General features: G+C 33.1%; 2 protein-coding genes across 3 annotated transcripts; one reads left to right on the forward strand and one right to left on the reverse strand.

The window, feature by feature from the left end:
* The first annotated feature begins 349 nt into the window (after positions 1 to 349).
* On the forward strand, positions 350 to 12,538 carry LOC140058109 (cytosolic Fe-S cluster assembly factor nubp1-A-like). Its single transcript, XM_072103663.1, has 8 exons — positions 350 to 435; positions 8,364 to 8,427; positions 8,633 to 8,716; positions 9,100 to 9,265; positions 9,389 to 9,540; positions 9,730 to 9,935; positions 10,642 to 10,731; positions 11,644 to 12,538. The coding sequence occupies exons 1-8, from the start codon at positions 391 to 393 to the stop codon at positions 11,758 to 11,760; spliced, it is 924 nt and encodes a 307-aa protein (XP_071959764.1). The 5' UTR covers positions 350 to 390; the 3' UTR covers positions 11,761 to 12,538.
* A 4,621-nt stretch (positions 12,539 to 17,159) lies between these two features.
* LOC140058541 (DCC-interacting protein 13-alpha-like) lies at positions 17,160 to 32,688 on the reverse strand. Of its 2 annotated transcripts, XM_072104202.1 has the most exons (18): positions 32,595 to 32,688; positions 31,794 to 31,892; positions 30,056 to 30,115; positions 29,668 to 29,739; positions 28,965 to 29,094; positions 28,717 to 28,832; positions 25,997 to 26,169; positions 25,105 to 25,275; positions 24,934 to 25,015; positions 24,211 to 24,317; positions 23,964 to 24,060; positions 23,527 to 23,612; positions 22,863 to 23,095; positions 22,368 to 22,551; positions 22,029 to 22,115; positions 21,576 to 21,750; positions 20,134 to 20,172; positions 19,796 to 19,922 (listed from the first exon to the last, which is right to left on the reverse strand). In XM_072104202.1, the coding sequence occupies exons 1-17, from the start codon at positions 32,637 to 32,639 to the stop codon at positions 20,158 to 20,160; spliced, it is 1,932 nt and encodes a 643-aa protein (XP_071960303.1). In that variant the 5' UTR covers positions 32,640 to 32,688; the 3' UTR covers positions 19,796 to 19,922; positions 20,134 to 20,157. The 2 variants fall into 2 exon arrangements, with proteins under 2 accessions (XP_071960302.1, XP_071960303.1); XM_072104201.1 differs by lacking the exon at positions 20,134 to 20,172 and having other exon boundaries at positions 17,160 to 19,922.
* Between the last annotated feature and the right edge of the window lie 37,258 nt (positions 32,689 to 69,946).

The following is a 69,946-nucleotide window of genomic DNA, read 5'->3' on the forward strand; positions in this document are numbered from 1 at the left end:
GAAAAGACCGAAGAGTAAAAGCGCCGAACGTAATGGTAAAAAGGCCAAATAGAAAAGCACCGAACGATGAAAGAGCCGTATGAAATGATGAAAGAGCCACATGAAATGGTAAAAGAGCCATGTGAAATAGTAAAAGTGCCAAAAGTAATGGTAAAAGGTAATGGTAAAAGAACCGTATAAATTGGTGAAAGAGCCAAATGGTAAAGCTAGGTCCGAATGGTAAAAGAGCAGAAGAAGGCAGTAACGGCGTTCCATAGTTCGCTACTTGTTTTTAGACGCGTCGTCGTTCGTCGCGTCGTGCGTACTACGTGTCGTCCGTTTTTTCTTTTTCGTACGGCGGCGGCACAATTTAAAATAATTTGAAAGAAGATTGCGTAGGCAAAGTCAACAATGTTGGCTGATAATCAAAACAATATTGGTTGTCCATCTGAATCTGTACGTACATTTATGTTGTCTAGGCCTAGGCTAGCCGCCGGCTAGCCTAGGCCTACTTATAGACTAGGATCGAAAGCCTACTAGGCCTAGTAGCCTAGCTAGGCTAGGCTAGGCCTACTAGGGCTAGGGAGGCCTAGGCTAGTAGGCTACCTAGTCTAGGCCTAGGGCCTAGCCCATTCTTTACTCCATGCCTAGGCTTAGTTAGGCCTAGCCTATCCATCATCAGATAGCCTACTAGAGAGGGATGATTCGGCCCAGCCAGGTCGGTACGTACCACTTCGCCCATCCAGGGCGGGATGATTCGACCCAGGCCAGGTCATTTCGGTGGATCCAAACTGTGGATCAACCAGAGTTTTCGACATGTATTGAATATAGGCCTAGGACTATTCCATTATTTTTTATAGGGTTGTTAGTCAATGGGTTGGGTGTGCTAGGCTTGTTGAGCTTTCTATAGACTATTGTAACAATAGAAACCTCAACAAGCCAATAATAAGGTTTATCGCAAATAGCTTCTACAATGCATGATGGGAAGGGTTTGGGAGCAAACGTCACAACGCGTACGTACGTGATTTGTTGTTTGTATGTACGCGTCGTGACGTTTGCTCCCAAACCCTTCCCATCATGCATTGTAGAAGCTATTTGCGATAAACCTTATTGTTTGCGCCTTTGTGCCAATAAGGTTTATCGCAAATATCGTGCGCGATGCATGATGGGAAGGGTTTGGGAGCAAACGTCACGACGCGTACATACGTGATTTGTTGTTTTATGATTGTTCCCATCATGCATTGTTACTGTAAAATGACATTCCTTGCGAATTCAAGCTATTTGCGATAAACCTTATTGTTTTGTATTTCACTGTGTTTGAGAAACCAACAACTGCTGCTGTAGTTTTATTATGTGTCTGTAATTTATATCGTGTTTATATTATTATATTATTTTACATCATGTTTTATTTTACATCTCATGTAATATTGTTACATGTTTGTTTTTTGTCTCAACAGCTGAATCAAGTTATATATAGCCGAGCTACAAATAACAAAAAAAAAATACATTGGCTGACTGTAGTTTTATTATGTGTGTAAATTATAATTATCGCGTTTATATTATTATATTATTTTACATATCATGTTTTATTTTACATATCATGTAATATTATTACATGTTTGTTCTTTTTCTCAACAGCTGAATCAAGTTATATATAGCTTCTACAAATAACAAGAAAAAAAATACATTCAAACTTTATTCAGAATAAGGAGAAAACATATACAACTTATTTAATTTATGTTTTAATTTAGGCCTAGATATAAATACATCCATGTTAGTTCATCAACAGTTGATGTTGTACACTTAAAGACATAAGAAAAACATGCATTGTGTAAGTTAATGTAGGCCTATAGGTTTTACTTCATCGACCCAGTTTTAAGTGTTATTTAGTAGTGTCAACTGTCATGTTTGGTTCAACTTATTTTAATGAGTTAGCAATATGTTTGTGAGGTTTAAAACTTTGAGGTTCAAATTTAGAGCCATGTCAGAAATAATGAAAAATCTCCACAACAGAATTTTGTCCAGAGGTACACCAGATATGTGTTAAAGTGGTAATAATTTCATATGGATGAATATATGTTTCCTATGTTAAAGCGCAGGTACAGGCATGAATTTTAAATATAATATGTGGTCAATTGTACATAAATCAAATATTTGTAACAGAAATCGAGACAAAAAAACATGAATTTCCCTTAATATGATCAAATACAAAATTTGGCAAAATTCTTCCATAAAAACCAGGAAGACTTTTTTTCAGTAGTTAGGTAGTTAACCTAATGTAATAACATGTCTGATGACTCCCTAGACGGTGAAAAAAAATGGTGGATATACAGTGGATAATTTTTGCTATAGCATGAAAATAAAAACCTGAAATTGAATAAAAATATCAGAAATGTAATATTCAAGTTATATTACCTATATTTAGTCATCTGATAACATTTTTTACCACGCCGTTTATTTTTCATAGCTTTTTAAAATGCCTCTCTATTTACAAAATTTGTGTACAAAAGAATAGAGATTTTACTGTGTAATTTGAACTATCCCCCCACTGATAAGAAAGTGCTTATTTTCAACAAGCTCGTGTAACACAAATAAAATCCAAAAAATTATGAAACATAGGGGAAACTAAAGATCGATAATTATTGGAATGTATGATCAATAGAATTTTTTTGCCCGTACCTGGCCTTTAAGTTCGCTGTGTAAATATCAACGTTTTTTTGCCCATTTTCAGTTTGTAACCAACTTTAACGCCATGCCAGACACAGTTGAAAAGAGTAAATAGTCTAACATTTCATTGAGGCAATCACAAGTGCCTCGGCATACATGTGTACAATATAAAGCTTTTGTGATTGTTCTTACTTACCATTAAGGTGGTCTAAAAATAAAAATTGATTCGACCGGTAAAATAAATTGGGGTTTTCAGTAATAATTAAATAGAGAAGTATATGAGACACACTTATTTTGAGGCCAGATATGCATTAAATGGATACCAATTTACAGCTTTGTATCTTAATTAATACATCAAATTACAAAACGCAAACTATTTATTTATTTATTTATTTGTTCTTTCTTTAAACTGAAATACACTTTCAATACAAATGTACTGATTTCCAAAGTGATTCAGTAAACATATTTACAACAAAAATAAAATATAAAAGAAAAACAAAAAGAAAGAAAACAGATATAAAACTATTTACAATTGTGAAGGCAAAAAGGTTAATACATATATGATTTCTATAGTGAAGATTTAAAAGTTGCCAAAGACATATTATGGAGTTCTGATTTTATGTTATTTGGTAGAGAATTCCATAATTTAGTTGATCTATAAACAAAAGTTCTTTTACCCTGAGAGTTATTCCATAACGGAATAGATAAATCATTATTACTTTGGGAGCGAGTGCATTTATTATGGTTATCTACAGTAAATTGAAATAATATTGTTAAGTATCTTGGAGCTATTTCTTTTAAACATTTAAATAGCATTATAAGAATATTTTCATTCTATTTTTCTGTAAGTAAAATAGAGTACTATTCAATTAAAGTACTCAAATTATGTGAATTCAATAGGCCAAATTTTCAAAACGACTTGGAGTTAAGCGCTACAACTTTGCATCATATATTATACTAGCAATTATACCCGCCCCAGGGCGGGTTTCAAAATTAGTTTACAGCCTTCTCAGTACATAACACCCGACGCCAGTATCTGTCTATACTCACCAACATCGACCCCTCAACAACACCCCATACTCTTTCTTAAAAACAAAATCTTCCCAGTGATGGTCAAATTCAATTCAACCTAAGCTTCGAATTGAGAGGAGTATTCATAACTACGATGGGTCTAATAATGGTTGTAGTACGTTGTAAATTGTGTAAATGAATAGGTGTCATATTGGCTGATAATTAAAATTTGTAATTTAGATACTGCGGGCACCCAGCCTTCTTTCTCCTTTCACCACCCCAGCCACCATCAACAAACCTTAACTCCTCCCCTGGACAGTTCAAATTTAGTAACTTTTCCTAGTACAATCCAATCATATAGGCTACTTCATTACGATAGTATTTTCGCTCCTCCTCCCTCTACAAAAAACACACGCCAGATACACTGGGTGATCTCTTGAAGCCGGTTCCAGTACAATTTATATTATTATCACTCCCAACCCATAATCCCTCAGTGGCAGTTTTCAAATGTAGTTTAAAACATTCCAAATACAGTTTCGGTCATGGTGATAGGCCTAGATGTACATCCCCACCCCAAACTCCCATCCGCTTCCCAGGGATGATTAAATATATATGTATGTAATATGTATAGCTATATCTATATTTCCCCAAACGCCTTGCTGAGGATAATTCAAATACTGTAAAACTTTTGTAGTATAATTTTACAATTCGATAGCCTACAACCCCGAGCCCTAGCAAAAATGACATCACAAACCACCACACAACCACTCCCCCCCCCCACCCATTCCACAAAAACCCCAGGAGTCGGGGGAATTTTTTTAAATGTAGTTTAAAACCTTCCGGGTACAATTGCCATCATTTTGATACCCCATACGTATGGTTACGTGCAGACACAGACATTTTTATAACGAACAAACATCGAAAGTGGGGGTTTTGACCACATTTTGGTCCCTAACTTGGATCCTAGGTGGCGGATGATGTTGAAATATAGCTTAGAACATTCCCGGTACAATTGCGGTCATTTTGATACCACATATGTAAGATTATGTGCAGTAACAAAATTTTGTATAACGAACAAACAGACAAACAGACAAACTCTCTCACTTATAATATAGATATCCGTGACGTTACCCGTACCAATTTTCAGAATATTGGTTGATTTGACACAGAATGGCCCATAGATTTTAAGCCTTATTTTAATAGTTCTTGTGCTGTATATTTGAATAAAGTTTGAAGAATGTGTCTTTTTCTCTATCTTTTCTTGTTATTTGTAGAGGCTATTTGAGAAAACAAACATGGATGTATTTATATAAGTTAAAACATAAATTAAGTAAGATGAAAATGTGTATATGAATCTTTTTCTCGATCTTTTCTTGTTATTTGTAGAGGCTACTTGATTCAAACAACATGTTAAATAATTTAAAAAACGATATAATTTACAGACACATAATAAAAGCTATAGGCTAACTACAGCAGAATTTTGTTGTTGTTTCTCAACAAACACAGTGAAATACAGAACAATAGAAGCCTCAGCAAGCCTGGTACACCCAACACAATTACAAACACCCCTATAAAAAATAATGGAATGGTCCTATATTCAATACATGCCGAAAACTTGGGTTGATGTATTTTTTATTAAATTTATACACAAAAACCATCATATTTTACTTAGTAATTACTTCATAATAATATTAACCGTAAAGAAAGCAAATCAACGCTTGTAATTCTTAAGGAAACGTAAAACGTTGCGCGTAAATAGTTTTATAAAGCTAGGGGGCTGTTGCAGGAGCATGTTAACTTTAATGGACGACCTAAACATTCTACTAATTTGCATAACAGTGTAGCCAACGTACTTGTTCTTTCTTATTTTGCTTCGACAGAAAGTGTAGAACGCAACGCATGTGTCGCGCATGCAACATACACCACTCCTAATAAAACAATTAATTAAAAACATAACTTTAAATTTACCATTTGTTTTTGTTTTTTACTCATTTTACAGAAATTTAATGATTCTTCCATGTTTTGATACCGTTTGATTAAAATTTTTCAGTGAAAGAGTCATTTGAATATACTGTACATTATATGGAATTTTTGCATACAAATTATACAGTATGTACAATGCTTTTTCGAGTACAATGATACAATCAATAATAATCTTTTATTTCAGCATAACACCATAGAAAATATATACAAAAGAAAACAAAAGCATCAGCAAAATTCAAAAACTTAAAACACAATGCTCTCAGTACCATCATCTGTGTAGAATAAAATATAAAAATCTTTTATAGCATAAAAAAACCATAGAAAGATACCTGAAATTTAATCTTGAATAACAATGCTTGGCACTAGACATAATCAATACCAATAATTTCTCAAAAGCACACTTCGCTATAAATTAATATTTTTACAAATGACCCTACCCAATGAATGTTGAGATACAGTAATTTTTATAATGATAAGAGGTGTCTAACAAAAATGTTATTTTAGGTCTACAGTACATGGCTGTTTTTAATTGCATAAATATAATACATAACCTTAAAAACTGAATCACTACAAATTGTCTAAGATTAATAAAGTTTGATTGATTAAAATCATTATTGGAAAGATTATAAACTCAAAAAATTATTTTAAATAATGGAAAATCATAAAGAATGAAACAGCAACTAGTGTGCAGTCAGCAGCTAGGCATGGTCATAGGCTGTGTTTATATATATATTTTCACCAGTATCGCATTGCCAATGGCTGCACAATAAACAGAAGTTGCGATGCAAATGCAGAACCATATTGCAAAATTGGGCGATTCAATTTGAATGTTAAAAAGCGTCAAAGCGATTTAAAAGTGTCAAATCTGTTAAAATGTATCAAAATCGTTAACATAAAAATGTTCATGAAAAATTACTAATCAAAATGTTGACTTGGCTACACAATTTATATTTTGATTAGCCATAATATTAATAGCTATGAAAACATTTTTGATGAAAATATTCCTTGCAGCACCCTACGAAAGTTGAACTCGTCTTTAATTGTTTTTTCTATCGATTAAGTTTTAAAACACAAAGTACGTTTGCATTTGTGTGTACTGTTCATTGATTTTTATATAATAATAATAATAATAATATAATAATATGGATTTAAAATCACGATTGTAAGGCATTTGATAAACAGGCAAACTGCCTTAAAGTGTATTGACATGTTTTGAGAAACTATTCTCATCAGAACAGAAAATAACGCCTAGAGTACTTATATACCAATAGAACAGGTTGTATGTAAATGAGGAAGTAATTAGCATGATAAAGAAATTTTCATATTTAACAAATGCCTCACAATCGTGATTTTAACTCTAACGTTTGGTGGAATGATACATGATTTATCTAATATTGATTTATATAGCACATATACAAGCGTGCTCAAGGCACGTTTAAAAAAAAATGAAATTCAATATACAATACAATTGATTTATGATGAATTAAAAGTATTCATGGTTTGCCCCATAATCCAGTTCTTAATTAATGAAAAAGATAACACAACTATTCAGAAAAAGCAATCCATTATTTCGTATCACCAGAGGACATATTCACCATTGTAGCATAGCCAAATGTTGTGCATTTATCAGCGGTGAAGCAAAAATGCATACAAAGCTGTCTTCTACTCCGATTGATTAGCAGTTAGTTAGTGTTAATCAAAATTTATTAATGAAATGCCTCTGTGTATTGTATTTAGAAGAAATGCAATTTACATGAAACCAGCTCAGTTAATTTGGATATTTTTTTTCATAATTGGTGTAGTGAAAAGCCACTCGTAGTAAGTGCCATTCCAATAAAGTATGTTTTTTTAGCAAATTCAACATGTTAATTTCGTTTTAAATCTGTGTTGCTCAACTTTAAATTACGTCAATGAAAACAAATTGCCTGTATAGCAAATTTTTATAAATGAATCTAGTCTTTAAAATTAGTGTTAAGTAAGCCAAAAATTTGCTGTTATTGTCATAAATTTCTAATAATTGTATCGAATAATAGTTACAAATGAATATACATAACACATAGCCACAGACCATGAAACAAATTATATAAAATTCTTATTCTTTCATTGATATGTTGATACAAGTTGATGAAAGTAATGCCAGGTTGAACGGTTTTCACAACCTAAATATTTCTGTATTCAACTGACACGCTTCAAAATAACTTATTCTTTGTGTTTTATTATCAATATATTTTCATTATGAAATCCACTTTTTACAACAATAGTTGAATTTTAGATGGTTATCTGTATTATCATTTTATTTGGCTTCACCAAAACCATTTTTGACTGTCACATAATCATCTTGAGATACAAACAAAACATGAATTTACAACGTCTCACTAATAGTACAACTGTACTGTATGCCCTAGATAGAGATAGGCCTTAATATTACAGTATTATATAAAAAGGATTAAGCATAACATCGGCAAGGGTTCAAAGCTCACTCGCTCCATGGTTCTGGTGGTAGAACGATTCTTCTCGGATAAGGACTATGTTCAAACTGTAGGTCCAGTGTAGTACACAGTAGCTCATGTGCACTTTAAAGAACCTACAGTATTACCTTTCGAGTAGGGGGTTACCCCAGTGTACTAGTACACACACAACCACTGTCACACACAGTCATTGATCATAACTAAATGTATAACTATATTACAAAATAACTAGGCTTTGTGTTTTTAATTTGATAGAGCCTGGCAGGCAGAGCAAAGGTGTGTGAAGGATGCCCCGGGAAAGAACTGTGTCAGAAACAAGGTATGAGCTCCAAGTCCAGTAGAATTAGGTTTATAAAGTTTGAAGAGACCAGATCTATTCTTCGGGAACCTCCCACCCACTTTCCCATTAATTGATTAGGACAAATTCTATACAAAAATTCTTTCAGCTTCTTAAAAACAATCTATTTATTGTATTATTATTATGCATGCAAATAAATATTATTAACCATATTTGTAAATTTTAGCTGGTGGTGACCCTGATCAAGAGATGATAAATCTACGAATGAATGCAATCCAACACAAGATTTTAATTCTATCTGGAAAAGGAGGTTTGCTATACCTACATTATCAGTAGCAAGGCGGGCTTCAGGGGTGACTCGCACTAGAGCGACGTTCCGCAAACTGTGGGTCGCAGCCCAAATTTTTGAAGGTCCGTGGGGTGGCTTGAGAAATTACGATAATGTCAGTAATTTCCTCATAAACTCCTGCATTGAAACAGATGTTATTATATATTATCACAGTTAAAAAATGTTGTAGTGACTGCAGTAGAATGATTTTGAAATGATTTCTGATGATCTGTGATTGAAATTATGTTTTTATATACTGACAGAGCTATGAATGCAATGGTCTTTATCTATGAAAGGTAAAAGAAATATACTCAAATAAGCCTCAGTTCAGACATGAATTGACAGTCTGTCACTGTTATTTTTAGGTGTTGGAAAATCAAGCATTGCTGCTAGTTTATCTATTGCATTAGCTCAAAATTCCAAGAAGGTAGGCCTTGTTGATCTGGATATCTGTGGTCCAAGTATTTCTAAACTGATGGCTGTGGATGGAGAGAAAGTGATGAACACACAATATGGTTGGACACCATTAAAGTGAGTATCAGTATTGGCTAAAATGTGTACGGATGTCCTCTGAAAGGGCTGGGACTAAATTTTAGCTTTACATCATAAATAATTGATTGTTTTGGAAATGTCAATTTTTTTTTTTCAATTCAGGTCACCTCATGAAAACGTGAAGGTCATGACAGTTGCCAATATTTTGGAACAATCTGATAACGCTGTCATCTGGAGAGGACCAAGAAAGACTCACCTCATCAAAAAGTTTATAAAAGATACATTCTGGGGACGTTTGGACTACATTTTGTTTGGTAATGAGCTATCATTATTATTAGCCAATTAATTGATTATTTTTACCACTGTACAACTCCTCATTTGGGACACCCTATCAAGGCTATACACTTTCCTGTGGTAGGAATAATGAACAAAATATGTTTTAATTCTATGACCAACCTCTTCAATGTACTCTACTGCATTAATTTCATTTTTTAAACTTTCAGATACTCCACCCGGTACCAGTGATGAACACCTGACAGTTGTGAGCGCTTTGAAAAATGCTAAACCGGATGGTGCTGTCATAGTAACCACACCGCAAGAAGTTGCCTTGACAACTATTAGAAAGGAAGTCAATTTCTGTCGTAAGATGGGTATCAAGATTATTGGCATTATTGAGAATATGAGCGGTTATGTTTGTCCGTGTTGCCAGGTAATGATGTGCCCATATATGGACATGATATCACTATCACATCATATCACTACCATATTTAAGCATATGACTACTAGATAGATTGTTTGATAGTGTAGACAGAGAATTAGAGTATTTCTATATAGTTATAGAGCTGATTATACAACTAGAGACTTACCTAGGCAATAGCAAATTTATGTAAAAGACTTCAGAGACACTTCAAAATGCACCGTATCGTATCTACCTTTATGCGCTGTCATTACGATTGTAATTGTTGAATTGTTTTTACAATTTTATCATTGACTGGGAAACAGGCTTTAGGGGTCTTTCTCAATCAAATCGAACATGAATGTTTAGTTTTCATGATGCTCCATGCGAAACATTGATTTGATTTCCTGTTAAGACCCTTTAGAGCGCTTTCAATTTGCGATGCGATTTGCAATTCATTGTGCACATGTGGGGAAGTTGTGATGTGCTTCCTCGCTCTCCACCTCAAACACATTTTGGATGGTTTCTAGGTCCAAAAGACAACCGACAACGCATCGATAACATGGCTTAGCTTGTTCCTAGTTCATTCAAATTTGGATAGATCATACTACAGATTTTTAATTTCTTCAAGGCCACTTGAGTGGTATTAGTAGAACTACTCTCCCAATAAAAATCTCAGAAAACCAGGAACCAGACTTTTCAAAAGTTGCAAACCAAATACTGTTTCTTAAATTGACAGGAGGTGTCTAATTTATTCCAATACGGAGGCGCTGAAAAATTAGCTGACGAGTTAAGTTTGAAGTTTCTTGGCAGAATTCCAGTTGATTCGGTAAGTATGATTAAATATGTTAATTGCATGATTTATATACATGGTAATTAATTTTGTGAATTTATGTGGCACACAAAAATATACAAAAACTATATTTTGTTAACGGCATTGTAAAAAAAAAAAAAAATTCCCAATTCGTTTTTTCACGCTGCTGCTCTAGCCCGCTACGTTACACGAGATGACTCATTCATTAGATGAAATCAAGCAGCTTTATAGTACTACACTTTGACATTTTTGTTAAAACGCCACTATAATTTATTGGTACCACCTGTTGAATCCAAAAATGGCTGAGAAAAGAGTCTAACGACAAATCCCAAAGCATTCTGGTATTTATGAGTCCCATGATATAATTCGCTGTCAGATAATCATTGAATTATTATCAAAACAGTCAATTGAAGTTTTTGTTTGTAATAGGATACTTGAAGTATCTAGGCGTGATGAAGTGACCCCCAGACTTGACCTTAGCAATAACAATAAGCGAGCAGCGTTTTTTGTAAGAAATATTCTTGTTTAATGAGATTTAAATAGATTCCTTATCACCATTGTTTATTGACACACCAAAACTTATAATGCTTATCTAAAATTAAGCAACTTGGAAAAGTGATACTGGGAGAATTTATGAAAACATAGCCAAACAAAAGGTGTACCAAACAATAAATGGAGAGTGTCTTTGACATCTGCATGTATAGTAATCAAAGGATACAGTTTTTTCCAGACATGCCAAATGATAAATTTATACATATTATATCGAGATGTTTTTTTTCCTTATCAAAAACAATTGGGAGGAATTTTTTTTTCCATGAAGATGACACAAAATATCTGGAATTTTTCTTGAAATAATGGGAGACTTCCAGTAAATACACAGAATGTCATCTTTTTAACCTTGCTAATATTTTCAAATTAATTTTATAGAATTTAACATTGTGTGCAGAAAAAGGAAGTAACATTTTCACAGAGCACCCAGAATCCCCTGCTTCAGTCGCCTTATGTAAAATAGCCACAGAAATTCAAAGTACAGCAGTCAGGTAACATCATCTACATCCACTACTCTATCTATCCAGTGTGCTCAAACTTGGTGCCTAACGCAGATATGGTGATAACATGAAGGAGCTGAATGTGCAGCATATTTTAATCTGTATTATTCAAAATTGCAATACATTATCAATGGGAAAAAATGGTATGGCAAAGCACAGCCATAAAAGACTCCCCATTTCTATTTTGTTGGCCTAAAGCACAGTCTACATTATCAAAATGTGATGTGCCCATATATGGACGTGATGGTGTTATATCACTATCATATTTGGGCATATCACTACCGTATTTGGACACATCACACTTTTTTTTATTAATCTAGTTTTATCAGTCTAGACAGAGCTTAACTGCTATGAACAGTGGATTTAAACAATTGGATCTGTTCCTTTACAACTGTAACTTTCTTATCTTCCAACATTAGCAAATGTTTCCTCTTTTGTCTTGCTATCTTCCTTGGGAACATCAAGCCTTGTGCATTCCTCTCCGAGTTGTCTTGTGTGCATCAGATGCTGATAATATCACCCTTAAAAGGTCATAAGCATGCAAGAATTTGTTCTGATCTCTTTATTCTCAGGAAATTCTTGATTTTTATAACATGTTTGGTTTATTCATTACTTTTCTGCGATGTTATTCAGTATACTTTATGTAGTCTAATTTCCCCCAAGTCTGATTTATACATTCACATTCTTTTCTGAATCTTTAGCACCATGCAAGTGTGTCCTTTGATCCTCTCTTCTTAATCCTCAAGTGTGTCCTTTGATCCTCTCTTCTTAATCCTCAAATCAATCAAGTTCTGGTATTTGCATTTGATACAAACTCCCAATAGTCTGATGACAAATATATATTGATAACCGAAAGGTTGTTGCATAATTTGTGCAAGCATTGATGATAATTGTATTTGGCTTTCTTGAAACATTACACATCATAATTTGCATTGCTTTCATTGTGTTGTTTCATTATCTCAGCATTTACACTTTCCTGTTTTGTTGCACTTTTTCTTGCCGAACTCTTTCTTTTTTCACCTTTTTTTGCTGAACTTATTCTTGTTGCACTTTTTCTTGCTGAACTCTTTCTTGCTGCATTGATTCCCTTTCTACAAACTGCTGATTCGACCAATCCATTGCTTCCGAGATAGAGTAATATTTGTATTAGTATTTACCTTAAACTGGTTTTGAACAGAATCGGTGGATGTCCATTGAGACCATTCCTGGTTGCAATGTCATTGTGAACAGTACCTTGGTTTTGCATCTCATTCAGTGCTGTTATAATTTCCACTTTCCTGTCTTACTGCACTCTTTCTTGCTCTTTATTGCCACATTGTTTCCCTTCCCCATCAAACTGCTGATTCGGCCAATCCATTGCTTCTGAGATAGAGTTGGTAATATTAGTAATAGCTGTTTATTTAATTTTAATATATACTGTAGTTGTACCACTCTTCCGTTCTTTCTTGTATTCTTTCTAAAGCAAGTTCAGCCTGCCATACAAACTGTTGATCTAAACGGTATTAGTTCTTCATGTAAAGTAAATAGCAGCTTCTGATCATAATGTTTTTTTTGTCCGGTTAGATCACCTGTTAAATTAGCTTTGACGTTGAGTACTAGTAACACATTTACATTCCTGGTTGCAATGTCATTGTAAACTAGAGCTGGTTTGTGCATTTCTGGGACCATGTTTTGACATTCAAAATTTCTACAATATCTTTATATGAAAGAAAAAATTAATTTAGTATTTACCTTAAACTGGTTTTGAACAGAATCGGTGGATGTCCATTGAGACCATTCCTGGTTGCAATGTCATTGTGAACTAAAGCTGGTTTGTGCATTTCTGGGACCACGTTTTGACATTTAAAATTTCCACAATATCTTTTTATGAAAGAAAAAATAAATTTAGTATTTACCTTAAACTGGTTTTGAACAGAATCGGTGGATGTCCATTGAGACCATTCCTGGTTGCAATGTCATTGTAAACTAGAGCTGGTTTGTGCTTTTCTGGGACCACTTTTTGACATTCAAAATTTCTACAATATCTTTATATGAAAGAAAAAATAAATTTAGTATTTACCTTAAACTGGTTTTGAACAGAATCGGTGGATGTCCATTGAGACCATTCCTGGTTGCAATGTCATTGTGAACTAAAGCTGGTTTGTGCATTTCTGGGACCACGTTTTGACATTTAAAATTTCTACAATATCTTTATATGAAAGAAAAAATATATTTAGTATTTACCTTAAACTGGTTTTGAACAGAATCGGTGGATGTCCATTGAGACCATTCCTGGTTGCAATGTCATTGTGAACGATACCTTGTTTTTTCATCTCATTCAGTGCTGTTATAATTTCTGGTGTCGTTGGGACCATGTTTTGACATTCAATATTAAACTTCACTTGACGTGGTTCCACAATATCTATATATGAAAAAGAAAAAAAATTTAAGGTTTACCTAATTTATCTTAAACTGGTTTTGAACAGAATCGGTGGATGTCCATTAGAACGTTTCACGTTTTGACATTCAATATTAAACTTCACTTTACGTGGTTCCACAATATCTTTGTATGAAAAAGAAAATGAATTTAATATCTACCTTAAACTGGTTTTGAACAGAATCGGTGGATGTGCGTTTTCGACATTTCTGTTTACAATGTCATTGAGAACTTGACGTTGCTTTTGCATCTCATTCAGTGCTGTTACAATCTCTGGTATCATTGCCACCATGTTGTGACATTTGATATTGAACATGAATTGATGTGGTTCCACAATATCTTTATATGAAAGAGAAAATGAATTTAATATTTATCTTAAACTGGTTTTGAACAGAATCGGTGGATGTCCATTAGAACGTTTCACGTTTTGACATTCAACATTAAACCTCACTTTACGTGGTTCCACAATATCTTTATATGAAAAAGAAAGTATATTTAATGTTTACCTTACTTATCTTAAACTGGTGGTATACTATATTTTCTTCCTCCAATATTTTGGTGCACTATTTCTTCATTAGTAATATATACTATATTTTCTTCCTCCAATATTTTGGTGCACTATTTCTTCATTAGTAATATATACTATATTTTCTTCGTTCAATATTTTGGTGCACTATTTCTTCATTAGTAATATATACTATATTTTCTTCCTTCAATATTTTGGTGCACTATTTCTTCATTAGTAATGTATACTATATTTTCTTCCTCCAATATTTCGGTGCACTATTTCTTCATTAGTAATATATACTATATTTTCTTCCTTCAATATTTTGGTGCACTATTTCTTCATTAGTAATGTATACTATATTTTCTTCCTCCAATATTTTGGTGCACTATTTCTTCATTAGTAATGTATACTATATTTTCTTCCTTCAATATTTTGGTGCACTATTTCTTCATTAGTAATATATACTATATTTTCTTCCTTCAATATTTTGGTGCACTATTTCTTCATTAGTAATATATACTATATTTTCTTCCTTCAATATTTTGGTGCACTATTTCTTCATTAGTAATGTATACTATATTTTCTTCCTCCAATATTTTGGTGTACTATTTCTTCATTAGTAATATATACTATATTTTATTCCTCCAATATTTTGATTCACTATTTCCTCATAGTAATGTATACTATATTTTCTTCCTCCAATATTTTGATTCACTATTTCTTCATTAGTAATATATACTATATTTTCTTCCTCCAATATTTTGGAGCACTATTTCTTCATTAGTAATGTATACTATATTTTCTTCCTCCAATATTTTGGAGCACTATTTCTTCATTAGTAATATATACTATATTTTCTTCCTTCAATATTTTGGTGCACTATTTCTTCATTAGTAATATATACTATATTTTCTTCCTCCAATATTTTGGTGCACTATTTCTTCATTAGTAATATATACTATATTTTCTTCCTTCAATATTTTGGTGCACTATTTCTTCATTAGTAATATATACTATATTTTCTTCCTCCAATATTTTGGTGCACTATTTCTTCATTAGTAATATATACTATATTTTCTTCCTTCAATATTTTGGTGCACTATTTCTTCATTAGTAATATATACTATATTTTCTTCCTCCAATATTTTGGAGCACTATTTCTTCATTAGTAATGTATACTATATTTTCTTCCTCCAATATTTTGGAGCACTATTTCTTCATTAGTAATATATACTATATTTTCTTCCTTCAATATTTTGGTGCACTATTTCTTCATTAGTAATATATACTATATTTTCTTCCTCCAATATTTTGGTGCACTATTTCTTCATTAGTAATATATACAATATTTTCTTCCTTCAATATTTTGGTGCACTATTTCTTCATTAGTAATATATACTATATTTTCTTCCTCCAATATTTTGGTGCACTATTTCTTCATTAGTAATATATACTATATTTTCTTCCTTCAATATTTTGGTGCACTATTTCTTCATTAGTAATATATACTATATTTTCTTCCTCCAATATTTTGGAGCACTATTTCTTCATTAGTAATGTATACTATATTTTCTTCCTCCAATATTTTGGTTCACTATTTCTTCATTAGTAATATATACTATATTTTCTTCCTCCAATATTTTGGTGCACTATTTCTTCTTCAAAATGTGTGTGCACTATTTCTTCTTTATAGTGTACTATATTTTCTTCCTGCAGCATTTTGATACACTATTTCTTCTTTGGTGTACTATATTTTTCATATGTGTACACCGTGCTCTTTCGAGAGAATGCACAAGCCATTGTTGTTATGCTGTTAAGGGTGTTAAGGGGTCACACCATCTTGTCTTCCACCCAAAATAGAAATACACCGTATTGATGTACTATATTTTCTACTTCCCAACATTTTTCAGTGCAGTGCTATATTTTTATTTTTTCCATTTTGGTTCTTTATTCCTTCATTAGTTGACTATAATTTCTTTCTCCAACAAAGGAGAACATGCGTATAAGAGGTAAACGTTTTGGTTCTTAAACAAGACCAAAAATGTCAACCCCAAAATATCAAAATAATGTTGCATTGACAGAACATAAAAAAAGTGGAAAAAGAAATAACTTCTATTTTAGTTTTTATTATTACAACCAGCAAAAGTATAAAGCTCCCCTCTGCCAAATACACCATAGATTAAAATGGAAGAACACATTATATAATACACATTAAAACTGTAGCCTGTCTTCTCACATTTGTTCAGATTACACGTACAATAAAAGAAGTTTTATTAACAAATAAAAATGTTAGTAGGCACATTAACAATTGAAAGACTTGGTCCCATAAAGTTTTCTACTGTTTTGGTGAATTTTAAATATTTAATTTATTTTCCATTCACGAATTTGTGGCACTTTTAATATATTATATTATAAAGTTTGTATAGAGACCTCTAGTCAATATAAGTGTCCTTTAATAATGAAAAGTTTCATAAATATCTGGGTGTCATATCTATATTATATTTAACAAAATATTTCTATATAACATAATTTCTTTTGTTCATGATGGCCAATGTTATTGGTAGCAGAAGCTGAATCAATTTGGTTATACTGTAATTGTAATAGGGAGGTTTCGCAACCTTACGAATACAATAACGGATACGTCACACATTTGTGAAACTTTTGAGCTGATCCCCATTTCATATTCGTTAAGCGTTTTCGTGTTAACGAATATCTCCAGCCATATTCGTAACTACAAAACGAGTATAGTTTTTGATCCATTTTGCACATTTTGCATTTGAATCAGGAATGATTCATGATTATAATATAATTATACTTTTATTGAAAGTAATTTACTAAAGTAATTTACTAAAATTCCAGGTCAATTTTGATAAATAGCAGTTTTTAAAGTCCTCACTCGCTTTGATGTTTCGCTAGGCCTAGGCAGCCAAGCAACACGTACCTGCGCTTCGCTCAAATTTACCGCAGTCATATTTTGGACGGTTCCCTCAATATTTTGTTACCATGCTTTTACTGGCTTACGAAAAACGAATACGTGTGCGTGACGTATCCGTTTTCGTTATCATATTTGTAAGATTGCGAAAACTCCCTAATATCATGAAGAAATAGGAATTGTACTATATTTAATATACAACATGTTGATGAATGTACAAGTAGAATATTTAAAAGAGTAAAATCATGGGAACATATTAATATTAATCTACTGGAGTGGAGCTGTGGCTTGGTGGTTATGATGCTTGGCTACCAATCTAAGGGTCCTGGGTTCAAGTCCTGTCATATGTCAGGGTTTTTTTCTCATGACAATTTACAACTCCACTCCCAAAGACTTAATAATAAGTCTTTGTCTATGTAGAGCATCTTGTGTATATGTTTGTCTTATATGTTCTAGTGCAGTATATGGAGAGCCATCTCGATAGTGCTTTGCACTCATGGCAATCCTCAGGGTGCTGCACCGCTGTGTTGTCATGTATGTTTGCCTGAAAATTAAATAAAATAAAAAAATAAAAAATAAAGCCTGGTTTCCATAAAATCGCTACACGCGCAGATGTCACCGACGCAATTGGGAAGGCTCCCCGATTCATCGCAGTCAAATCGGCAAAGTTCAACCATGTTAAACTTTGTCGGTGATGAATCGTATACGTGTACCAAAGAATATTTAGCGCTCGCGTACTAGATCCCCGATAAATTATAGCGTTTCCATAGAATCGCTACACTCTTTCGTGTAGCAATTTTATGGAAACCAGGCTTAACTGCATTTTGTTGCTCTTGATCCAATCTGTTATGCATGGTAATTGATAATTGTCTAGCTTTATATGCTTATATATTGCAATGACTGCTTTATAAACTTCTACATTATTGCAGTAAAAGATGTAGTTACTGCAGTAACTGCAATAAAATAAATTTGATATGATCCTACTTTGCACATTTCTAACATTTTGGATTTGTTCCAATAAACTTTTGATTTTGAAATTGTTTTGTTGTTATTGTTTATTGTTAAACTTTCACAAACTTTCTTCAATCACAGACAGAATTTCTTAATTTACCTTCTATCCACATGGATACGCACAGTTTTAGAATTTTTACACATTTTTATGCTTTATATTTTAATACAATAAACACTCATCTAAATACGTTATTTGAAATATATGTTATCACCTTTTTGTTAAATTATGTTTGATATCACTTGCACAACTATTTCTTGGACCTACAATGCACTTATTCCCATACAGTAGATTATTAATATTATTATTTTTATAGTTATATTCACCTACTGTATGGAACACAATGCGACAATTTTTACATTTTCCCTGTAAAATCCAATATAAGAATTAATCCATAATATTTAGTTACAAAACCTTAAGTTGGCTAAAAAGCAGCAACAATTAAATACAAGACGCTATACTGTTTACCATGCTTAAAACAAGGGCTAATGTCTTGAGTTAATACAAATGTATTGGCAGTTATAAAAGTTAAAATTTGAATACCTTTATTTGCATAGGTTGCATAATATAATATGCAACAGTGTCTAAATAATAGTACAATAATAAATATAATATCTACATGCAGAATCTCTCCTTTGGAAAACCCCTCTCCTTTGGTCCCGAAGGTTTCCATTTAATAGTGGCTATTTTTGTAATCTGAAAGAGGCAACGTATAGTTATCAAAGTCGCAATATTGCGACATGACTGATTTGCATGTTTTCAAATGCAATATACCACTCAATTTTCCAGAACTTAAAAAAGAAATTGGAATTGTTCCTATGTAAAAGGTCACTATTTCTATACTTCCTACCCTTTGCCATAACTTGTGTCGTGGCTACTACTACTACAACCCCTATCGTCTAGCACGAATAATGCTTTGCTCATCAGACAATTAACATGCAAGTGATATAAGTACCTGATGTTTAAAGAAAAAATTAACATGATTCTTCAATACGAACAAACTCCTATTCACACACAATGGCTTGCATCATGCACTCTGCACACAAGTATAATCAAGTTGAAGAATCTCCACGCGATTCCATCTGATCATTAGATTTTACACTAGTGATACCATGACTTGCTTGTGGGAAGCTGATAGGGTTACTTGGCGACAGGTTACTCTCTGGTGATTGGCTAGAACTGAGGGAAAGTCCGGACATGCCAAGGTGATCAGAGAACTGGTCTGAATAAGGTGAGAGACTGCTACTAGCTGATGACTGAACACTGCCATTTGGATCTTCACTTCTACTATGCTGAAATGCAAAACAATTCAGTGTAAATTAATACGAGTCATTCTTTACACGTTACAATCATTAACACGAAAAAATGATATTAACATAATTGCACCCAAATTCCTTTTTTTCCCTTGATTTTATTCTGCTTTTGAAACTGTAGGTTTGACTGAAATTTTGCATTTAAAAGGCACCTATGATACCCTGAAAGAAAGCTGTGCTTTAAACTGACCTCAAACTATGACCTCAATGACCTTTATAGTTTTAAAATCTGTAAAAGTAATATTTGTAGATGTATCATTTATTTTAAGTGTGTTAGTGTCCAATAATATAATATACTGTAGATAAATATTTAATGTTAGATGTGTTTTTATATGCTATTAATACAGATAGTGGTAGTAGTCTAGTAGATGTGCATTTTGAATATCATGAAACACAGCCAGATAAGATATTGTATTAAGGAAGTGCTAGCGTATAGATATGTGTTTTATATGCTACTGATAGAGAAACAACTGCTTTTTGTAGTGTAGTGTTTGTAGTGTTAGTGCATTTTAAATATAGAAACTGCAAACAACCCAATAATATAATTATAAATACTAGTGCTAATAATAGAGAAGTAAATTGTGGATACTAGATAGACCCTTCTATAAGTGTCAACTACGTAACTCTCACTACTGTATATAAGGGCCTACATGTATGTATAAAATATTGATATCAAATTTCATATGAGAAGCAACAATGGCACCTTTTGGATAAAGCTGTTTGTGAAACAAGACACAGTATGGATGCCCTATACAGGTAAGTCTTTATTAAATCTCTCCTTCTATTTCACATAAGCTGTCAGAAAGTATCTTGTGGGTAGATATACAGTCAACCAGACATTTATTGAGGTACAAAAAGTTCCAAATTTATTTTTACCATTAAAAACACATTCTGAATATACCGGACTTTCAGAAAACCTGTGCAGTGACGCGCTAAACTTTCAAATCGGCACGTATGAGGATAACTTTTATTAACGTAGATCAATTGAAACATGATTGATCATTGGTAAATGGCATTACACAGGTTGTTGACCTCGTATATCCTGTTTACTAATCTTTCTAATGTCCCAGATTAATTATTCTAATTATCAACATTTCTGTGATTACCAGCACAGATTTATAAATAAATATGTTTACTAGAAAAGCTATTGGTTCCATTCTATACCACTGTATGTTAGTCAACCAATATTGATGATTCAATAAACACTATACTATAATTAAATATGTATATAACTGTACATTATAACAGGCACATAATAAATTCTAAAACGCCTGGGGATATACTGACAATTGATTTAAAAATGATATATACAATTTTGTTTACTATTATGGTAATGAGAGCCAACCAGTACTTTTTTTCACTTCATTTTTATTTTATTTCAACAGAGTAACTCCAACAGCAAGTCTTAATTTACCATGTGATACATTTTGTCCAATGAGAGCTGGAGTTAAATCCAAAACAGGGATTGGCCAATATAGTAAGAAACTTTTTTTTTTCTAAACTAAAACTGAATTAATATCAAACTTGCTTAGAAAGAAAATAAAATGTCAAACTTGTTTGTGAGAAGGTAAAGGCACAATACTGATTTCTTTGTGCATGTCTCATCGCCCTCTATGGTCGTCCCATACTTACATCATGTGATTCGCTTGTTTTTCTTTCCAGCATTAGATTGAATGCTACACCAGTGGCATCACTCAATGACTTGCAAATATTTTCAGATGATATATCGCTCTCAAAGACATAACATGTGTACTTGTGATGACCTCTGACCTTGGAAAACTTTGCTCGAGTGATGAATGCAAATAACCTGGAATTTGAAAGAAAAGTTATGAGTTTACTTTATTTTATACTTGCCTATAAACCCCTCAAAATACACAACAATTATGAGACTCTGGATTAAGCTGTGACAAACGGGTGTAAGTGTAAAGAGTATAACCAAACTCATTTCTATTTGTATTTGTGTGAACCCGAGTTCCCGGAAAATATAATGTAGGCCAGTGTATTCTCTGGCCACTGGAGTGTATCCAGGCTCAGTTTGAAAAATTTGTTTTACCTAAAATGTGATCTGTAGTACATGCTAGTTACCTTTTGTTCTCTTGATGAGATGCCCAGAAAGAAATATCTCTGAGATCGAAGTCTGCTTTGATGGCGTGACTAGTCATATCCAGTAGTCTATAAAGAAAAACAATGTGCCATCAATCATACTCTTCTATAATCAGATGAGATTTTGAACTGCTCATTGAGACACTAGGGAGCTTTCGTTTCGTTTCCATGTTATGCCATTTGACTACGTAGCTTTCGAGTAAAAGAAATCTCCATTTTAAAGTGGACCAATACAATTTCTTGAATCTTGAGTAAAAAGATAATTCTACGAACGTTTGAAAAACATATGAACCTGTGCAAAATGAAATAATATTGACTTACCTTACTCTTTCAGAAGTTATTATCATATGCGACTCACTCATGCGGAACACATTATGAATAGCTCGTGCTGCCATGATCTGCCTAATTGTTTCATTGATCAGTTCGACTCCTCGGTCACCTTTGACTTCTACTGAGCCGAGGAATCGTATTGTGTACATCTGACTAAATGCACTGCTGTAAGGAACTGTGTAAATACGAAATCATTTTTATATCTTGTGATCGTCTTCATGAGAATTGACATGGATAGTTCTGACATTGCAAAGCAGATAAATCTATGTACATATTCTCTTGATTGTGTCGCAGCCACAGATAAACCCTTTGATCTTCAAGGATCAGCATCCTCTTGTTAGATTGCCTTGGCTTGATAATGATAAATTATATATTTTTCGATATTTCACTAATCATTCAATTTTAACCCTAATTTCTTTGATAAATTCACAATGTAGATGTTTGATGACATAAAAAATTGAATATGTTATATTTATTTAAACTCACCACTGTTTCCTTCTTTCCCATCAGGTAAAGCTTCACAGAATGGGTTCACCCTCCTCGGAGGGCCATCCTTCGGTTGTGACCTGGTGCTGGGAGTTGCATGTCGCTCGACTGGAGAAATCATATCAAACTGAATTGGTGTGGTCGGCAGGACAACGTCCAATGGGGATGGAGGAGGCGTTGATGGCGTCTCTTTGTAAGAGTTTGTGCTTCCCTGGTGGGCATCCTGTCTGGAACTTTACAACGGAGAACAATTTGACAGTTATTACCGATTAATGGTGAGTCTAAAATATGTACCTGCCAATTGGAACTCTAGTCTATCGACAGCACACACGGTACCCATTTATTATCTTGGGTGAATATAACTTGTGTAACCCAGGATTTTAAATTAGGTGCCTATGCATTGAAATATTCCAAATTTAGGAGTAGCGAGGGGAGGGGGGCTGACTGGCCTCTGTGGATTTGTCTGTGGTATTAGGTGAGCAACATCCAGAAGCAGAAATTAAGTTACAATTGAATTAATTAAATTAACACAACAAACATTTACATTGCATAATTTTTATAATATTACTATATCATTATAATATACATAATGTATATTTTTATACTTCCTCAGTTTATCAAATTATAATTTATAGTATAAGTTGTGCTTCATATAAAAAAATACCTATATGGGTTTTGATCATGCAGTACTGTTGGAATTCTTTGTGGTCTTGTTGGTGCTTGCTGGATGGAAGATGCCTCAGGAGCAATCTAAAACAATTTGATAATAATCATCATTAGACGTAATAGAACAGGGTGAAGGTCTGTCTACACTATCAAACTAGTTTGACAAAAAGTGTGATTTGCTCAAATATGGTAGTGATATTTCTAAATGTGGTAGTAATATGATATCATCAAATTCATAAATGGGCACATCACATTTTTTTGTCACATACAGTTTGATAGTCTTGACAGAGCTTTATAATACCTGTAGACCAAAAATTATGCAAACTCAAAATGATTAGTGCCTAGTGAGCTCTCTAATAAACTTCAATTTATATAGCACAGTTAAACATTAACATCACAGTGTGATTAGAACAACAATTGAAATGAAATTCTCACTCTTGGAGTGTGTGGGTGAAATCCGCTGGACAGATTCCTTATTGTTGATATCCATTCTTCCCTATCAGATCCACTGAATGCCTGTAGTGTTATACTCCTGTAACAAATTCACATTTTTTTTTTAAAGTTTACATAATTCTAACGATGTAAAAACAACATAACATAATACATGACCAACACAATGGACATGCCAAATAAGCACAAGTATATCGAAAAAACCTTTTCTTTTGGTTGACAGAATTCTTACTTTTTACTATCTGTAGGAGGAGTTATTTGAAAGACATATCGGCGGTCATCCACATCGGCACAATTTACAGTGCTGTTTTCCAGGTCCACCACAAGACTTCCTGCAATCTGGAAAAACAGGTACCATCATAAACTACCAAATATGGTTTGGCATTTATCAATCTTTTTGCTTAAGTAAAAATAGCTATAAGTAGTGCTTAAGTGAAAACTGAGGCTATTATTTATCAAACCAGTTCTTTTTATCTTTACTGACTTAAGCAAAAACATTTAATTAAAACAAAAGTTTTTTTGCTTAGCACATTTGATAAATCTGACATCTGCACTTGAACTTAGTGGGCCTTCCTGATACTCAATTCTTTGTCATGTAAGGTATTGTAACTGATGAAACTATGGTTAGCCTTATAATGTTCTTCAGACTGGGTAATCATCAGGAATAGTCCTGAACAGGGAGATGAGCGCCCCTGCCCACCGATGAGTTTCGGGATCCCTTTGACCCGGAGGGAGAGTACCCGTCAGGGTCCCTACCAAGGGTTACAGGTCCCAGGTTTTTAGTTGTTTTTAAAATTAATTAGTGTTCCATGACCTTCTCATCAAAATTAACGTCTCTCATTGTTGTGCTATGTCAACATAATGTCAATGACGGCGAAATGTCCCCAATAATGGTGATAGCTATGCAAACAAGTAACAAGACTGGTCTAATTAAAAAATATATAACATTATGTACCTCTCCTTTGGCTTGACTCATGAGGTTTGTTCCCTGCGTGAAGAAGTATTCTTTTTCCCAACGATGTGACAGACCATGTTTACTGTTGAGGAAAAAACAACTTGAATAATAATTAACATTGTTTCTCTTTTATAACAGAGGTTTATTAAATAAAAAGTTTTGACAACTCACTGCCTGATGAGGAGGTAGCTGGATGTCTGTGTTAGATTTGTGTTGATCTTCCTAGCTGGGATCTGCATGTCTGGTGTTGGGTCTGGTGTGAAAAAGTAAGTACTATTGGCTTGTATTGAGTCCACCGATTCCTGACATGTTGTTGCTGTTTTTGCCATTGCGTTGTGAACTCTGTTTAAAATGATTAATTTTCGATGAATATTGGTAAATAACAACAGCGCACTCTCTTTTATGATATATGGAATAATGGTAAAGGATATTGACTAGCATATGAAAGGCATGGGTTTTAGATTTGTCTGTGCCATGGTAGTTGTATCCTTAAGAAAGTTACTTCACTGTCAATGAGTCTCATTGTCTTATCCTTTGGGTGGGATGTACTTTAAGGTCTTGTGTAATAAAGAACTTATTGTACATTATTGAAAAGAGTAGGAGATCTTATCCCAGTGAGCTGATCATTGTAGGCACAGCACAGCACTGTGACTGCTGTGAGTCCGTAGATAACATAATCTGAATTTCCTCAGATTAATATTCTTGAGGCGCTCAATTTAGGATCAGATCTTTGTGTGAGTAAAGCCAGAAAATTATTTTATTTTAAATGAGACAGTGAATGCCTGTGGAGTTGTGACTTGGTGGTTATGATGCTTGGCTATCAATGCAAGGGTCTCGTATTCAAGTCCTGCCAGTGTCAGGATTTTTCTATTGAAAATTTATAAATCCACTCCCAAAGACTTATAATAGACTGTAATATGTAGAGCACCTTGTGTATATGTTTTTCTTGTGAACAGGATTGCCACCTTTAAGGAGGGTAGTGAATGAATTCGCTTATGGTTATCCTTGGGAATTACCCTAAATATATAAAAACAAAAAAACAATAACCTCACGAAAAACTTACTCATGTGTGCTTGCGACGCTGTTACTCAGGAACTCTGTCTGGCATGACAGCGTCTCTTGCCCGAGCTTAAAGAACGATATTTGGCTTTGTAGGTACACAACTAATGCCTCAATCACTGTCGTCTTTCTTTTATGTTGTAACAGATTTAATCCTGTATACAAATTTAATCCACTCTGCACAAAAAAATCAGACAAAACGTCATATACCTGATAGGTAAAGACATTAGGGAGGTTTCGCAACCTTACGAATACGATAACGAAAACGGATACGTCATACATTTGTGAAACTTTTGAGCGGATCCCCATTTCATATTCGTGTTGACGAATATCACCAGTCATATTCGTAACTACAAAACGAGTATAGTTTTTGATCTATTTTGCACATTTTGCATTTGAATCAGGAATGATTCCTGATTATAATATAACTAGCAATTATACCCGCCCCAGGGCGGGTTTCAGGGGCGGGTTTCAAAATTAGTTTACAGCCTTCTCAGTATATAACAACCGACGCCAGTATCTGTCTATACTCACCAACCTCCACCCCTCTTCAATAACACCCCATACTCTTTCTTAAAAACAAATTCTTCCCAGTGATGGACAAATTCAATTCAACCTAAGCTTCGAATTGAGAGGAGTATAGCTACGATGGGTCTAATAATGGTTGAAGTACGTTGTAAATTGTGTAAATAAATAGGTGTCATATTGGCTGATAATTAAAATATGTAATTTAGATACTGCGGTCCCCCAGCCTTCTTTCTCCTTTCACCACCCCAGCCACCAACAACAAACCTTAACTCCTCCCCTGGACAGTTCAAATTTAGTAACTTTTCCTAGTACAATCCAATCGGGCTACTTCATTACGCTAGTATTTTCGCTCCTCCTCCCCCTACAAACCGGTTGAAGCCGGTTCCAGTACAAATTATGTTATTATCACTCCCAACCCATAATCCCTCAGTGGCAGTTTTCAAATGTAGTTTAAAACATTCCAAATACAGTTTCGGTCATTGTGATAGGCCTACATCCCCACCCCAAATTCCCATCCGCTTCCCAGGGATGATTAAATACTTTAACATTTTCCAACCACAATTCTGGTGTAAGCAAAATCCCCACTATCCCCTGAACCCAAACTCCCAAACCCTATCTCCCAACCCCACTGGGTCTGTAATGAGACAATCCAAGAGACCGATACATAGCTGGATAATGGTTAAAGTACTTTGCTAAATGTGTAATTGAATAGGTGTCATATTGGTTAATGAATAAAATATGTATATCTATATCTATATTTCCCCAAACGCCTTGCTGAGGATAATTAAAATACTGTCAAACTTTAGTAGTATAATTTTACAATTCGATAGCGTATGGTTACGTGCAGAAACGGAAATTTGTATAACGAACAAACATCGAAAGTGGGGGTTTTGACCACATTTTGGTCCCTAACATGGATCCTAGGTGGCGGATGATGTTGAAATATAGCTTAGAACATTCCCGGTACAATTGCGGTCATTTTGATACCCCATATGTAAGATTATGTGCAGTAACAAAATTTTGTATAACGAACAAACAGACAAACTCTCTCACTTATAATATAGATTACCGTACTGACGCGGGTATAAGCCCACCCCCCTCGAACATGAAATCACGTCAAGTTTGGGGGGTGGGCTTATACCCGAGGATCTAAAAATGCAGATCGTCAAAAACAGCACATGTACACTGTGTATTCCACCATGCGAGCGAGCGCCCTCACGTGTACGACGTTGCCTCTAATTAATACACAAGGTAGTTCGTGTAATTTATCGTAGAATATCTTATTTTAAACATCAATTTAACAAGAATTTATCAAGCAGAAAAGCAAGTATACAATGTTCGTTAAATAGAAATGTACCAAAGAAATTTAATAAGCTTGTTTATGGCAGCCGATCCCAAATAGTGGTTTTCCGTTTTGGCGACTTGTAGCGTCGTGTGTGAAGCGATCTTCGACCGCGATGGAGTGTAAACATAACAGGACCGCTAGGCCTCATATGGCCTAGCGTATATTAGCCTAGCTTGGTTATGATCAAAGGTAGGTGTATTCGGTGTATGGACGTCGCCAAATACAAAATAATGTATTACGACATACACTGTAGATCTTCGAATTAATGGGTGGGCTTATACCCGAGTTCCTCATTTTTCATGAAAATTAGTCAAAAGTCGGGGGTGGGCTTATACCCGAGTATGGGCTTATACCCGCGTCAGTACGGTATAGATTTATTGAAAGTAATTTACTAAAGTAATTTACTAAAATGCCAAGTCAATTTTGATAAATAGCAGTTTTTAAAGTCCTCACTCGCTTTGATGTTACGCTAGGCCTAGGCAACCAAGCAACACGTACCTGCGCTCAAATTTACCGCAGTCATATTTTGGACGCGCCTCAATATTTCGTTGCCATGTGAAACAGATTTTTTTATGGCTTATGAAAACGAATACGTGTGCTCCGTTTTCGTTATCGTATTCGTAAGATTGCAAAACCTCCCTATCTTCTCATATTTGAGACACCATGCCATATTGAATCAAATTGTGAACTCTAAAAAGCAGGCTCTCGGATTTTGTCCACAGATTAGAGCAGTTATAGACCATGTACACTTTAAACGAATTCACAGCCATCCCAGTAGTACACCTATTTGATAAAATAATGTATTGACACATGACATAAAATCAACCAATCGAATGGCAAGGATACTATACCTGCATTAACTTCTTTCTGACACTGCTTAGTTCATCAGTACAATCAATTCTAGCTTTGGTTTCGTTTTCTTTTTTCTTACTAATTTTACAGTATTTGCCGAGAACTTGTTCGTGCTCTAAAAAACGATGAATACAATATTTTCTCCACATATTACTCAATTCGCACATACAATAAACATTTAGTTAAAGTAATTACATCTATAATAACCTTACCATGTTACAATGCTTTTAAAAAAAATTATTATTACCTTGATCTAAATGATGATACACTTCGCGCATACTTGTAATATCCGCAATGTCGCCGTTTAAAAACGATGACAGTCTCTGCAATACGCCTTCACTAACCTGCGATGATAACACTGTGTACACAGAGCTTATCTGAAATTAAAATTAACTTTATTACAAAGAAATGTCTTTAAAAATATTTTTTTTAATTGATTGAAATTGTCAAGCATGTTAAAACGTGCAAATCCTTGTACAATATACAAGCTTAAATCTATAGAAAACGAAATTTATAAAAGAATACTTCTAGGCCCAGAAAAGTAATCTTGAATTGGGAAGAATAATTAAATTGCAGGGATGCGTGTATGATTTGAGTTGGGGGGGCGGGGGGGGGGGGAAGTGAGTGGCCGAGGTTAAGACAGTGGAACCGATATCAATAGCATTGTGGCTCACTCGCTTCATGGTTCTGGTGGTAGATTGAGTCTTCTCGGATAAAGACTATAAACCGTAGGTCCAGTGTACACAAAATGCTCATGTGCACTTTAAAGAATCTAGTACATCTTTCGATACAAGTTGGGGGTTACCCCGGTGTACTAACCCACACAGCCACTGTTGTGGACAGACGAAATAGTAGTTGGCAGTACCGACATGACATAACATCTAAGTCCACAGTGCATTGAGACAACATTGTTTGTTGAATGCGCTATAAATAATTATAACATAACTTACGTCGTTGATCGTCATGGCTAATTGCTTCAGAGTTGAACACAGTACACTGTCATCCCGTTCAATCGGGAATTTCTGTCGACAGAGATTGTTATGGATATAATCAATAACAATAACAAATTTTCATTTATCACTTTGATATTTGTTCAGCATATCCAATTCATTAACTAATCACCTTTGGGGCAATTATATGAAAATTTGTATTTTACATTAGTAGATTTGAATGAAAAATATAGTTAGGTAGCAAACGCCATAATAAAAAATATAGCATGTAGTTTGATAAATCAAAAGAAGCATTAATTAAAAAAACGTGTCAAAAACCTTTGTGAAATATACACATATGGATGTATCACAATGAATTAAAGAATGTTCATGTAAATTTTAAACTCACCCATCGTTCAAACTCCAGCGCTTTGCTTGCTAGTTCTTGCATGGCAACACAGAGTGAATTCTATTGGAAGAATGCAATGTAATTATTAATTTATGAACCATATATGGATACATTTAGAATCACATGTCATTTATTCCATCTTATTATTCTTAAACAAAATATGTATTTAACTCTGATTTACTGGTTACACACAAATTGAAAGTGAAACTGAATTACATCGGGTTAAAAATTGTATACCGTAATACTGCATTTTGTTGTACTGTATATAGTAGTAGAAACCCCTTATTCAAGGGACACTGACATTATGTGTGTTTGTTTTTATTTAAAATCTATATTTATATACAAATTCAAAATAGGTATAAGACAACTCAATTAAACCCCAAACGTGTCACCTTAAGGCGTTCTACTATATTTTATTTCACTTTCAAACAAAGTGTAATTTCATGGGTGTATTGTTTTTTAAAGTTTTATTTATTGCACATGTAAGCGCTGCTCTAATCGATGATAAAAATTGGCTACAAAACATTATTGTAACATCCTGTTTGCATATAGTATCAAGTATGTATAATTCATATTAGCATGTACACTTCAAGTAGATAAGAAGTAGACCTAGTGTTTAACCACTTATGTTCTACTGTAATGGTGCGACAATTGAGTGTTGAGAAAAACAATTGTTAAGCTATGTATACACTATCGAAGTTTATTTGACAAACAAAATGTGATGTGCCCATATATGGACATGATGATGTCATATCACTACCATATTCGGGCATATCACCACCATATTTGAGTACATCACACTTTTTTTGTCAAACTAGTTTGATAGTGTAGATATAGCTTTATGTCTTTTGTGGTAGACTCCTATTCTGGGGACACTTCTATTCAGGGCACACCTCTATTAAGGGGACACATTCCTCTGAACAAACTGGGTAAATATGTTTAACACTACTCAACCTTTATTAGGTCCGCAAAACCGTTTCAATGTTTTTATTTACAGAGAATCCATTAAAAAAGCAATATTGCGATAATATTTATTTTGGATAAATGTTTTACAATTTTTCAGAAAATTTGAGTCTAGTTATAGAGGCTTCTACATTAAAACAAACTAATTAAACTCAATGTTATATTATTGTAAATAGTAAACAAATGTAGTTACACTACAGTAACTACAGTAAAATAATTTTGACATAATCCCTTTAATCTGAAAGAAAGAGTTAAACAGAAGGATTTGATTATGAATTTATTGAAATAGCAACTTTAATTTCTTTGAGAAACATTATAAATGCATGACTTGTGGTTATTATTTTCATAATCCACAGTTAAATGCAACAATTTTGCATAAAGAATTTCAGCTCATAATTTAAATGTATTGTTACTTAACAGACCATGTCAGTACAACAATATTGTAACAATGTGTATTTTTTTTTACTAGCCCACACTGGGCAATTAGTTGTAGTTTTAACTTGCCCGATTGTCCTTCTATTGCCCGACTTTAAAACAATAATTGTTTTGTTACTTTTATAGATGTTTGGCATTTTTATTTCAAGTTTTGGCAACCTGATATATTACTTACAGGGAAAGTGACAATAAACGACCTACGTGCAAAATTGTAAAAGGCCTATATATTCGTTTTTTAATATATTCTCTGTTTAATGAATATAACGGCTTTGGTCCCAACAAGGTGTAGACTGTTTTAGTGTTAAAACAAATTATATTCATTGTTCCCATATTTACTTACCTGGTAGTCCAATATTCGTTGACACGATTCTTGAAGACTCTTCACATATTTTGCTAGCATTGCAGAATCTTGTTCAAACAATCCAAGTAAATATTGGGACTATAAATTAAAAGATGAATTTCACACAAATAAAAGGCAAAATACCATGTCAATATATATATAATACATTTAGCATTATAAAAAAACCACACTATTTATCACACCCATAGTAGTAGACCTACGTTGACATAACAGTATGCATATTAATACATTTTTGTTCAATATACAAAAAATTGGCACAAAGTTCTGGACTGACAGACTTAAACAGGATATCGAAAAGAGGTCAATAATTTCCTGATGCAATATTCATTGTATTTTAATATGTTAATATTTGATCATTGCTTATGGGTTAACATCACCATATTATAATTTATTGTGTGTGATTATCGAAAATGAAACATATTTATAATACTTAATAATAGAGAAGACCCAATCAACTGCATTATGAGTCATCCATTCTACTTGCACTTTAATTTAACAATGTGTCAATTCTAATCTAGGATTGACTATTAAAAATTAGCGCCGAATGAGCACTTTTAAAATGGCTGAATACATGGGTGGAAGTCCTATCATTAAACTATAAGTAACATACGTCAAACAGAACAATAGTTGACATAGGGCCAAGCCCCCAGAGTAAAGGCCGTACGGTATATCTACGTACACAAAAATAATCTGTGAATAAGTTTTTCTGTTAATAACCGTATGCCAATAAATTATACATATATTTTCTTATCTGACGGTACACAAAGTATGGATAATTACCTGCGGTGAGTCTTCCTTGACATCTTCCAACCTAAGGCCTTCCATTGTTGATTTTTTTTTAAAGATTTTAGGCCTAGCCTAGCCCACTTTCTCCGTCAAAATTGTTTTGCATTCACTTTATTTATTTCTGGGTTGATTTCGCGCGAAATTGGTGGCGCTATACTCAAATTTGCCTGTTCCATTTTTTATGTAGGGTTTAACTTTAATATTTAAAGTCCTAAATAAATAGTATAAACATTTAATATAATGATAAAACGCAATACACATCATTTCCAAATTTAATTAATTACTTTATGCTCGAATAATGTAAACAATATTTTCTTATTTTGTAAGAATTTAATGGTATTATTACTCAATCTCCACCTATTTATTTTGGCCGATTCTGTTGACCATGCCCCTGTTACGCTTCATTGATCATCAAAACAAAAAACAGTTTTACGTGTGGCGGTGTGGTTTTAAACTTGCTTTTGCCGGTTAATTAACATAGATATTTTTATAAATAGAACGTACAGGTAGACAGTCGTCAAAAAAGTAACAAGAATATTCTGTAGTTTAGGAAGAATGTACGGTACTAGCTATATAGCTAGCTACTTTATTTAGAATACTACATATCTAGGCTACTAGTATAAACTTTAGTACAGAGTACTATTAAGTATTAACTACTCTAGCACTGTAGCAGGATTCTAGAGTTTGCTAGTATATTTACTATAAGATTATACCTGATAGGCACTTTAGACTTTTCAAGGATAGGAGAGTGTAGATGACCTAGGCCTACATCAATTGAAAATACTGCTGTAATCCTGGGGAAGGTGGTCGGACACCCTACAAACATTATTTGGTTTGTGGTCACACTTCTCTTGTGTCTATTATTATACTGAGCGTTGGGCGTGCCCTTGTTTTTAAATGGGCCCTTATGTTGACACAGGAACTGATTGTAACTAGTTGGGGTTGCCTTATAGCACACCGACGCGATTTGTAGTTGTATATGCACCAGTATGCGCGAGCGATTTTACAGTAAAATCGAACTGATCCCTACTGGTCGTGATTACCCATACCGTACTCGTGACTCAATTCTAAGTTTTCTGTTTCGGAATAAATAGAACATAGGCAACTGAAGTTGCTCGGAGCACTTATGTCGACACAGTTGAGTTGAGTTTCATGTTGACATAGAGCACCTTAATTAGTACAGTGCATGTCGGATTGTCAGTCACCATACTTTACCCCAAAAATTCCCTCTAGCTAGGTAATGGCATTCAATTGTTAGACCTTATGTCGAGTACATCCACGATAGCTAGTAGTGCTCGGGTCGCACGTTAACCCACACCCCCATGTGTGAAAGGTAAAAATACAGTATTTTTACTACTTTTTGATATCTATTTTTGACAGACTATTAATATTATGTTCGTGCTCCTCCATCTAGAATATTCTGCATCCTCCACTGCATGTACCCATAAGCAAGGATGTAGTTGAGAAGTATTGGGATGGGTGTCAAAGGTTAAGGACAGGTTGCTTTATAGCATATGCTCCTGCTTTTTAGCATACGTAATGTAGGTATCTAACCTTTAGTGGGTGTTGTGTTGAAATTTGTCAACATCACAATTACATCCATGGATATTCCCTCATAAATTTAGAGTTAAGAATAAAAATTAAAATATTCTTAATTTCTTTTCAATCAATTTAGATCAATATTTTGAAGCAACGAATTGAATTTGACTAAAATGGGTTCAGTATCAAGAATTGAAGAGTTTCTTTCAAAGATGGAGATGGAATTGGACACGGCTGTTAACTTCTGGCTCAAGTATTCACATGATGACAAACATGGGTAATTATGACAATATAAACTTAATTAGCATAGAGCAGTTGAGTGACGCAAACTATAGCCATCAAATTGGCACAGGCTTAAGACTCTCTTTGATCATACAGGTAGTTTAGGTGGTGGTCTTCTCAGAGAGAGATACATTTAAAAATGGAGGTCCAGTGTGTACATCTCGCTCATGTGCATGACTTTAGACAACCCAGTGGTTTTTTTGGAAGAATAGGGGGGTTACTCTGGTGTACTGGTCCATCTCATCCCCTATCATGAACAGAAGAATGACACAGTTGGACCTTTAAGCTTGAATTCCATTAGAATGCACAAGTGCAAGCACTACACCAACAAGTTGACGAATCACAAGTGACAGTTTAAATAATCCATCACTTGTGAGTAGTCAAATTACGGGTGTTGTGCTTACATCCTTGTGTTGCGAGCAGGAACGCTAGTAGTAGACCAAACCAAGTACCGTTTTTGATTACGATCATGTTGGAACTTACCTCACGACGTTAAATAATCCATCGTTTGTGAGTAGTCAAATTACTGGTGTTGTGCTTATCCTTGTGTTGCGCCCTAGTGGGAACCAAGTTTTAGGGAAGATGAAAAGTGTTATTGTTTGTAACATCTAGTTCACCACTTGTAATTTAGAGTGCAATATAAATAATATTCATTATCCATCCATTGCATAGATGTAATGCATTTTTGTGCACTATTTCTTTTATTTTTTTGTGTTGTTTTTTAGAGGCTTTTTCACATGCCTAAGTAAAGATGGCAAAATATATGATGAAACTAAATATTGTTGGTTGCAAGGACGACAGGTATGGACGTATTGTAAGCTATACAACACAGTACCAAAATATCACACAGAGCAGGTGCTACATGCTGCTGTTAAGGGTATGTACAATCAGTGCCAATAGGCCTAAGATTTGCATTAATTGAATGCTGTCCTCTTTTAATTCTTGTGTAGTTTTATGGAACAACTTTTTTCTTTATAATTCATAACAACTATAGCACTGCAATCGTACCCAGACTCCTGCCGAGTTTTCGAAATCTCCCATTTCCTATAAAGGTGCATTTTCTCTAAAGGTGCATTTTCTCATGTTTTAAATATAAAATGAGTATCATGTTAATAATAGTGCTCATATTTATTTTTTAAGCAACAATTTGCCATACTTTGTGCCCCAGCCAGCATACTCATTGTTTTCTATAGATGCTGATTTTTATAGAGCCCTCTGTGTTTTTCTGATATATTTTTTTAAATATAATGTCCTTTTTTGTTTATCTGCGCTGATAATAAAGTTTCCCAATATTTCACTTTCTCAAGATTAGTTGGGACCACTGTAGTTGACTATGGAAAAAAAAATGTCTGAATGGATACACATTCACTGTGAATCATAAGCATGGTTTGAAAACCTTATATGGTGCAAAGCTTTTAATAACTGAGTGTTACAAAAAAAAACAACTAATTGACGGTATATCTTCTAAACAATTTACAATATTAAAAATGTTTTCAAAGTATGAATAAAACAAGACTAATTTATTGAATAACTGTACATTTATAATTATTACTTGCAGGTGGAGAATTTCTGATGAAGCATGTGAAAAGTCCAACAAGTGATAAATGTTTCTTCTCTGTGACAAGAGATGGACAACCAATTAAGGTACAAAGGACAATATTCTCTGAGTGTTTCTATCTGCTTGCCATGTCGGAATTAGGAAGAGCTACTGGTGAACAGAAATACAAAGTGAGTTTCCATATTACTTTATACTTTATTACATTTTTGTTTGCACTCTTTACTGTAGATCAAAAGGTTTAACAGAAAGTGGCTGCTTACATTACAGTTTAATGTTATGCCACTGGCAGGACCTCAATGTCAGAAATTTGAAATTTCATTAAATTTAAATAATCTAATGGATCAGTACAAAAGGTTGAAAAGCCAAAGTCATACATGGGATGTAGAAATGTAGGCCGGTGTAAATGACGTAAAAGGTTACCCAGGTTCGTTGAACCATCCGGGTAAGTAATGTGGAATGTATTCAACGTTAAGTCAACCTGAGATGTTCCTGTGTGCTTGCGTTTTCGCGGTGTAAATAGTCCCGCATATGTTTTCCCGGTCATCAGGACATAACACAGGTTTGATTTTAGCTTGTAGGTGTGAAAGGAGTAATAGTTACACACTGTTTAAGAACCATGTCATGATACCATACTTTCTTTTGCAATATGTTTTAGCCTAACAGCATCTCAGTCTTTTATTCTCCTACCTCCTACAGGCTTAACGTTGGCAATTAGTTCTTGTATACATGATCTTGTGTACATTTACCATTCAACAATTATTTGCCATCGTTACACATCACATGTACAGCTTGTACACATCACATGTACAGCTTGTACACATCACATGTACAGCTTGTACACATCACATGTACAGCTTGTATAAATATAGTATGCAATTCTATTTTACAGTTATTTCTGAATCATATCCATAAAGAAACAATTTCAAACTTTTATTTTTGTTTATACGTGATTGTGTAAACTTTTATAGATATCATTAGACAGTTTGTTAGTACTAATAATTGTTGATTTCTTAAGTATGGTGATTTAAACAACTACATTTCTTATTACTCTATATAAATATGGTTAATCAAGCATTCTGCTTATAATTATTATCAATCAATCAATCGTTCGATTTATATAGCGCCATTCCAACATTACAGTAAAAGCATAGGATCGTTCACACCAAATTTGCACAATTTGAAGGCGTACCTGATTCAAACTCTGAATTTGGTGCGATAGATCAAGAAGCAATTTGTTCTTTTGACCAATCAACAGTGAGCATGAATGACAACGGATATCCAAATTCATGCTGTGAAAGAACGCTCAATGCTCGCGATATTTTCCTCAGGGTGCCAGAGCAAATGCGGACGCGATGTGAAAGCAGCTTTACACAGTAATTCCTTGATTCCCAGGGCTGGTGTTTATATAAACAAGCTTATACATAATTCCTAGGTGTTATACTGTATTGTATTACTTGTGTGACTTTATTTAATAACATTTTGATGGAAATAATGAAAAATATGCATTGGTTTTATACTGACATAAACAGTTTATACTCTTTGACTTACAACCTATAAAAATGTGATTTTTATAACCATTCATGAAATGCAAATATTTCATACATTCAAAATTAATGAAAGATCCTATTTTATTACCGTATTTATTTGAATAAACGCAGGGTTTTGAATGAATGCCTCCGTCGGAATATACAACCCCCATAGAACATCATTTTGAATAAATCACCTCTCAACCCCCATCTCCCCCCACACGATTAACCGCCCAGGACCTTTATTTACTCGCATAAACGCCCCGCCACATGCATATACACAATACATGTATTACAACAGATTTCTATTTGTAGTAGAGTTAATTGCTTGACATGATCTACAATTACCAAGCATTTTTATTTTTACTGTATTTTATCACTTCTTGATATTAATTTTGTTGCTTTTTTTCATATCTAGGGGGTATTTATTTGATTAAACGTGTTACCATATTACACCCAAAAAATAAATGTTCCCCTGAATAAACGGCTCCATCAATAGACAAGCCCTAAAAACCCTCCTGCACAATAAACACCCTGCGGCGTGTATTTGAACAAATGTGCTCATCAACAACTTTCATAACTAAACCAACAACAAACAATCAAGATTTATCTTTAAAAATGGAGTCCCAAATATATGCAACAACATTTCACCAGATTCAATTGGTTCTAATATATTACACTCTTTGCTCATCTTCATTATGTCTTTGACCTATTGGAATGGTTCTTATTTGAGGTTTAGGATTGGAAGCAAAGCAGCATAGCATACGCTTAAATCCGTTTCTTAATTCTGTAATACGCCACCAATATACAATGGGATTTAAAGCAGAATTCATCATTAGAAGTGGAAACAAAATCTGATAGAAAGACTCAGTAAAAGAGTCACAGTGAGTTGACGTAAATAAACATAACAATAGTACCTGGGTTGGTATCATACAAAAGAAGAGTGAAAAAAGTAGAATACTAAATGTGATAAAAACTGATCGTAATCTGGCCTGTCTAGCAGATCTAGCAGTAGCTGATGCGAGTTGTTTAGTTTTATGTTTTAAAATAATATACATAAAAATATAAACAAATGCAATAATAGTAGTCAAAGTCAAACTTGCACCCACTACTACAGGAATGTAGAGACTAGAGTATTGCACTTTATCATTTCCAAAAATAAAAATTAAGCTTAAAACTATTAATGTCCATATGCAAGTACATACTGTTGCCAATTTCTTTTCTGTAACAACATTTTGGTATTTTATCGGAGCAGCAATAGCTAGAAAACGTTCCATACTCACAGCAAGAACAAATGATTGTGAATTGTTCATCATTAACATCCCCGTAATTACAATTACACCATTTACAGGAAAATCATTATATAATGATATAAAAACAAAAGTAACAAGACAACTTAATATGTCAGCAACAGCCAAGTTAACAATCAACACATTAGATTTCTTTCTTAGTTGTTGATTGCAGCAGACAACCAAAATAACAAACAGGTTTTCCAATATTCCTGCAACCGTAATGATACAGGTGAACAAAGTACTGATTGGGCTTATTTTCAAGCCTAAAATGGCATAATACTTGGGGTATTCCCATAAAGCGTAGTTATCCTTGTAGTAGTAATTGAAATCTGTTTTATTTCCATCTTCCATTTCTGGTGTAAGAAAATGTATAATGTATTTTTAGACTTACATTTTGTTTATCCATTTGTTACTATAGATATACTACTGTAAATTGGTTTATCTACAAAACTGTCAAGTATTTACAATTATATACAGTAGCATGGCTTCATCAAAGTTTAAGTTATTAAAACTGAAGACATTATGTATAACAACACTGACGAGACCTAATAAGATTGAAACTGTACTAATATAATAATAATAGAATACTTTTTGATTTTAATAAATATTATTTTTATCAAAGACGTCATAACTGGTTATCCTAACGTTTCTAACTTCTTTTTTTTTATGTTTACCTAGTTTTCGTTGATTGTTATCGTCTTACAAGGATACAAGGAAACTTTATTCATCCCAACTTGGGAAATTGTGTTGCTGTCTTATTACAATGCCGTAAAGAAAAGAGAAATGATAGGCCTAAAACATAAGTGTGATAATAATAATAAGTATAAGTATAATAATAAGTATAATAATAGTATAAGTGGTAAAATAATAGAAATATTTGAAACAATAACTTAAGAAATACTTCATACTCACAGAAAAAAAAAACAGTAACAAAGAATTGCTCAGAAATATCTCCAATTACAACTGTAGCTTAACTTAAGGAAAAATAAATTTGTTTACATGATAACGGCCAAGTTAACAAGCAAAACATTTGATTTCTTTCTTAGTTGATGATTGCAGCAGACAACCAAAATAAAACAGGTTTTCCAATATTCCTGCAACCATAATGATAATCACAAAAGCAAAGTACTGATTAGATGTATTTTCACATCCAAAGAGTAATTATACCTGCGATAATTAAAATTCTTTGGAAAAAAAATTAAAATCTTCTATATTATTATTAAAAATAAAGATGTCCTCCAAAAACAAGAAAAATTAAGATTAATAAAATCAGACTTTAAATAAGCCATTTTGCAGTTTTAATAAAGTTATTCACTTCTGTAAAAAAAAAAATTAGTTCACTTATAAAAAGACAAAAGAAACAGTTAATTTTAACAACAGACAGACAATTTAAGAATTTTTTTGCTTTAAATTACATTTTTATTTTTAGGTAAACAATTTTTTTTCCTATCCAGTTATTACTATTACGTCACATTAAAATGGCATATTGAAAAAAAATTTTGTTTAGGGGACAAAATATTTTTAATTTTTTTTAAGCGATTAATTTAGTCATGAAATTGGATTGAAAATATCTTACCTTAAACTTTAATTAATTTAAAAATTTGATATAATTATTTTCCATAGCCTTGATTATTAATTTCCATAATACAATAAGAAATGTGCACAAGTTTGTGCTAGTGTCAAATGGAACACGTTTATTAGAGTAAGGTCAATTTGATTAAGAGTACTAAAAGCATCTTCGAAAATAAGATTGCAAATGAGGTTAAAGTCAATGAAAAGTCTTTTTGGCGTTACGTAAATTCTCAGTTAAATACCAGATCTGGTATTCCTACTCTTAGAAATTTTAAAGGTAAACTTGTTGTAGATGACCAAGATAAAGCCGAGCCTTTTAATTCTTTTTTTAGCAGTGTCTGTTGTCGAGTCTAGTATTCGTTTATTTGCAGACGACACTAAGTTGTATAGAGTGGTCAATAACATTGATGATGCGGATTTATTTCAGAGAGACATTGACAGTGCTTCCCATTGGTCTAATGTTTGGCAATTGCCATTTAATGACACTAAGTGTAAGGTATTTCATTATGATTGTGATAATCCCAATTTCGTGTATTCAATGGCTGGTAATTTACTTCATGAGGTAAAGCAGGAGAACGATCTAGGTGTTACCTTTGATCCTAGTTTAATCTTTAATTTGCATGTAGCGGATATTTGTAAAAGAGCTAATAAGAAACTAGGAATGATTTATAGATCTTTTAAATTCTTGAATAAAGATGGATTTTTGAAGCTGTATAAGTCTATTGTCAGGCCAACGCTTGAATATTGTAATACTGTTTATAATCCTATTAGAAAACGAGATCAGGATGAAATAGAGAAGGTCCAGCAAAGAGCAACAAGATTGATTCCTAGGTACCGTAATTTCCCGTATGGACAACGTTTGAGAATTGTTGGTCTTCCTACCATGAGATATCGAAGGCAGAGCAGATGTTATCCAAGTTTTTAGGATTGTAAAAGGTTTCGATCATATTTCGATCAACACATTTTTTGAATTTGATCTAGAATCTCGGACCCGTGGACACCCATATAAACTCAAGTTTAAAAGCTCTCGTCTTAATATTAGGAGGGACACGTTCTCCAGGAGAGTTATTCTCTTATGGAATGATCTGCCTACGGATGTAGTTTCGTGTGCTATGGTGAACTTGTTCAAAGCTAAACTTAATGTCGCATGGTCCAACCACCCGCTGAAGTTTTCACCCTATATAGAATATGATTTTATTGCTGGGAAACAAGTAAACAAGTATTTTTTTTTGTAGTTGTTTGACACTTAAAAAAAAAATATCATGTTAATTGTCAAATCATGTTATTCTTATTATAAATTAAAATCTGCTATATTATTATTAATTTATTTCAAGCGAATAATTTAATCTTGGAATTGGATTGAATATATCTTACCTTAAATTTTAATCAAAAATTTGCTATAATTAATTTCCGTAGTCTTGATAGTATAATAGAAAATATATAATTGTTGTTCCTTGTTGTTGGATACTGTAGTGAATATTTTAGTTTGTTCTGAGCTTTCTCAGGCGTATATATATAACTCCACGCGACGTACACTGTCACTGAATGATAACTCGATTAATACATCTTTCTACCACTACCAGTCAAGCCTTAATATTTTCTTTATCATCTTTCCATTTATCTACTCTGATCTTATTCTCTCTTCTTTTTAATATCTATTACATTCCACTTTTATACTGGACATGCAAATTTTAGGCTTCAGAGGAGGATAACATTTTCCCTCCAAAAATTATACGATTTTGATTGGCTAATAATATAAGGCGGACCTGGTCTAAAGCATCCTTATCTAAACACAGAGAATCACAACTTAAATAGTATGACATTCCCCTTTTTTGGAAAAAGATTGTGTCAATCTTTCCAAAAATTTAACATTTAAAACCATTTTACTATAAACTATCTACAAATAACACCTCTATAATATTATTATGCACGGCTTAATCCATCTGCATTTCCATTTAATGATCCTTTCTTGTAAATAACTTTAAATTTATATCCTTGTAAAAACAGAGCCCATCTCATAAGTCTAACATTGGCACCCTTCATTGAGTCCATCCATCTCAATGCCTGGTGGTCAGTATGAACTTGAAATTCACAACCATACAGATAATACTTAAGTTTATTTATAGCCCAAACAATAGAGAGGCACTCTTTTTCTGGCACAGAATATCTCTGCTCATGTACAGATAACTTTCTACTTAAATACACAATGGGATAATCATTACCCTCACCATCTATTTGTCTCAGCACTGCACCTATGCCATAATTTGAGGCATCGGTTTGCAATATAAACATCTTATCAAAATTTGGGGCTTTTAATACATTATCATCAGTAAGTCGTTTCTTTAAAGTTACAAAGGCATTTTCACATTGTTCATTCCACTTAACGGTATTACTTTTTACTTTTTAAAGTTAAATCAATCAATGGCTTAGCAATATCGGCATAGTTCTGTACACATTTTCTGTAATAGCCCGTTAATCCGAGAAATGATCGGACTTGTTTCTTAGACAAAGGTCTGGGGAACTTTTCCACAGCCTCAACCTTATCAATCATGGGTCTAATTTCTCCATTACCAATCTTTTATGCCCCAGAAATTCTACCTGTGCATAGGCAATTTTACATTTCAAAGGCTTTGCTGTCAATCCAGCACTACTTAATCTTTCTAATACATCATTCAAATGAAAAATATGATCTTTCCAAGTTTGACTATAAATACATATGTCATCTATATATGCCTTAGCATATCCCTCAGTACCTTGTAATACCTTATCCATTAATCTTTGGAAAGTACTAGAGCTATTTTGCATACCAAATGGAAGTACATTGTAACAATACTGTCCAAATTGTGTAATAAATGCTGATTTGTCTTTGGTCTTAGGATCCAGAGGCACCTGGTAAAATCCTTTAGTTAGATCTAATTCTACTCTAGTAAAGACTTCTATTAGAGCCCTGGCTACTGTTTCAGCTCTAACATTGGGTAACGGGATAGCATCCGGATATCTCGTAGCATAGTCAATTATAGTAAGCATATATTTGTTATTACGGCTTGTTCTAGATAAGGGTCCAACAATGTCTATCGCTATACGTTTAAATGGTGTACTTATAATCGGTAATGGTATCAAAGTATGTTTCCTTTTACTTTTACCCTTATCTACCTTTTGGCATTCCTTACAGACTTTACAATAGACTACCACATCTTTAAATATACCTGGCCAATAGAATTGGTTCAGGAAGCTACTTTTAGTTTTCTCAACACCCATGTGACCTGCAAATGGCACATTATGACCTAAGTGTAATACACCCTGTCTACACTGAGTGGGTAATACAATCTGTTCCACTTGGTTATTCTTATCTTTAATACTACTCCAATTTCTCATCAATATACCTTGTCTCATAAAGAAACATACCCTATGTTGACCTATTTCTTCTATAGGGACTACCCTGTCAAACACTCCTTTGAGTGAGTGATCCTTAGTTTGCAATTTGATCAGTTCTTGTTTAGTTAGGTTCAGCTTGTGCTGTTGTTCATAAGTTTTATGTTTGACTGTTTTATCTTTAGCTTTATCCTCATTTTCGTCAAACAAATTATTCATTTCTGTTCCATTCATATCATCTAAACACTTAGTTTTATTTACTTTGTTGTCATTTACTACTGTTTTCAACAATTGTACATTAGTTTCTTTAGGCGGCTCTTCTATCGGCTTAAAGTCTATCTTTCCCTAACAATATCATTTCGTCTTGTATTCTAACATCATTTTCTATTCTGGCTTGCTCCCTAGTTAGGACGAACATTTCTTTAGTCATTGTTTCCCCACAATTCTGGTCCAAATCATGACCCAATAACATGTCCCTCTGTAATCCTTCGATTACGGCTACAATCACTTTTCCTGTCACTATCTTACTTTCTATAGCTACCTCAGCTAAGGGGACGGTAATATCGCCTCCTATACCTCTTAACGTAACCCATTTTCCTGGCAAGTAACATTTGTTAGGCACTAGACTTTCCTTAACAGCTGACTGGGTACATCCCGAGTCTCTTAGCATAGTTATAACCTGTCCTTCTAATTTTCCTGTTATTGTACACTTCTCCATTTTATTTTCTACACTATCCATAACTACTTGGGGTCTATCTGATTTTATTCCTTCACATCTTAAGCCATCTTTCACATTCGGGCCCTTCTTAGTGTCACTAGTCTTTCCTTTTGCTACCATCTTAGGACAATCCCCTATTTTATGTCCCTTCTCCTTACAATTGAAGCATAGGCCATTAATCCATTCATTTGAAGGTTCTCTCTGTTGGAAATTTCTACCATAGTTATGGAATTTGCCTCCCCTTCCGCGATACCTATTGTATCCTTGCTGCCTAGCTCCAGGGTTATTCTGAGTCGTACTATTCTTAGGTTTACTATTTTCTTGGCCCTTATAATACGTAGGCTTATTTTCAGAATTTACGGCATTCCAATAGCCACGGCCACCTCTATTAGCTATATAATCATCGGCTATCATAGCCATATCATAGCTCTTATTTACTTGTTTATCTCTAAGATAAAGCCTCAGATCTTCAGGCATTTTATCAAGTGCCTGTTCCATTATAATCATTTCAATAATGTCTGCAGCATCATCTTCTTTTACATTAGCACATTTCATCCAACATTTTAAATAATGGGAGAGCTCATTCAGCCATTCCCTGATGGACATATCTTTAACTCTGTTCGAATTTCTAAATTTAAATCTGTAGGTCTCTGCGGACACATCATACTTTTCTAAGATTGCCTTCTTTAAGGTATCATAATCTACACATTTTTTTACGGTTAAGGATGCATATGCTGTCCTAGCTTTACCAGACAGTTCAGGTGCTAACCTAGCGGACCACGTATTCTTATCCCAACCTGTGGCTTCTGCCAAGTGTTCAAATGTTCTAAAATATATATCAATATCATCTGATTCCTTCAAAGTAGGAACCTTTACCTTCATTTCATCTACTATATTCCTAGCATTACTGTAGCTAGACCTATTTTCTAATTCCATCATTTTCACTCTTTCTTGTGATTCAATTTTTCTTTGCTCTATATCTATTTTCTTTTGCTCTATATCTGCTTCTAATCTTAATTGGTCTTGTTGGTATTGTAATTCTAACTTTTTGTTTTCGGCCTCGGCCTCGAACTTCATTCGAAAATATTCGAGCATCATATCTTTAGGCATACCGCCGGGTATTTCGGGCAAATCAATATCCCTAGCCATGTTATCATACATTTCATTGACTTGGTCAACCTCTTCTTAGTCAACCATCTCTTCCCTAGTATCTTTTTCTGACATAGTCTTATCTATATTTTTACCCGATCTTAAAGTTGTCATGCTAATAACAATTTTACTAATGAAATATGTAAACTTATGTATACAAAATATGTTATAAAAGTATTTGTATTACCTTGATTCCATTCAGATATGTAAAAAATATGCAATCCACATAAATTTTTAAATGCAATACAATCTAAGACATTAATTTACTTCAAAGTCACAAACAACGTTCCAAGTTCGCTCCGTACAAAAATTTACTTTCGAAATAAAAAATAGTTTACAAAGTCAGCTTTGCAAATCTTCTCCAAATTTACTGGGCTTCCTTCTGTTACTTCAGTCTTCTTCTTTCAGACCTCGGTGAATATATACAGTATCTCCGATGAATATCCAGCAGTCTTGAGCTCAACAGTACTTCTTCTTCGTTGTAATATCCAAACAACGCACGGTATAAAAACTGTCAGGAATCCAGATCTTCGTAACCATTTAACTTTTTGGTTACTGATTTAACAGGCCCGTAGAGTAGGCACTGTCACTTCTTCTTCTTCTTCTTCTTCTTGATACTTAAATCATGTATCTTAAACAAAAATTTTCACCGCTACCACCATGTAGTGAATATATTAGTTGGTTCCGAGCTTTCTCAGGCGTATATATATAACTCCACGCGACGTACACTGTCACTGAATGATAACTCATACAAAAAGTATATTTAACTCAACTAGAACTTTTATTCCTTGTAATTCGATTAATACATCTTTCTACCACTACCAGTCAAGCCTTAATATTTTCTTTATCATCTTTCCGTTTATCTACTCTGATCTTATTCTCTCTTCTTTTTAATATCTATTACATTCCACTTTTATACTGGACATGCAAATTTTAGGCTTCAGAGGAGGATAACATTTTCCCTCCAAAAATTATACGATTTTGATTGGCTAATAATATAAGGCGGACCTGGTCTAAAGCATCCTTATCTAAACACAGAGAATCACAACATAAATAGTATGACAGATACCTACATATATGCCAAGAACAACGCAATGATATATTGAATTATCTTTAATATTTGTTTACCTTTTTGGAAATACATTACTTTACTAGTTTTTACCATTTTAATATCACATAATAGTTTACTTTCATCTTTGACCAAAAACTGGATTATTTATTTATGAAACATGAAGGAAATTTAAAATAGTTAAATAGTACAAAAGGATAAAGCAATTAAAACGTAATAATAGTCTGTTTTAATACTACTATTAGTAATAACAAATAAAAATTCCATATCTAAAAAATTGTTCTTAAACATTTCTCAAACAGTATTTTACATAAAAAAATGGAAAACAAAAATGAGCAGGATTAATTACACAAGACAAAATCTTATATTAAAGGTATCAAGATAAAAAATGAATAGATTGAAATAATTAAATGATAGTGATATATGTACATTAGTTCTTATAAACTAAGGTTCTTGTTTGAAAGTGTGAATACAATAGAACTATTAATATTATTTGTAGTATAAAAATAACGCCTGTATTCTTAAACCGGACTTTAGTCGTAGTTCGAGCTAAAACTAAAAAAATGACGTCATTTTAATTCATAAACCGAACTTCAACTAAATCGCCGACTAATTCAGGCCAACCTCGACTAAATCGAGACGAATTTTGATCGATTTTTTTAGTCCTGGAGGGGGCAGGCTAAATGGTTGACTAAATGGTTTTTAAACGATGTTTATAAAAAACGTAACAGTCATTGAGTTGTTATATTGGCCAGATATTGAAGAATGAAATATCTATATTTATATTAGCTTAATTAAATATACATTGGTATAAGTTATAATAATGAAAATCATCTTTATTTAGAACTGTATACAAATTACATTATTTTCTTCGCGCAAGTCCGACTTGAGCTACGTCACGCCATAACGACAATGGGAGATGCGGCAATTCACCACGCGATGGAATGTTTAGGGGGCCTAGCGCTTTCTTGTCACGCTATGAAGTGCGTGGTTCGTCGCGATCATACTTTGTTGGGGGCCTAGAAAATATAAAAGTGACCGTACCGCCGTGGTTCCTAAATATATTTTGAAGATTTTATTTATTGTTAATCAAATATACTTCACTGTTAAATTAATACTGATATTGTTCTAATAATTAACGATTAAAATTATTTTTCATGTATATAGTCCTGATGCGTAAAAAGTGTTGTAAGAAATGGAAAGTGATATCAATGCGCAAAATTTCGTCTGCTCCTCAAATACTCTCTTGTCATTGGCCAATGTATAGCCTTTGTTACCCAGACGTGTGCAACTCGACTAAAAGCTCGACTTCATTAAGTCGAACTGCAAACTTCGACTACTTCGTTTTTGAATCGAATTTGAAGTAATAGCTCGAACTACGACTTTTTCAAGTCGAACTTCGAACTACGACTAAAGTCCGGTTTAAGAATACGGGCGTAAGTGATATCTAGAATTAAAATGATCAGAAAGTTTTTCACAGCACTCATAATTCATTTCATTTTAGTAAATTACACTATATGTTCATCTTCATTGCGATGAAGTAAAAGATATTTAGCATAGAAAGCATCTTTTATTTTACAGAACTTTTATTTCTAGTTTATTACACTCTATGTTCATCTTCATTACGTCTTTGACCTCTTTGAATGTTTCTTATTTGAGGTCCAAGATTGGAAGCAAAGCAGCCTAGCATGCGCTTAAAACCATTTCTTAACTCTGAAATACGCCACCAATATACAATAGGATTTAAAGCCGAATTCATCATAAGAAACGGTAACAAAATCTGATTCAAAGATTTTGTAAATGAGTTACAATGAGATGATGTAAGGAAACATATTGTCAATAACTGGGTTGGTATTAAACAGAAAAACAGTGAAAAAAGTAGAATACTAAATGTGATAAATACTGATCGTAATCTGGCCTGTCTAGCAGATCTAGCAGTAGCTGATGCGAGTTGGTTAGTTTTATGTTTTAAGTAAATGTACATAAAGATATAAACAAATCCAATAATGATTGTCAAAATAAAACTCACAGAAAACACAACAATAAATTTAACTAGTGCTCCATGTTTTGAAAAAATATAACTAAGCCATAAAACTATTAATGTCCAAGCAAAAGTACACACTATTGCCAATATATTTTTTGTAACAAATTGTTGGTATTTTATTGGAACAGCAATAGCTAGAAAGCGCTCCATACTCACAGAAAAAACAAATAATAATGAACAATTCATCATAAATATCCCCACAAACACTATCGTACTATCTACATAATAAAATATCATTATAACTAAAGTGACAAGACAACTTAGTAAGTCAGCAACAGCTAAGTTCACAAGCAAAACATTTGATTTCTTTCTTAGTTGTTGATTACAGCAGACAACTAAAATTATTAACAGGTTTTCTAACATTCCTGCAACTGTAATGATATACGTGAGATAGATACTAATTAGGCTTATTCTCAAGTCCATAAAGTCATAATGCTTGTGTTCATATTCAGAGTAATCTTGCATTTCTGTAAGAAAATATATAAAACAACAAATAGACTTTAACATTATTCCTTTAGTAAAAATAATTTAAATTAATATATAGTGTATTATTCTTCTCAATGTGCTTGACAGTAAAATTAAAATTATGGATAATTTTAAATCAGGCTTAAACATTTGAACCACAGATACTGTAGATATTCAATTCATTTTCTTTATTTCGGATTGGACATCCATATACAAATTATACAAAAAACAAAAAGAGAAACTATGGTTTGAATCAGACTGATGAATTCTGTTCTTAAAACTATGTATAGAGTTTCTCCAATATTCATAGAATGAGGGAACGTTATTCATTACAAACATCATATTATAGTAACAAAAGATTAAAATTTGGAGGCAATTCAATTGGATTATTTTTTATTATTTTACTAATTTTAGGCTATAGGTCAAAACTACAAGGTGGATCTTTTATTTTAAAACCACAAATAGATATATGGCCACCAAAGTCTCCATTACATTTTGGAGACAATCCTTTTACACAGGAATGATGGCCAACTTGTGACTTTTTGTTGTTGCCAACTGAAATCATTTTTATGTGTCACTTTGGACTACACTTTAGCTTGTTATTTTAAACAAAAGAAAAGAAATTTTAATTTTGGAGGTGAGAATACTCGGAGAGAAGAATATAAGATATCCAAATAAATAAAATAGATATTTACCTATGCTAAGTTGGCTAGATCCAGTTTCATCAGTACAATTTAGTGACTTGTTAAAAGTTTATCTCTGCGGTATACTGTAATGTGCATTGTTAAAGTTTTTTTTTTTTTTTATGGTTACAGGTAAACTTAATGTGTATCCGAAGCTGGTACTGGCTCTAGTGAGAATCAGTATTATAGGTCGTTATAATATTCTATGATAGGATATGACATTTCCTAGAATGTTACGATTTCTAAGATACAATTACCACTAATAATAATTTTATATTGAGGGCAAGAAACTGTACAATTAAACAATGTGTACCAGCATAAATAACATTACTAATTTGTAATTTTGTAAAGTAAAGAGATGATAAGTTACATCACAATGTATAGCATAACACAGTGCTAGACAATGATACTACAACACTGGCTAATAATATTATCAGCGCATGTCCTTATAAGGGCACCTTGTTTTTACAATTTCTAGGAAAATAATTTGTTGAGAATTGTGTTTTTTAGTATACTTTGTGACATTTAGACATTTTGTGCCATTAAGACAGTTGATTCCATTGGAAACTGTGTCAGTTGGATACATTGTACCATTAGACACTTGTAACATTTAAACATTTTGTGCCATTTTGAATGTACTCATATTATTTTCATTTTAATTTGCAAAATAAAATTGAATCTTGAACACTTAGTGACATTGAGACACTTTGTGCCATTTGGACACTTTGTGACATTTAAACACTTTGTGCCATTTAAATACTTTGTACCATTTAAATACTTTGTACCATTTGAACACTTTGTGCCATTTGGACACTTTGTGACCTTGGGACATTTGGACACTTTTTGCCATTTGGACACTTTTTGACCTTGGACACTGTCACATTTAGGCACTTTGTGACCTTGGGACATTTTGGACACTTTTTGCCATTTGGACACTTTTTGCCATTTGGACACTTTTTGCCATTTGGACACTTGACATTTAGACACTTTGTGTTCCTTGGTAAACTTTGTGACATTTAGACACGGTGTGACATTTAAACACTCTGTCCCATTTAGACAAGGAAACTTTTACCTTTTTACCTTTTGGAAACTTTTGTAATTTGAATTCTACATTGTAAAATGTCTGCAGATTTCAAAGAGTTTACTCGTATGATGTTAATTTATAAGATTAAATTACAATATAATAGTTCTATTGGTAGAGCCTGTTTAAGGGTAGTTAGTTGAAAGATGTATAGTAATATTGATACATAACAGCAATGTACAGTGTACTGTAATATGTACAATGTTGAATTCATATCTTGAATTGTTAAACATTGAAAATGTACTTTAGCATTAGTTTGCATGAAATAGCTCTCAATGCAAGGCCATAGCAACCAGTACGGTTGGTAATGTTTCAGCTTGACCACTTTTTCACAGAGGACTTCCAGTTCCTTTTTCATGCTACCATTGCACAACTTCTTCACATGGTCATGGCACTGGTGGTCCTAACTAATTACAATTTACACAACATAAACAAGATGAATGATATAGTTGCTATTTATTTTATTTATTTATTTCATAAACTTTCCAAAGAGCAAGCAAAAATGTACAAAAGTGCAAAAAAGGATTGATTAATAATTTTTTTTTAATACAAAAATCGTAAAGATTACATTCAAAAAGTGATTCTTAATAATTATATTAATTAATACACAAAACATAAAAGTAGTATTCCTGCAAACACAGATTACTTTGTGCCATTTGGACACTTACAATTAATTTGTATAGATAGGAAAGTACAACAGTTAAAAGTTGTGTAGCATTGATGTACATACTGTACAAATTAGTTAGATAAGTTTTAGATAGATTTACACTGGAAAATAAAAATGTCAGTTTAAGGTACCCTTAATAAAAAATACATATTTATTAAGTAGGGTGAAATATTCTTAATTCATCCATCAAAACATAAATAAAAAAAAGTAGATTTATATATATATATTTCTAATGTACTTGCTAATTATGATATGGAATAAGAGAAAAAAGCTAGCTACAGCTTAAACTAATACAACAACTGTAATCTGGCATTTGTGAACAAGTTTTATTCGTTGTTTATACTATGATTTTTATAAAATGATTTAAATAAAAGTATTGAAAGATTGTAACATGTTGTAATTTCTAATTCAAGTTCAAAAGCCTTAATGACACTGACGCTAATACATTATTTTTAATTTATTTACTCATGGCTACCATTTATTAATATGCAACAATTTGTTTAAAAATTTACAGTCAGGCTTTAAATTATTAGTATGTATTATAAAGTAAAAGATTTCGTGGATAAAAGCGTTGTTTAATTGTCATTTAAAGTTTTACGTTTACAGATGTTATCTTATCAATTGTTTCATTTAGTGACTATTACACTCTTTGTTCATTTTCATTACGTCTTTGACCTCTGTGAATGTTTCTTATTTGAGGTTCAGGATTAGAAGCGAAGCAGCATATCATGCGCTTAAATCCGTTTCTTAATTCTGGAATACGCCACCAATATACAATTGGATTCAAAGCAGAATTCATCATCAGAAGCGGTAAAAAAATCTGATAAAAAGACTCGGTAAATGAGTCACAAAAGTTTGACTTAAGAAAGCATATTGACAATAACTGGGTTGGTATTAAACAGAAAAACAGTGAAAAAAGTAGAATACTAAATGTGATAAAAACTGATCGTAATCTGGCCTTTTTAGCAGATCTAGCAGAAGCTGATTTGATTTGATTAGTTTTACGTTTTAAAATAATATACATAGAAATATAAACAAATCCAACACTGATGGTCAATGTCAAACTCAAAATGAGCACAGGAATGTAAAAAAAAGTGTAGAAAGATGTAATGAAAAAATAGATTACTAAGCCTATTATTAAAATCCACATAAAAGTACATACTATTGCTAATTTATTTTTAGAAACAAAGTTTTGGAATTTTATTGGAACAGAAATAACTAGAAAACGTTCCATACTCACAATAAAAACAAACAATAGTGAACAATTCATGAAAATTATCCCCATAACTACAATTGAACCATTTATAGGGGATTCATCATATAATGATATAAAAATTAAAGTAACAAGACAACTTAATATGTCAGCAACGGCCAAGTTAACAATCAAAACATTTGATTTCTTTCTTAGTTGTTGATTGCAGCAGACAACCAAAATAACCAACAGGTTTTCCAATATTCCTGCAGCCATAATGATATATGCGAACCAAGTACTGATTGGACTTATTTTCATGTTCAAAAAGTGATAGTACTTGGGGAACTTCCATGAAGGGTAGTAAACATTCCATGAACTCTGGTAGGTCCATGAGAAATCGAAATTGAAGTCGAAGTCAGAATCGAAGTAGAAACTGAAATCTGTTGCATTTTGCATATCTGTAAACAAATTGTGTAATTTTTAATATTTAAAAATAAGAAGACTTCAACATTTTTTAGAGATATTCTCTTACAGTATATCAACTACAGTTTTTCTTAGGATTTTTCTTATTTCTTTGTTTGTCAATAGGCGATACGCTCTTACAGCGTATACTATCTCTTCTTGTATTGTTGGAAACCTCTTCTCGTATAGTTTATGCAAGTGACTTTTTGGTTGATGTCACATATCCCAGTAAACATACTGATACATATCTTCATTAACAAAAGGTAAAAAAACATGGGGTACTTTGATTTTTGGTGATTAATTCAATAAAGTAGCAAAGATTAAGACATTGTGTAATATAAACTTTTTACAACAAATAATTATAAAAATGATCTTTATCTGCAAAAGCTTTCCTAAAATTGTCAAAAGAACAAATTTATAATGGTAGATTACACTAGACAAATAATAGCTATCAATCATCAAAAATGTTAAAACTTAATATTGTATGATGTTAGACCAATTTTACATTATAGTATTATAACTAATTATAAATGCTCAAACTTACCCATGATAAAAGTTGTCTAGATCTAGATCAGAACGCCTTTTTTCAGTTTTCAATGATTTGATAACAAAACTTGACCAACAGTAGAGATAAATTTTTTTTATCAGTGCTCTATGGTTAGAGATAGACAAACAGTGTTGGTGATAATACCAAATAAAGTAATGCCCCAGTGATAGTAATACTCTACAATAAAATCACATTTTCTAGAATACTCTGATTTATATGATTCAATGACCAATTAGATTAGTAATTTATTGATAAAGAGAAACTGTGTATTTTGTAATAACACTATCACTTTTCTTTTTTACCTTTATAGCTATACACTTATAATAGCAAAATACAAAATAAAATTTATGCTAACACATTTTCTTCCTAATTGATACTAAATTTAATGAGTTTATGTAGGTGTAATTGTGTTTTTGTTACTTTTATTGGTGCATGTGAAGTTTTTAATGTGTTCCTGGTTTTAATAGTTACTCTGATTTATAAGATTTAATTACCAATTGGGATAGTAATTTATTTTTGAAGAGAAAACTGGGTATTCTGTAATAACTATCACTTGCTTTTCTCTTTAGCTTTTTGCTTATAACAAAAGAATGCTAATGAACTTATTCCTAATTAATTCTAAATTTAATGAGGTTTATGTAGTTGTAATTGTGTTTTTGTTTATTTTATTGGTGCATGTGAAATAATGTGTTACTGGTTAGTTCTTCCATGTTGTTGAAGCAAAATGTATTACTTCCCAAATCACCATAAAATCAACACAGATTCCAGATGCTATTTATTTATTTCATAAAACTCTTGATACAAATTCCATGACCAAAACCAAGATTTGTATTTAGATAATAAGAGCTTATTCAGAAGTTGCCATAATGTAAAGATTAAGATAATGGAATAAATTGGAAAAAGGAATTGTATACTACAGCCTAAACTAATACCAACACCTTTGGTCTACCTAACAGTCACTTACTATATGTACAAAGTATTCTTATTTTGATAACATTGTTTTTTTTTAATAACATTTTTTGAATATTTTTATATAATGATTTAAAAGTATTGTAAGATTTTAAGACATCATTTATAAGTTCAAATGCCTTGCTCTCACCTCCAACAGATACCATTATATAACATTAAACTATTTGTTTGAAAATGTACAGTCCAACTTATTATTATTAGTAGTACAGTAGTATTATTTGTATATAAAGCAAAAAGTTATTTAAAATTATATTAAAAACATTGTAAATCATAATTTAAAGTTCTTTAACAATATAAAGATGTCTTATTTTCAGTATTTAGAATCTTTTTTCATCTTAATTATTGCTCTAGAAATTGTTAATTTTCCAGAACTTATCAATTGTTTTATTTGGTGACTTTGGTTTTATTTCTAGTCTATTACACGCTTTGTTCATCTTCATGACCTCTTTGAATGTTTCTTATTTGAGGTTCAGGATTGGAAGCGAAGCAGCATAGCACACGCTTAAAACCGTTTCTTAACTCTGGAATACGCCACCAATATACAATGGGATTTAAAGCAGAATTCATCATAAGAAGTGGTAAAAAAATTTCATTCAAAGGCTTTGCAAAAGACTTACAAATAGTTGATGTAAACAAACATTGCTAATAACTGGGTTGGTATTAAACAGAAGAACAGTGAAAAAAGTAGAATACTAAATGTAATAAATACTGATCGTAATCTGGCCTGTCTAGCAGATCTAGCAGAAGCTGATGCGAGTTGGTTAGTTTTACGTTTTAAAATAATGTACATAAAAATATAAACAAACCCAATAATGATGGTCAAAATAAAACTCACTATGAACACAGCATTATAGAATAAGTTGAATATAAAGAAAAGGGTTATTAAAATTGTTGTTGAAGTCCATATAAAAGTACATACTATTGCCAGTCTCTTTTTTGTAACAAATTGTTGGTATTTTATCGGAACAGCAATAGCTAGAAAACGTTCCATACTCACAAAAAGAACAAATATCAGTGAACAATTCATCATTATAATCCCCACAATTACAAAGACATGAGGCTCAAAAAAAATATTATTACAAAAATTAAATTCACAATACAACTTAGTAAGTCAGCAACTGCCAAGTTAACAATCAAAACGTTAGATTTCTTTCTTAGTTGATAATTGCAGCAGACAACCAAAATAACAAACAGGTTTTCAAATATTCCTGCAACCGTAATGATACAGGTGAACCAACTGCTGATTGGATACTTGGACTTATCTACAGTCATACAGCAATCATCATACACACTGGGGTCCAATGAACTACTGTAGGAATCAAGCTGTATAGAACTGAAATTTCCATCACTTGTATCCATTTTTGCACTATAGGAGTAGGAATCAAGCTGTATAGAACTGAAATCTCCATCACTTGTATCCATTTTTGCTAGTTGTAACAGAATCTGTAAATATGATAATAGGCACATGAATTAAACATGAATATCTGTAAGAAAATATAGAATTGAATTAAAGTGTCAAACTTGTTGTATCACTTAATAATAAAGTAAGATTTGTTGTTGCCTACTAGCAAACAACTGAAACTTTGTGGCAAAGCGATGACTACCATTTTCATACACTGTAAATTACCCTTGATAGGAATTGGTTATAGATCAATTCCACAATTAAAATATTGCCTTTTAAAAACATGGCTTACTAAAAGAAATAATAGCGTGCTTTTGCTATTTGAATGGTAGAAATACACTATTCTATGTTTGTGTTTTTGTTCCTTTTACTGGTACTGGTACTGGTTCAAATAACCGTCTCACAGAGACATCTGGTAGCCATTGACTTAAAGTTGGCATTTTGATAAACCATAAAAAATGATCTTATTATTTTGCTACGTTTCATTTCATTTCATTATTTATTTGGTATATTTGAGTATATACATAACAACAAAAAACTGAAATTGGGGAGACCAGGGTCAACCTAAGTGAACTGAATCACTGTAGCTGAGCCGGTTAACCCAACCTCAAAGTCAGTTTACACATAAAAGACAAAAGACAAAATACAGTTACAGCGAATCAAAATGAATATGAACTTTTCTAATGAAGGCTACTAGCATTGGCGGTAGCCTTGATCACACTATTCTAGTCAAAATTTAAATTATATAAATCAAAGATGACAAGTAATTTGTTAGAAAGGGTTTTGTGACATTAGAGATTGACCTTTTTTAAAGTTTTAAAATCTAAAATATAAATGTCAACAGCAGACCCCAGACCTAGATTACATAATTTTAGAAAGAAAGAACAAAAGATGATATAAAACAAGCGTAAAATAGACTGTCGAGTACAGTTTGTAAGTTTCTAGCGATAGTTAAATACATACATTTGGTAAAATAGAACAAATTTAATATTTACCACAAATTGGAATCAATCGGCTTTGCTTTAACAATACTTAATATTGTACTAATTCTAGAATAGTTGCTCCACCTTTTGCTTCTGTAGTGAATTTATCTTTTAGTTGGTTCCGAGCTTTCTCAGGCGTATATATATAACTCCACGCGACGTACACTGTCACTGAATGATAACTCATACAAAAAGTATATTTAACTCAACTAGAACTTTTATTCCTTGTAACTCGATTAATACATCTTTCTACCACTACCAGTCAAGCCTTAATATATTCTTTATCATCTTTCCGTTTATCTACTCTGATCTTATTCTCTCTTCTCTTCCAATATCTATTACATTCCACTTTTATACTGGACATGCAAATTTTAGGCTTCAGAGGAGGATAACATTTTCCCTCCAAAATGTATACGATTTTGATTGGCTAATAATATAAGGCGGACCTGGTCTAAAGCATCCTTCTCTAAACACAGAGAATCACAACATCAATAATATGACATTCCCCTTTTTGGGAAAAAGATTGTGTCAATCTTTCCAAAAATTTAACATTTAAAACCATTTTACTATAAACTATCAACAAATAACACCTCTATAATATTATTTATGCACGGCTTAATCCATCTACATTTCCATTTAATGATCCTTTCTTGTAAATAACTTTAAATTTATATCCTTGTAAAAACAGAGCCCATCTCATAAGTCTAACATTGGCACCCTTCATTGAGTCCATCCATCTCAATGCCTGGTGGTCAGTATGAACTTGAAATTCACAACCATACAGATAATACTTAAGTTTATTGATAGCCCAAACAATAGAGAGGCACTCTTTTTCTGGCACAGAATATCTCTGCTCATGTACAGATAACTTTCTACTTAAATACACAATGGGATAATCATTACCCTCACCATCTATTTGGCTCAGCACTGCACCTATGCCATAATTTGAGGCATCGGTTTGCAATATAAACATCTTATCAAAATTTGGGGCTTTTAATACATTATCATCAGTAAGTCGTTTCTTTAAAGTTACAAAGGCATTTTCACATTGTTCATTCCACTTAACGGTATTACTTTTACTCTTTAAAGTTAAATCAATCAATGGCTTAGCAATATCGGCATAGTTCTGTACAAATTTTCTGTAATAGCCAGTTAATCCGAGAAATGATCGGACTTGTTTCTTAGACAAAGGTCTGGGGAACTTTTCCACAGCCTCAACCTTATCAATCATGGGTCTAATTTCTCCATTACCAATCTTATGCCCCAGAAATTCTACCTGTGCATAGACAATTTTACATTTCAAAGGCTTTGCTGGCAATCCAGCACTACTTAATCTTTCTAATACATCATTCAAATGAAAAATATGATCTTTCCAAGTTTGACTATAAATACATATGTCATCTATATATGCCTTAGCATATCCCTCAGTACCTTGTAATACCTTATCCATTAATCTTTGGAAAGTACTAGAACTATTTTGCATACCAAATGGAAGTACATTGTAACAATACTGTCCAAATTGTGTAATAAATGCTGATTTGTCTTTGGTCTTAGGATCCAGAGGCACCTGGTAAAATCTTTTAGTTAGATCTAACGTAGTTATGTATATTGCGGATGATACCTCATCCAACATTTCGTCTATGTGAGGCATAACATAAGGGTCAAATTGTGTAGTCTTATTTAGTGATCTAAAATCTGTCACCATTCTAATTTGATTCTGGCCTTTCTTCAGGGCAATAATAGGTGCAGCATAGGCACTAAATGTAGGTTCTATTATACCCATAGCCAACATACTATCTAATTCTTCTTTCAATTTACCCTTTAATGCTTGGGGCGTTCTATATGACCTATGCCTTATAGGCATTTCACCATTAGTCTTAATTTCATGTGTCACCAAGTGAGTTCTACCTGGTACATCCGAGAATACATTCTGTTGGTACTTTAACAATTCTGTTAATTGTTTAGTTTGTGTATCATTTAAATTACTACTAACGTTAACATCTCTCCATGTTTGTGATTGATGATAAGACAATCCTATGTCTATTTCACTATCTAACTCATTGTCATGGACTGTTTCATTTAAGTCTACTTCTTCTATCGATTGAACATTTGTTACTACATAATAACCATCTTTACTTATTTCTACTTTATCATACCATCTCTTTAACATATTAACATGTAGAATTTGTTTTTCTTTTCTTCTACCTCCTATGTATATTTCATAATTTACATCATTGACCTTTTTTGTAACAGTGAAGGGGCCTTGCCATTTACTGTCTAACTTACTATTTCCTATTGGAAGGAATATCAACACTTTGTCCCCTTCTACAAATTCTCTATCAATAGCATTCTTGTTATAATTGTGGGACATAATTTCTTGTTGTTCAAGTTTGTTTACATTAGCATCTTTCATTAATTCCTCCATTTTTTCTCTTATGTCTAACATGTATTTGATAACATCAGTAGATGTTTCTTCATCTTCTACCCAATTACTTTTGAGTAAACTCAAGGGTCCCCTCACCTCTCTACCATAAAGCAATTTAAAAGGTGAATGGCCCGTCGCTTTACTAGGAACTTCTCTGTATGCAAACAGAAAGGGGGGTATATGTAGTTATCCCAATTTTTTCTTTGCTTAACTGTAAGTGTCCTTATCATATTTTTCAATGTACCGTGAAATCTTTCAACAAGCCCATTGCTTTGGGGGTGGTACACTGTAGTCTTTAATTGATTAATCCCCAACATACTACATATAGATTGCATAATTGAAGACATGAAATTAGTTCCTTGATCATGTACAATCTCTTCGGGTAATCCTACTCTAGTAAAGACTTCTATTAGAGCCCTGGCTACTGTTTCAGCTCTAACATTGGGTAACGGGATAGCATCCGGATATCTCGTAGCATAGTCAATTATAGTAAGCATATATTTGTTATTACGGCTTGTTCTAGATAAGGGTCCAACAATGTCTATCGCTATACGTTTAAATGGTGTACTTATAATCGGTAATGGTATCAAAGTATGTTTCCTTTTACTTTTACCATTATCTACCTTTTGGCATTCCTTACAGACTTTACAATAGACTACCACATCTTTAAATATACCTGGCCAATAGAATTGGTTCAGGACCCTACTTTTAGTTTTCTCAACACCCATGTGACCTGCAAATGGCACATTATGACCTAAGTGTAATACACCCTGTCTACACTGAGTGGGTAATACAATCTGTTCCACTTGGTTATTCTTATCTTTAATACTACTCCAATTTCTCATCAATATACCTTGTCTCATAAAGAAACATACCCTATGCTGACCTATTTCTTCTATAGGGACTACCCTGTCAAACACTCCTTTGAGTGAGTCATCCTTAGTTTGCAATTTGATCAGTTCTTGTTTAGTTAGGTTCAGCTTGTGCTGTTGTTCATAAGTTTTATGTTTGACTGTTTTATCTTTAGCTTTATCCTCATTTTCATCAAACAAATTATTCATTTCTGTTCCATTCATATCTTCTAAACACTTAGTTTTATTTACTTTGTTGTCATTTACTACTGTTTTCAACAATTGTAAATTAGTTTCTTTAGGCGGCTCTTCTATCGGCTTAAAGTTACTGTCTTTCCATAACAATATCATTTCGTCTTGTATTCTAACATCATTTTCTATTCTGGCTTGCTCCCTAGTTAGGACGAACATTTCTTTAGCCATTGTTTCCCCACAATTCTGGTCCAAATCATGACCCAATAACATGTCCCTCTGTAATCCTTCGATTACGGCTACAATCACTTTTCCTGTCACTATCTTACTTTCTATAGCTACCTCAGCTAAGGGGACGGTAATATCGCCTCCTATACCTCTTAACGTAACCCATTTTTCTGGCAAGTAACATTTGTTAGGCACTAGACTTTCCTTAACAGCTGACTGGGTACATCCCGAGTCTCTAAGCATAGTTATATCCTGTCCTTCTAATTTTCCTGTTATTGTACATTTCTCCATTTTATTTTCTACACTATCTATAACTACTTGGGGTCTATCTGATTTTAGTCCTTCACATCTTAAGCCATCTTTCACATTCGGGCCCTTCTTAGTGTCACTAGTCTTTCCTTTTGCTACCATCTTAGGACAATCCCCTATTTTATGTCCCTTCTCCTTACAATTAAAGCATAGGCCATTAATCCATTCATTTGAAGGTTCTCTCTGTTGGAAATTTTTACCATAGTTATGGAATTTGCCTCCCCTTCCGCAATACTTATTGTATCCTTGCTGCCTAGCTCCAGGGTTATTCTGAGTCGTACTATTCTTAGGTTTACTATTTTCTTGGCCCTTATAATACGTAGGCTTATTTTCAGAATTTACGGCATTCCAATAGCCACGGCCACCTCTATTAGCTATATAATTATCGGCTATCATAGCCATATCATAGCTCTTATTTACTTGTTTATCTCTAAGATAAAGCCTCAGATCTTCAGGCATTTTATCAAGTGCCTGTTCCATTATAATCATTTCAATAATGCCTGCAGCATCATCTTCTTTTACATTAGCACATTTCATCCAACATTTTAAATAATGGGAGAGCTCATTCAGCCATTCCCTGATGGACATATCTTTAACTCTGTTTGAATTTCTAAATTTAAATCTGTAGGTCTCTGCGGACACATCATACTTTTCTAAGATTGCCTTCTTTAAGGTATCATAATCTACACATTCTTTTACGGTTAAGGATGCATATGCTGTCCTAGCTTTACCAGACAGTTCAGGTGCTAACCTAGCGGACCACGTATTCTTATCCCAACCTGTGGCTTCTGCCAAGTGTTCAAATGTTCTAAAATATATATCAATATCATCTGATTCCTTCAAAGTAGGAACCTTTACCTTCATTTCATCTACTATATTCCTAGCATTACTGTAGCTAGACCTATTTTCTAATTCCATCATTTTCACTCTTTCTTGTGATTCAATTTTTCTTAGCTCTATATCTATTTTCTTTTGCTCTATATCTGCTTTTAATTGGTCTTGTTGGTATTGTAATTCTAACTTTTTGTTTTCGGCCTCGAACTTCATTCAAAAATATTCGAGCATCATATCTTTAGGCATACCGCCGGGTATTTCGGGCAAATCAATATCCCTAGCCATTTTATCATATATTTCATTGACTTGGTCAACCTCTTCTTGGTCAACCATATCTTCCCTAGTATCTTTGTCTGACATAGTCTTATCTATATTTTTACCCGATCTTAAAGTTGTCATGCTAATAACAATTTTACTAATGAAATATGTAAACTTATGTATACAAAATATGTTATAAAAGTATTTGTATTACCTTGATTCCATTCAGATATGTAAAAAATATGCAATCCACATAAATTTTTAAATGCAATACAATCTAAGACATTAATTTACTTCAAAGTCACAAACAACGTTCCAAGTTCGCTCCGTACAAAAATTTACTTTCGAAATAAAAAATAGTTTACAAAGTCAGCTTTGCAAATCTTCTCCAAATTTACTGGGCTTCCTTCTGTTACTTCAGTCTTCTTCTTTCAGACCTCGGTGAATATATACAGTATCTCCGATGAATATCCAGCAGCCTTGAGCTCAACAGTACTTCTTCTTCGTTGTAATATCCAAACAACGCACGGTATAAAAACTGTCAGGAATCCAGATCTTCGTAAACATTTAACTTTTTGGTTACTGATTTAACAGGCCCGTAGAGTAGGCACTGTCACTTCTTCTTCTTCTTCTTGATACTTAAATCATGTAAACAAAAATTTTCACCGCTGCCACCATGTAGTGAATTTATCTTTTAGTTGGTTCCGAGCTTTCTCAGGCGTATATATATAACTCCACGCGACGTACACTGGCACTGAATGATAACTTATACAAAAAGTATATTTAACTCTAACTAGAACTTTTATTCCTTGTAACTCGATTAATACATCTTTCTACCACTACCAGTCAAGCCTTAATATATTCTTTATCATCTTTCCGTTTATCTACTCTGATCTTATTCTCTCTTCTCTTCCAATATCTATTACATTCCACTTTTATACTGGACATGCAAATTTTAGGCTTCAGAGGAGGATAACATTTTCCCTCCAAAATGTATACGATTTTGATTGGCTAATAATATAAGGCGGACCTGGTCTAAAGCATCCTTCTCTAAACACAGAGAATCACAACATCAATAATATGACAGCTTCCTTTTAGTCTTATAACAAATTGAATATACATTTTATTGTTATTCGATACTGAAATTTGATTAGTTTATATGTTGTAATTAATTGTGTTTTTGTTTCTTTTATTGGTGCATGTGAAGTGCTTATGTGTTCTTGGTTTTAATGGTTCTTCCATGTTGTTGAAGCAAATGCATATGTCAAAGGTCAAATGCCTAGCATTTAACATTTTGTGAGATATTTTCCCATATCAACATAAAATCAAATGCCAGATGCTATTAGTTATTTATTTTATTTCATAAACTTCCTGAAGAACAAGCAAAATTAAACATTACAAAATGATAAAATACTTATTAGATAATAATAGAAAAATATTCTACAGATTCCATGATAAAAAAAAAAGATTTAAAAATATGATTTTAACAAACAGTAATTTAAATTGAAAATGAAGTTTAATAAACGAGGAATTGACTTACATTTGTATAGAATTTAACCAATGCTGCCACCTATTTATTATTATTTAAACTGGCTATTATTTCAAAAATTTATTTTCTTTTTTTTTCAATTCAATAGAAATTTATTTACAAAATCTGAATACATACAGTAGGAAAACAAGAAACAGGATTGTACAGAATTATAAAGTATATCAGAAAATGAAGGCAAAAGCCCTGAAAGATGTTTTTAACATCTTGTGTTGGGCGAGCCTTAACACAAATAAAAAAGAAAAGAAATGCATTGAAGAAAATCATAATAAATTTCATAACCTAAAATATGAATAACAGAAAAAAAAAATCTGTTGGTACAGCAGATCAATTAATAAATATTTAAAGCCCCATTCCCTACGTTTTTTAGATCTATTTTAAGATCACAAACTATATTTAATGTAAAAATAATACTATATGGTCCTATTGCGATAACTTTTTTCGTCTTTAAACGGTTAAAAAAGTGAAAAATAAATTGATTCTAATAATTATAGAGGCTTGCTATAAATCCCAAAATGCATTGCGCGCGGATTGATATTTTTGTTTTTCACCTGTAATTCGCCCACTTTTCGATCGATCGTGAAGCCAAAACAAATGGAAGACTCCTAACTTTTCAGCGAAAATACCGGGTTTTCCCCAATTTGTATCAACGGAGTCTGGCAAAAATAGAAAGACAATTAATGCAGCAACTATACAACGTCAGGCTAGGTATATAGCTAGCGTACGATGTTCGTACGTTATCGATGTTTACCAGCTAGGCCTACAAAACTAAGCCTAGCTAGGCTAGGCCTAAGACCGTCCACGAGAGGTCGATCGCCGCGAGCTACTTAGGTAGTGCATTGTTTCTCACTTTTTATCATAATTTACCATAAAACGTACATTTAAGACAAGGAATGACATGGTTTAATGTTTTTAAAGTGATATATATGTATTATTTTCCAAAAAACGTCCAAAATTGCAGGGAAGGGGTCTTTAATAAGTAGAAAAGGTGTATTTTTTTAATTTTGTGATTTTGTTCTACCATTCGTATCAAACAATACATATTAAAATTTAGCACTAATAAATTGTTATGTTTTATTTATTTCCATTTGATTACAATTCAATGTTCAATTCAATTAAAAAACTGTATTATCCCCATTGGGAAACTCTGTTGGCCTTTTCAAAATACAGTACATACATCTTCATGACCTCTTTGAATGTTTTTTATTTGAGGTTCAGGATTGGAACAAAAGCAGCATAGCATGCGCTTAAAACTGTTTCTTAATATAATGTTCTACCAATTGTATCATAAATTAAAATTTACAGCACTTTTTATGTTTAGTGTCTAGTTTATTACACTCTATGTTCATCTTCATGACTTCGTTGAATGTTTCTTATTTTAGGTTCAGGATTGGTAATGGATCATTGTTTGATGTAAACATAAATTTATTTGTCTAATCTAATTAAGAAACCGAATAATGGTGTTCGTCTTCGTAAATTAGAATGTCAAGTTTAATCTACTTTTAAAGTTTTTCCCATTTGTGATTTGTGTCACAAAACAAATAAAGCAATATGATAACAATAATTGAGCTATTCATAGAACCACCCAGATGATAGAAATGACTAAAAGTAATAACAAAAACATGACATAGATTCATTTTACTTTTTACATAAACTTCCTGGAAACTTCCTTGTTTGTACAGATATATTTTAATTAATAAAGATATCAAGATATATAAACAATATAAAAGGTGATAATAATAATAATTTACAAACAAATATCAATGTGTATCACATTTTCTATGATCTAAACAGTTATTCTTGATAATCATATTACACCGGAAAAAAAAAATCATCATGAGATATACCTAATAAAATACATCAGCATTTATGAAATTGTAAAGTATTATTAATAAATATTCAGAAAAAGAAAATGATAAAAGTTTAATATTAATGTAGTGAACCTGCAAAGCATAGAATATATAATATAAATATATTCTAAAAGATTCAAAGTTGCATAGAAAATGGACAGAACTTTTGTATATTTAATCTAATGTATACTTTTACGTGTGTTAACTAGTATCAGTAAAGCCATTATATGTGTTGTTTTTGTAAACTTTATGTGTTTCATATGGACAGTTTGTCTGAAATAAAGTTGAATTGAATTGAATTGAATTGAATTGAATAAACAAATCTTAACTACAGCCCTTAACTATATTAACAACTGTAATATATGCCATTTATGTACAACATTTATTATTTTTTTTAATTCAATCTCAAATGCAGAGGAAACCTGTAATAAAAATGTACAGTCCAACTATGAATTTTTAGTATAAAGTAAAAGTATTTAAAATAGAAAGCATATTTCAATTAATTTTTTATTTCTTTTTAGGCACTCATTTTGTCCATTTAATTACTTTATTGTCCAATATATTTATTATTATTATTTATTATCTTTGTTCTTCTTCATGAACTAATTCAATGGTTCTTATTTGAGGTTCACTGGAAGCAAAGCAGCATAGCATGCGCTTAAATCCGTTTCTTAACTCCACCATACGCCACCAATATACAATGGGATTTAAAGCAGAATTCATCATCAGAAACGGTAAGAAAACTTGGTAAAACATCTCTGCGAACGAGTCACAAAGATTTGTCGTAAGCATGCATATCGATAGTACCTGGTTTGGTATCATACAGATGAACAATGAAAAAAGTAGAATACTAAATGTGATAAAAACTGATCGTAATCTGGCCTGTCTAGCAGATCTAGCAGTAGCTGATGCGAGTTGGTTAGTTTTATGTTTTAAGATAATGTACATAAAAATATAAACAAATCCAATAATGATGGTCAAAATAAAACTGAAAATGCACACAGAAATGAATGAGAAAGTGATAACAGAAAAAATGAAGAAAAAGATTACTAAACATATTGTTAAAATCCATATAAAAGTACATACTATTGACAATTTCTTTTTTGTAACAAAGTTTTGGTATTTTATTGGAGCAGCAATAGCTATAAAACGTTCAATACTCACAATAAGAACAAATGATAGTGAACAATTCATCATTAATATCCCCAGAAGTACAATTGTAGCATCTACATTATAATACAATGATATAAAAATTAAAGTAAAGACAACTTAATATATCAGCAACAGCCAAGTTAACAAGCAAAACATTTGATTTCTTTCTTAGTTGATGATTGCAGCAGACAACCAAAATAACAAACAGGTTTTCCAATATTCCTGCCACCATAATGATACAGGTGAACAAAGTACTGATTTGACTTATTTCCATTTCCCAAAAATCATAAAACTTTTCATTGATATGATTGTTTGAATAATCCACGTAATTGAAATCTGTTAAATTCCAAAGAACTTGCATATCTGTAAGAAAATGTATAATTTTTAACAAAATAACAATACGTACATACTAGAATTGGTTAATAATTATTATTAATTATTATTAATAATGAATAAGTTACACTAGGAAAGATATCGATGTAAATTCTCAAAATTAGTTAAAAATTAAGACTTTGTAAAACTGAATATTACAAGTACTATATGCCCATACCCATGATGAGTTGGTTGATCCAGATGTTGATAAATATTCTTCAGGGATGTGTTATAGAACTTAAATGCATATAATGAAACTTTTTCATCAATGCTCTTTGGTATGATGGACAAACTTAATGTGTTTCCGTTTACTGGTAACAACAAAATCGGACTATGTATAGGTCATTTTAATATTTTATCATTTCTACAATTACCGCCAATAATAATTTTATTGATGACGAGAAACTCTACCATAGAAAATGTGTACCAGCAAGTATGACATTATTGAAACATAATTTTAATCTTGTAAGGAAAAGAGCAGGCCTTGTCTTTTAAAGCGAGCGAGTGCGATCACTCAACTAACACACTCCTAAACTGCCCTTGATTTACAACATGCTTAAATTTGGTAAACTTTTACACACCAAAATACAAACAGCACACCTACAGAAGCCCTGCATGTATTGAGGAGTGCAATTTGTAGCATTTTCAAAAGAAAGCCTGAAAGAGGGGATAGTTAAACCATAACATTTCACAAGAAGTGATAAAATACAGTAAAAATTGTATCAAAATGCATGGTAAATTTTATATGTCAATCAATGATTCCTACTACAAATAGGAATGTGTTGTAATACAATATTGTATATATTGTAATATAGTGTTAGTTGTTGAGGTACTAATGAAAGACTCTTACTCGCTTAACTGTCGTAACACATATATTGTTTATTCAGTATAATACTTCAGTACAATATACAACTATAAGTATAGATAAGGAACGGAGGATCAATGATGCTGTCAGTGAGGTGTGAAGTGTGTAGGTCTGCTTCTGAAGAAGTGGCTGTGAGGTGTGGATGTTCTTCTGAAGAAGTGGCTGTGAGGTGTGGATGTTCTTCTGAAGAAGTGGCTGCGTTGCTTGTGTTGTTCACTTGCTGTGCATACACCGCTCAGGAAGGCCCCAATTTATCCAGTCATTCTCCTGGATTGTCAACAGGCTTAATCTTTTGATTGAGAGCCTTTTTGCCTTCCTTCTAACGCAGGAACAATTCGAGCATTACGTGTCGGCACCTCAGATCCTGACACTTTTCAGGGTATGTCTCCTTGCCGTCTGTCACAGCCAATAAGAAACATTCTGTGCGAGTGCCAACCTTAGGTTACCCTAGGTCGAGATTGCACTTCTGCATTTACCTTTTGAGTAATGCAGGTACTCACAGTGTTGAGCTACTGGTATGCCTTTGATGCAACCACAATGATTTCACAGACAGCGCTACTAGTTGACGCACCTAGGTTCGCCCTAGTAGTGTATAGCTTGAAGGAGAACACATGGACCTACAAATCAAGGCTACTCTGCTTACTGTATGAGTTAAGCAGCAGCAGCAAGCCACCCTGTACACATGTACCCTGTTGGCTGCTGATGAGGTTGCTAGAAAAAGAGAGTGCAACCATTATAGCTTTTGGTCCCACGCCGATGGTGCCACTGTGCTCGCTCCCATGCCCGCCACCACAAGTCTGTCTAAAATTCAGACTTTTTCACGCCCACAATCTGTATCCTGCACGAGGCAGAACAGACAGGGTTGCACGTTCAACACCAAGATTGCAAAGTAACAGAGATTGCAGGTACTGGTGACATGCTGGTGGAGTCTGTACCCTCGAAGGTCAGACAAATGGGGGGTTCGCCTAAGATGGTTTGCCTGAGTGTGGGAGACCCCTGCTGGAGAGCAGGTGGTTTCTCTCCACAATTACACACAATTATTGCATTATGTTAATTAACATTACGAGCCCCCTAGTAAGCGGGGAGCTCGCTCGACAAGGATACCGCCAGAGCCACAAAAGAGTTGTGTGCGTCTGCACGGTCTTTCTTTCCTGCCCAAAAAGGGGCAGTGGAACAAGTCGACATACAATGCGCTGTCTCAGGACACGAGTCTACCGTCTTCCTAACAGAAAAAAACGGGCGATGGCGACCCATACTGAACCTTATGAGTCTAGCCTAGCGGTTCTTTCGGCCCCACAGGTTTAGGTGGAGACAGCCTCATCCATCCTGTTGGGGCTAAGACGAGAAGACTGGGCGGCCTTGATAGATCTGAAAGACGCATACTTTCACTTCCCTATCGCCGAGGCAGATCAACGCTGGTTGCGTTTCAGAATCCATGACCAACTTACCAATCCGTAGTTTTGCCGACCAACGGCCCTTGCGTGTTTACACGCATAGTAAGAATGCTATCGACATTCTTTTACTAACATGGCATAAGAGTGTTCATGTATCTCGACGATTGGTTGGTCGTGGCCCAGTCTAAGGACAGACTGATGAGCAGTCTACAATATGTCCTTATCGTTACGGAACAGGCAGGTTTCATTATAAATCGGGAAAAGTCGTGCCTGGTGCAGACTCAATCCCGCTATATCTCGGATCACAGATAAATCTCGTGACGGGCTTGGCGTGTCCATCCCAACAATGAATAACGTCTGCAATGAGTGCAGTACGCAATCTAATTACTGTTCGTGCTCCGATGGTTTACGAATGGCTCAGAGCACTAGGATGTCTGGCCAGCTTTGTCGCCTTAGTTCCGTATTGCCGGCTGTGTATGAGACCAGGACAGCTTTATC

Source organism: Antedon mediterranea, chromosome 9, assembly GCF_964355755.1.
Source record: "Antedon mediterranea chromosome 9, ecAntMedi1.1, whole genome shotgun sequence".
Lineage (NCBI taxonomy): Eukaryota > Metazoa > Echinodermata > Crinoidea > Comatulida > Antedonidae > Antedon > Antedon mediterranea.

What these genes read in the sequence shown, in the direction of transcription:
- LOC140058109 (XM_072103663.1), top strand. Translation starts at nt 391, where the DNA reads ATGTTGGCTGATAATCAAAACAATATTGGTTGTCCATCTGAATCT. An exon ending in TTGGTTGTCCATCTGAATCT is followed by an intron (nt 436 to 8,363) that starts GTACGTACATTT and finishes TTAATTTGATAG; the next exon opens with AGCCTGGCAGGCAGAGCAAA. An exon ending in AGAACTGTGTCAGAAACAAG is followed by an intron (nt 8,428 to 8,632) that starts GTATGAGCTCCA and finishes TGTAAATTTTAG; the next exon opens with CTGGTGGTGACCCTGATCAA.
- LOC140058541 (XM_072104201.1), bottom strand. Translation starts at nt 32,639, where the DNA reads ATGGAAGGCCTTAGGTTGGAAGATGTCAAGGAAGACTCACCGCAG. An exon ending in AGCGTCGCAAGCACACATGA is followed by an intron (nt 25,276 to 25,996) that starts GTAAGTTTTTCG and finishes CATTTTAAACAG; the next exon opens with AGTTCACAACGCAATGGCAA. An exon ending in TGGGAAAGAAGGAAACAGTG is followed by an intron (nt 22,552 to 22,862) that starts GTGAGTTTAAAT and finishes GTATTTACACAG; the next exon opens with TTCCTTACAGCAGTGCATTT.